This window comes from Caretta caretta, chromosome 28 (assembly GCF_965140235.1).
Source record: "Caretta caretta isolate rCarCar2 chromosome 28, rCarCar1.hap1, whole genome shotgun sequence".
In the NCBI taxonomy this organism is placed as follows: Eukaryota; Metazoa; Chordata; order Testudines; family Cheloniidae; genus Caretta; species Caretta caretta.
The window spans coordinates 626,255-693,940 of NC_134233.1; the positions used below are offsets into that span (position 1 = coordinate 626,255).

General features: G+C 59.4%; 4 protein-coding genes across 4 annotated transcripts; all 4 read right to left on the minus strand.

Moving 5' to 3' along the window:
• Positions 1–690: 690 nt before the first annotated feature.
• Positions 691–11,551, minus strand: LOC125628524 (mucin-3A). The gene is made up of 11 exons (XM_075123819.1): positions 11,345–11,551; positions 10,835–10,960; positions 9,747–9,865; positions 9,252–9,313; positions 8,503–8,648; positions 7,927–7,995; positions 6,782–6,953; positions 6,064–6,231; positions 2,919–3,043; positions 2,359–2,438; positions 691–1,369 (listed from the first exon to the last, which is right to left on the minus strand). Exons 1-11 carry the CDS (start codon positions 11,523–11,525, stop codon positions 1,334–1,336), a joined length of 1,284 nt encoding a protein of 427 aa, XP_074979920.1. The 5' UTR covers positions 11,526–11,551; the 3' UTR covers positions 691–1,333.
• An 18-nt stretch (positions 11,552–11,569) lies between these two features.
• LOC142070213 (uncharacterized) lies at positions 11,570–13,393 on the minus strand. Its single transcript, XM_075123753.1, has 2 exons — positions 11,631–13,393; positions 11,570–11,599 (listed from the first exon to the last, which is right to left on the minus strand). Exons 1-2 carry the CDS (start codon positions 13,251–13,253, stop codon positions 11,570–11,572), a joined length of 1,653 nt encoding a protein of 550 aa, XP_074979854.1. The 5' UTR covers positions 13,254–13,393.
• Positions 13,394–15,172: 1,779 nt separating this feature from the next.
• Positions 15,173–19,812, minus strand: LOC142070214 (uncharacterized). Its single transcript, XM_075123754.1, has 6 exons — positions 18,706–19,812; positions 18,196–18,321; positions 16,582–16,700; positions 16,086–16,147; positions 15,354–15,487; positions 15,173–15,219 (listed from the first exon to the last, which is right to left on the minus strand). Exons 1-6 carry the CDS (start codon positions 19,661–19,663, stop codon positions 15,173–15,175), a joined length of 1,446 nt encoding a protein of 481 aa, XP_074979855.1. The 5' UTR covers positions 19,664–19,812.
• A 1,700-nt stretch (positions 19,813–21,512) lies between these two features.
• Positions 21,513–45,906, minus strand: LOC142070215 (uncharacterized). The gene is made up of 15 exons (XM_075123755.1): positions 34,272–45,906; positions 33,762–33,887; positions 32,149–32,267; positions 31,653–31,714; positions 30,917–31,050; positions 30,422–30,481; positions 29,719–29,890; positions 28,555–29,183; positions 26,194–27,900; positions 25,684–25,809; positions 24,038–24,156; positions 23,542–23,603; positions 22,807–22,940; positions 22,312–22,371; positions 21,513–21,688 (listed from the first exon to the last, which is right to left on the minus strand). The coding sequence occupies exons 1-15, from the start codon at positions 45,904–45,906 to the stop codon at positions 21,513–21,515; spliced, it is 15,321 nt and encodes a 5,106-aa protein (XP_074979856.1).
• Between the last annotated feature and the right edge of the window lie 21,780 nt (positions 45,907–67,686).

Genomic DNA, 67,686 nt, shown 5'->3' on the forward strand with positions numbered 1-67,686 from the left:
ATCAGCTGGCACAAGCCAGCCTTGGGCTGGGCAGACTGGGGCCGACCCATCCCCTCCCAGGTCCCGGGACCGAGCAGCCCAAGCAGCCAGGTTTGGGTACAGGTGCTGTGTGGCCCGGCAGGCACCAGACGCCCCCCGGGGCACAGACATGAGCATGATCTGGGCGGGGGGGACACGCTGCTCTCGCCCCCGAGTCTGCCCTGAATTGGGGGGGGTTCCTACTCCCTGTCTGGGGGTCTGTGGGGGGCATGTGCCTGGAGACACAGTTCCTCACAGGGGAGCCTTAGGTAACAAGCGCCCCATTCTCAAAATAACACCCACCCCCGGGCAAGGAAACCCACTCACGCCTGGCATTTTCTCACCGCTTTATTTCCCCTCTGAGAATCACAACAGCAGAGCTTAATTTCTTACACTTACATTATTTCAGTCCGCAGGGGCTGTCGGGGAGCAAAATCCGGGGGGGGTGTGTCCTGTCTTGGGGGGGTCTGTCATGAGGAGAGGCAGCCCCCTCCCGGGGGTGGGGAAATCTGATCCAGGGGCGTCCCCCTGCAGAGCAATGAACCTGGCCAATGCCTTTTGCCTTGCTCTGCTCTAGCGTGGCTTCTTCCCCTGGACGCCTGGGTCCCCTGTCTTCACTGAGAACCCCCTCCCAGCTGGAAATGGGCCATCCTCACTTCCTCTGGATGCCTGGGTCCCCTGGCCTCACCCCTTGGGAACGCAGCCCCCATTCCCCCTACCTCCATCCCACCCCTGTTTGCTCAGGGCAAAGGAAACAATTGGAAATCAACAACACCCCCACCCCAGAAATTGCCAGCAGAGGGGCTTGGTGCCAGCCAGCACCTTCCTGGCCTGCCCATTCTTCCTCTTTGACAAACGATCTGCTGAACCCGCTGTGCAAACAACCTCAGTGCGGCCAGCCAGGGCCTGGGAAAGCTCCACCCGTGCACCTGGCACCTGGCTGCCAAAGAGGAACACCCCGCCCCCAGACACAGGCAGAGTTGGGGACGCTACCAACTCCTGCCCCACTGCCCAGACCCCATGGCCCAGTGCCCAGTGTCCCACTACCACCAACAGCAGCACTGCTTGGTGCCTGCCAGTCCCCGGGAGCTCAGCAGTGTCCAGTCCCGGATCCGCTGCGTCCCTGTCCCACGGGAGGGTCTTGGCAGCAGAGAGTGACTGGCCTGGTGGTGGCTCTGGGTTCACGTCTGGCCTGGGCCCCCCGGCCTCAGCTCCGCAGGTCTGACGGGTGCAGATCCCCGGGGAGCAGCCTCCTCCAACAGCTACGGCCGCTGGATCAGTCCTGGATGTCGCAGGCCAGACCAGCTGCCGGGACTCAGATACGGGTCACCTGGGGCCGGGCAATTTGCGTCTGGGGGAAGCAGAGCCAGCCTGGGTCAGGCAATGCGGAGAGCCCAATGCCCCTCACCCCCGACCCGCAGCTAGGGTGACCAGGTGTCCAGTTTCTGACCGGAACACCCGGTCAGAAAGGGACCCTGGTAGCTCCAGTCAGTAGGTGCTGCAGGACTAAGGCAGGTGAGTCCCTACTTCTCCTGGAACAGTGCTGCGCCCTGGAAGCAGCCAGCAGGTCCAGCTCCTAGGCGGGGGTGCCACAGGGCTCCACAAGCTGCCCCCGCCCCGAGCACTGGCTTTGCACTCCCATTGGCCCAGAACCATGGCCAATGGGAGCTGCAGGGGCGGTGGCTGTGGGTGAAAGCAGCATGCAGAGCCACCTGCCACACCTCTGCCTAGGAGCCGGACCTGCTGCTGGCCGCTTCTGGGGTGCAGTGCAGAGTCAGGACAGGCAGGAAGCCTGCCTTAGTCCCCACACTGCACCGCTGATTGGGAGCTGCTGGAGGTAAGCCCATGCCCCAACCCCCTACCCTGAGCCACTCCCAAACCCAGAGCCCCCTCCTGCACCCCAAACTTCTCATCCCCAGCCCCATCCCAGAGCCTGCACCCCCAGTTGGAGCCCTCACCTCCCCAGCATCTCAACCCCCTGCCCCATCCCAGTGCTCCCTCCCACACCCTGAACCCCTCTGCCCCACCCCCTAGCCTGGAGCTCTCTCCTGAACTCCACAACCCTCATCCACAGTCCCACCCCAGACCCTGCACTCACTTCCTCCTGCACCCCAATTTCCTGCCCCAGCCCACTGAAAGTGTGTGAGGGTGGGGGAGAGTGAGCCACTGAGGAAGAGAGGGAATGTAGTGAGCAGGGGGCGGGGCCTTGGGGAAGGGGGGGGCCAGGGAAGGGGTGGGGCTAAGGTGTTCATTTTGTGCAATTAGAAAGTTGGCAACCCGACCCACAGCCCCTGCTAGCCCAGCCCTGGGCTCCCCCCAGCTCTGCCAATGGTCAGGTACCTGCAGAGATGTGTCTACTTTGTCCAGGGAAGGCCGGAAGGACGAGGAGACTCTGTGGCTGCCAGTGCCTCCCTCAGTCCCTGCAAGAGGCCCCAGAACGGGATGAGCAGCTACCATTTGGGGGGCCAGTTTCCTCCACCCTCGGCTATCCCAGCACTGCTGCCCCTGCCCCACTGCACCCTGGTCCCCTGACCCCACCCTGCCATGCACTTTCTCCTGCCCCCATTCCATCCCCTCCCTTTCCCAGCCCCCCTGCTCCACCCCCGCCGGCTAGGGTTGCCCCAGAATCAGCCCTTTGTGGCAGGATCGGCCCCGGGCACCCGCTGCACCTGGCCAGTACCTTGGGTTCAGGCTCCTCCCAGATCTCCCAGTTATTTGTGCCTCGGAGGTGGCAGCCAAACCCCTTGCCCAGCCAGCCCCCTTCCACCCAGACCCTCTCCCAGCGCCCACCGCTCAGCACCCCTACAGAGCACGAAGGAGCCAGGCCAGCAGAGTGGAGAGGGGAGGCTGAGGTCAGCCTGGCTCACTGAGGCCCAGAGCCAGGGGACGTGGCTACACACCTGGGATGTTACCAGTCCAGCTGGGTGCAGTCGGGGTCCTGGCAGTGATTCCCTGGGGTGGCGCATTCCACTCCCACTCCTCGTTGTTGTACCACTTCTCCTGACTCTCCTCCAGGTCCGCCACACTGCAGAGAGAGCAGCCATACCGCCCGTCAGCCCCAAGGCCCAGCCCCCCGCAGCCCTCGGCATGTGCACTCCGGGGGGACCGGCTGCCACATACCCACCTCCAATTTCCATCCCCCCCAAATGTCTCAAATTCTCTGGTTTCAAAACCGGCCAGAGCCTGGCGCAGCCTGTCCTCGGTACAACCCCAGCACGGCCTGGCGCACAAAGCCTGTCCGAGAGGATCGGCCTCTGGACTCGCCCCAAGCCACGCGGTCTGCAGCAAAACTGTGGCGAGAACCCAGGAGTCCTGAGTCTCAGCTCGGGGCCCTGGCTCCCCCAGCTCAGGGCAAATCCCTCCTCTCCCATGCCTCAGTTTCCCACTCCATGAAATCCTTCCCTACCTGACGGGGGCGGGGCAGGGGGAGAGACTAAAATCTATTGGTGACTCCGTGGAGCCACCCAGATGCCACAGTGATGAGGCCAAGAAAAGGTCACAGATTCATAGAATCATAGACGATCAGGGTTGGAAGGGACCACAGGAGGTCATCTAGTCCAACCCCCTGCTCAAAGCAGGACCAATCCCCAACTAAATCATCCCAGCCAGGGCTTTGTCAAGCCCAAGCTTAAAAACGTCTAAGGAAGGAGATTCAGAGCATTCAAGGCCAGGAAGGACCATGAGTCTGAGCGTCTGTTTAGCCCGGGCCAGCAAATCTCACCCACTCAGAGAGCTGCGTCTTCCAACCACCTCTGGAGAGACTGGCCCCTCCGTTCCCCTGGCCCTGTCGGCCGCCCTGCTCCTCACCCCGGCCAGCTTGAGATCCTCTCTCTTGGGCGTGGCTGGACGTTGGGGTCTGACCCGTGCCTGACCCCAGGGTGTGACGAACATGGGCGTTCTCTGCAATATCATTCTGAACACTCTGCAGGACTCGGCGCCTGTGCCCCTGTCATCGCCCCCCCGGGGGGAGGGTTTGCATTCGACACACCTGCCCCCGCTGGCTCTCAAGGCAGCAACAGTCCTAGGCTCACCGGAAAGACCAGACCCCTCTCTGGCCCTCTGTCCTTCCCAGTGCAGATTATCTGGGGCAGAGGGGGTTGACAAAATTGGATTTTGGGGGGGTCAAAAAACACTCATTTCTCAAAACGGGGCATAGGAAAGCCTCAGGCATCCATGCAGTTTTTTACTTTGGGGGGGAAAAAAGGGTTTGAAATTGTACTGCCCCAGTTTGCCATTTTCCAAAAGAAACCAACGAACTAAAAAAAGGATCAAGTTTTCCGGTTCCCAACTTTTCATGGGGATGTTTCAAAGACCGAAAATGGTTGAAACCGAACTATCCCAAACTGAAATTTCGGGGGGTGGTATTTTCAGTTCAGGGAATTTTCTGAGGTTTCCATCAAGTAGGGGCAGAGAGGTAGTTTTCCCTCTGTGCCTAGCCTGGGTGCGACCATGGCTGAAATCAGTGTCTCAGTTTCCCCTTCTATGAAATCCTTCCCTACCTGACTGTGGCAGGGGAAAGGAAGGGAAAAGACCAAAATCCATGAATCTGAGCATCTGTTGCCCGTTCTAGCACCCACAGTTCCAGCCAGATGGTGATTAAATCACAGAGGGGTCAGAGAAGAGTCATGAGAAGAATTAAAAACCTTGCTTTCGAGTGACAGACTCCAGGAGCTCTGTCTATTTGTTCTCCTTAACCTCTCTGAACAAGACAAGAGGCAATGGGCTTAAATTGCAGCAAGGGAGTGTGACGCTGCACTCCATATGATTTTAAGAAAATATGCTAATGAGTGTGAATATAATGTCACTGGAATATGCTTCATGCAAAAGGTCTCTTGTGAGGTTTCATGACAAAGCTTATAATCTACGGAGTGTGGTCATCCTATTTGTATGAATGTATCACTCTTGTATCTGAAACTAGAAATATGAAATATAACTCTGAGGGCCTATTGTAATTATGCAAAATGTGGGCCATTAATGGTGGTTTGGAATCTTGATGGCGCCCATCAACTAGGACAATTGGTTGTAAATGGCTCTGTTTTCAGGCAGGCCTTCCTGTGAGCCAGACCAGGAAGAATGGAGGCTTAGGGGACTCATAGGATATGTGACCATAACACCTAGTACTGGAATCCATCTTAAACATAATGCTTTTCCATTTAGAAGGAGGGGTGGGGCCCCAGAGAGACAAAAGATTCCCGCCCTGTGCCAAAGCTATAAAAGTGAGAGGAACAGAACAAAGGGGGCTGCAGTCATGAGAAATCCCCTAGTTACCACTTGAGCTGGAACAAGGGCTGTACCAGGGGAAAGGATCGGGCCCAGACTAGAAAGGAGTCTAGCCTGTGAAAGAAGCTTATTGGAACTATATTAGGCTTAGACTTGCGTGTTTTTGTTTTATTTTGCTTGGTAATTTACTTTGTTCTGTCTGTTATTACTTGGAACCATTTAAATCCTACTTGTTACTAATTAATTAACCCAGAACAAGTCATTAATACCTGGGGGAGCAAACAGCTGTGCATATCTCTCTATCAGTGTTATAGAGGGCGGACAATTTATGAGTTTAAGCTTTATACAGAGTAAAACGGATTGACTTGGGGTTTGGGTCCCACTGGGAGCTGGGTGTCTGGGTGCTAGAGACAGGAGCACTTCTTAAGCTGTTTTCAGTTAAGTCTGCAGCTTTTGGGGGACGTGGCTCAGACCTGGGTCTGTGTTTGCAGCAGGCTGGCATTTCTGGCTCAACAAGACAGGGTATGGAAGTCCCAAGCTGGCAGGGAAAATGGGATCAGAGGTAGTCTCATGACATCAGGTGGCAGTCCCGAGGGGGGTCTCTGTGACCAAACCCATCACAAGGAGGTTTAAATTGACATCAGGAAACACTTCCTAACTGTCAGGGTGGTTAAGCCCTGGAATAAATTGCCCAGTGAAGTGGTGGAATCGCTGTCCTTGGAGGTTATTAAGAGCAGGTCAGACAAACCCCTGTCCAGGATGGGTTAGATCCCACCATGCTGTGCCTCCCCAGGCCCCGCCTGCCCCAGGCCCTCCCCCCCGTACCTGTGCTTGCCACTCCAGTGCCGACGCCAGCCAAGGCAGATGGCCAGGACAAGAATCACCAGCAGCAGCACGACCAGGCCGAGCGCCACCCCCACTGCTACGCCCACCTTGCTCACGACTTGTTCGCAGTGACTGCCCGTGAACCAGTACCAATCTGAGTGCTGGCAGCTGCCAAGAGAGGGGGAGGCCATCAGGAGTGTGACGCAGTGAGGACACCTGGGTTCTCTCCCTGGCTCTGGGAGGGGAGCGGGGGCTGATGGGTCAGAGACAAGGGGCTGGGAACCAGGAGTCCTGAGTTCTCTCCCCAGCTCGGAGAGGGGAGTGGGGGCTGGTGAGTTAGAGAAGGGACGGCTGGGAGTCGGGACTCCTGGGTTCTCTCCCCAGCTCTGGGAGGGGAGAGGGATCTCATGGGTTAGAGCAGGGGTAGGGGTTTCCGATGTCAGAAGTGTGGGAAAGGGACAGCAAGGGACAGTCCCAGCCCCAGTACTGAGGCTCAGGCCTGACCCAAGTCTGCCCAATGCTCCCCAGGAGCAAATGCTGAAGAGGGGGGTGACCAGCCCTGTGCCCCAGTGACCCCCCTCCCATTTTTTGCTGCTCCAGAGTGTGGTGTTCTGACCAGCTGCGGGTTCCTTTCACCCAGGTGTTGCAGCCGGCCTCCATCCCCCTCCCCAGCCACAGTTGAGTTCCCCACACCTCCACCCCGGGCGGTGACACTCACTAGCAGGTGGGTCCCCCCAGCTGGATGTAGCAGTACCCCCGGCCGTTGCAGGCATAGGTGTCGGGGTGGTGGATGCTGCAGTTGGAGACGCACATCAGCTGCCCCAAGACATTGACGGGCAGGAAGTATTTCTGGTAGGACTGGCTGATGGTCGAGTTGTTCAGACACACACCTGGGGAGACAGGGCCAGAGCAGGTAAGCACGGGAATCCCCCCAGTTCCAGCTGGGCCAGCCCCAGAACCGCCCTGCAGGAAAACACGCTGGGGCTCTGGTTCCATCCTGAGGTCTCCAGTCCCCCCCCCTACTGCCCCCCAAGAGCCAGCAGGAGTAGATACCGGCCTTCCCAGGATGCTGGAGGCAGCGGGACCACCCGTTCTGGGTCTCCCGCACTGGGATTCTTTTTCTTGAACATCCTCCCTGTATAAAATGTCACCCCTTGACCTTTCCTCCCAGTGCAACATATTTCCATTTCCCCCCAGTTATGTGAAATTTTGTATGGGATGGGATTTCCATTTTCCGGCCAATGCTACTTGGCCTCAGGCAGACCTTGGGGCAGCAAGTTCCCCTGGTTGTCATCAGTTGGGAATTTGCTGCCTATGTCAGTGTTAACACACAAACAAGGGGGCATCTGACATCCGCATTTGTCCGTTCTCTTTAGAGGCCGGCGGAATGCCCCGAACAGCCAACAACAATTGGTCTTCATTTTCCTTCCTGGTTTGAAAATCTCTCGGCCGAATTTCCCATCCTGGCTGCTCTGTGCTGTTCGTGACTCCATAGGCTTCGATCGCAGCTCCATTCCCAGTGAGATGGCCGGACGCCAAAGTGAGACAAGGGGACCCTGGAAACGGGGCACCACGTCTGTGACGCTGGGGGCTGATTAACCAGGGGAATCAACTCACTAGTCCCAGTGGTGGAGCCTCCGCCCCTTGGGGGGGCGCAGTCTGACCCGCAAAGGCCCAGGCTTCCGGCAGTGCTGGTAACAAAGCGGGGGACGAATTTCCCAGGGGCCGTGCTGGAGTCTCCACCCATGTTACAGCAAAGGAAAGAGGTTTTTCTAACAGACCTGGGAATTACTCTGGAGGCAGGTATCTGGGGATCAGGCCAGATGGTCCCCGCCCCACCGCCTCTCCAAGACTGCATCTCACCTGCCATCATCAGGGGGACCGTGTTGACGTGCGTTGCGTTGGCTTTGAAGCACAATTCCTGCGACTCAGCTGAAAGAGAAGATCCAGGCCCGTAAGTGGCGCCCCTCGGCATGGACCCTGGTGGCTTTCCGCCTGGGGATAGGGGTGGGGAGCAGCGAGGACCCCAGGGCTGGGCCAGCAGCCATGCCGCTGGAGCTCTGGGAGCAGGCGGGTGTGAACTATAGGGGTGCCACGAGCGCTGGTCCTGGGGGGCCCATGTCTGCGCAGGGGGGCAGGCCCAGTTGGAGGCCGAGTGGGAGAAGGGGCTAGCCACTCTGCGGGACAGATGCAGCGGAGTGAGAGGGGTCTCCGTCATCACCCCAGGGGGGGCTCTAGAGACCCCCTAGGCTGGCTGGCGCCTCCTGAGAGCCCAAGACAGATGCAGGAAACACAGCAAGGACAGCATGCAAGGCTCTGCAGGGAAGGGATGAGATGCCGGGTCTGCGGCTGGCACCTTGCAGCGACCCCAAAAGCTGGATGGCCAGCACTGGGCCAGCGAAAGGGGAGCCGGCTGGCCAGGCAAGGTGCGGTACAGACCTGGAGAGGTGCTGGTCGAGCTACTGGTGCAATTCGTGGCTTTGAGCCGTGCACTGACGTTGGCCACAGCCTGGGTGTACACACTGGCATAGCTGGCATAGGGCACGTCCAGGACCACGTGCTGATCCACCACCACGCTGCCCTTGCTGTGTGAGGAGAACGAGAGGAGAAAACTCATCAGGTAGCCACCGGATGAAACCCCGCCCAACCCCAGGGTTGCCAGGCGTCTGGGTTCCAACAGGAAGGCCTGGTCGAAAGGGGACCCTGGCAGCTCCGGTTGGCACCGCCGACCACTTAGTGAAACGTCGGCTCGGCGGTGTAGTGTTGGTAAGGCAGGCTAGTCCCTGCCTGCCCTGGGGCACCGCACTGCTCCCAGAAGCTGCCGCCAGGTCCCTGCAGCCCCATGGCACATGGGCGGTCAGTGAGGCTCCATGCACTGGCCTCGCGCCTGCAGGCATCACCTCCACAGCTCTCATTGTTGGAGGTTCCTGGCCAATGGGAGTTGGGGAGCCAGGCCTCGGGGTGCAGACTGAGCGTGGAGCCTCACTGGCTGCCCATGTGCCTAGCGGCTGCAGGGACATGGTCACAACTTCCTGGAAACAGTGGCAAGTGCCACAGGGACCCCCCACCCTGAACCCATCCTGCACACGAACTCCCTGCACCAGCCCGGGGGGGTTGGTATTGTGAGACTAGAAAGTTGGCGACCCTTTCCCCCACCCCCGTCATGGGGCCCAGGCCCCACACCTCACCTCAGCTGGATCACCTCGATGCTGAGGAACCCAGGCACCGTCTCCCTGTAGATCGGGTCCATCTGCAAGAGAGCGGGCTCAGCACGGTGGGCGCAAAGTGCTCCCCCTACTCCATGGAGCCCTGGCCCCCTTCCCTGCGCTCCGCACAGACCTGCCCTGCTGCAGCAGCTGTCCCCCGCTCAGCAGAGACCCTGCTCCCCCAGACCAGTGGGATGCTCCTTCCTCCAGACTGCCTTGGACCTTCCACGGCTCAACCCAGCCCCAGGGACCATCCCCCACCTGCCAAAGCCCCAAACTTCCCATAATGCATTGCATCGGGCCCCTGCCCCTAGGAGACACCGCGACTCTGTGCAATGGGGCACTGCCTCCACAGACCCTGCAATCTAACCCCTCACCGGCGTGCCAGACCCCAGCTCTGCCCCCACTACAGCAGTTCCCCATTCACCCACAGCTCCACACGTTCCCCCCAGCCCTCCTGAGTCCGGTCTCCCTCACCCGGGTACGGAAGATTTCCACAAACACTTTGAACGCTGTGGACGTTGGATCCTCCATGCTTTCGGAGAAGTTCATGTTCGTCACCACCACGGTGACATTGATCTCCGCCTTCACCACATCTGCAAATGGGAAACAAAGTGCAGCTTTGGCAGCCCGAGCGCTCACGAGCTGGGGAGGATGAGCGCTGACTCGCCAGGCTGGGTTTAAACACCACGAGATAGGGGCAGGGGTAATTAAAGAGCCAAATGAGTTTGGCTCCTCTTCTGAGCCTCTAAAGTAGGTCCATCATTGGAGAATCCAGGAACGGCAGGCTGGAAAGGACTCCGAGTTCAGATCCATACGCTAAGCCAGGACCAGTAACCCCAGCCCAGCCCTGACGGGTGTTTGTCCAACCTGCTTTGAGAAGCCTCCAGAGATGGGACCCGCCCGTGGCACCTGTTCTGGAGCCGAGCTACCCTGAGAGCCAGGAAGTGTTTTCTAAAACCCAACTAAGCTTGACCCTGCTCCGGATTAAGCCCCTTGGTCCTTCTCCTGCTTTCGGGGGCCCCGGAGAACAACTGACCCTCTACGCTCAGACCAGCCCTTTCCTGACCTGCAGGCCGGGCTCAAGTCCCCACCGTCCTCCACACTAACCATGCCCAAGTTGAACCTCACCCCCTAGGTCGGGTTTCTAGCCCTCGGATCGTCCTCTGCATGGCCACTCCCCCATTTCCCCCAGCTCCCCTAATGCTCCCAGAGCTGGCCACAGCACCCTAGCTCGGGGCTTCCAGAGCCAACAGATCAGGATGACCCCCTCCCCTGTTAACATACCCTGGGTTGATATTAGCCGTTTTTGCACCCGTCTCACATTTGCTTGTGCGATGCTCTTGCAAAAAAGGCTAGTGTCAGTCACAGGCCGCAGGAACAAACAACCCGGTAAAGCCACCAGGGTTGCCGATGCAGCCAACGGCACCGTGAGCCCGGAATAGGGGCTCAGGAACCAAACCCTTGGGAACAAGCCGCTCTGCGAGAATGGGTACCCAAAAGGCTCAGGGACTGACAGTCCAACAGGGACCCACAGAGCGATGGGGGAGGCCAGAGCCACTCACCGATGTTGATGTTGTTCATCACCGTTTCGCACCGCTCCCCTGTAAATCCCGAAAGGCAGAGACACTTGTTCGCAAGGGGCGTCCCTCCATTCTGGCACCTCAGGGGCTCCAGCGTGGTGGCGGGAACTTCAGGGGAGAAAAGAGAGAAATGGGACTGAATGAGGACACACACCTGAAAGGGACCCCTCGCCCGGCACTGAGATGCGGCCACCTCTGGGGTGAGCGTGGGAAATGGTAATGGTTTGCCACAAGTTTCTAGCCAGGAATTAACTTCACATCCCAGTTAGCCACTGATGTGGATGATGTGATTTTTGTGTGTGACAGTAGCCCCTGCATGCCCCAAACCGTAAGGAGGGCCCCATCGTGCTGGGCACTGCACCTGCCCCGACTGAGATCAGGGACCCCACGGTGCTGGTCAGTGGCTGAGCCAGGAATAGAGTCTACGGTTCCCAGTCTGCCGCCCCTACCTTCCTCGTGGAACCCTGCTCCCCATAGAAACCCACAACTCACCCGCAGTGGTTGTGGTGCCAGTGGGGTTTGTGGGGTGGCTGCTGGTCCCTGGGATTTTGGTTGGCACAGTCACGGAAGTACTTGTGCTGCTAGACTGCGTCTGAGTCACAAGGCTGGTCACGGTGCCGGGTTTCCTCGTGGGAACCGAAGAACCTGTCGAGACGGAAAGAGGAGGCGCCATGGACCTTGTAGAAGACACGTGACTTGTTGCTGGCTCGGACGTCATCACTGTGCGAGAGATGCCAGAGGAGGACCCTGTGGCGGTAGGCGAAGAAACAGTCGTGGCCAACGTTTCCTCATGGCTGGTGGATTTGGTTGGGCTTGGAACAAAACGGGTTGTCGTTGGCAGTGTCTCATGGTGGGTGGATGCCGGAGGACTTGAGTAGGAAAGTGTTGTTGCCAGGGTGCTCTCGGTGGTGGTGGATGAAGATATGGTTGGATGGGACTCTTTTGTCTTTACGGTAGACTCAGTGGAAGATGTGGTCACAGGCGGCTGAGGAGAGACTGTTGTCAAAGTTGTCTGTCGGCTGCTGAATTCCTCTGTGTTAGGGACAGAAAGAGTTGTTACTCCTCTACTCTCAGTACTTGTGAATTCAGTCGGAGTTGGATGGAGAGGGGCCGACGTCACGGTTGTCTTCTTGCTGGTGAATTCAGGTACGGTTGTATGGGACACAGATGTCATGGTGCTACTCTCGATGGAAGATGTTGGCACAATGGGCTGAGAGGTGGCTGTTGTCAAGCTTGTCTCACTGGTGGAGATTTCACTTCTGGCAGGCGCAGAAAGAGTGGTTGCCAGTGTCGTTTGGTTGTGAGTGAGTCCTGTTGCTGGGACATAGGGAGTTGAGGTTACGGTGGTCTCATTCTTTGGGAATTCAGTCATAAGAGTGGAAGGACTAGTTGCCTTGGTTCTCTCATTGGTGCTGAATTCGGGTAGGGTTGTATGGGACACAGATGCCATTGTCCTACTCTCCGTGGAAGATGTCACGACAGTTGGCTGGGATGTGACTGTTGTCAAGTTTGTCTCACGGGTGGAGCTTTCTGCTGTAGCTGCCACAGAGAGTGTGGAAGACCTTGTGACTTCAGGAACCGTTGTCCCGGAAAGACTTGTTGTGAGTGTTGTTTCATTGGTGGGGACTTCAGACATGGTTGAATAGCGCCCAGTTGTCTTTACAATGCTTGTTGCCAAAGTTGTCTCCTTTCTGGTGAACTCAGATACAGCTGAGTGGGAGGGAAACGTCACTGAAGGGCTCTGAGAGGAAGGGGTGGTCAGAGCTGGTTGAGAGGTGGCCATTGTAGAGTTCGTTTCAAGGGTGGAGATTTCAGGTGTAACAGGTACAGAGAGAGTTGTTGATATCGTGGTCTCAGCCTGGGTAGATTTTGAAGCCGTTTCTACAGGAAACCTAGTTGCCATGGAAGTCTCACGGCCTGTGAATTCTGTTAAAGTCAGATGTGGAGGAGTTGTCATTGGGGGTGCGGCACTGGTAATGAATTCAGGAACTGTTGCGTGTGACACGTTTGTCGTGATGGCACTCTCAGTAGAAGATGTTGATACAACTGCAGAACCAGTAGCTGTTGTCGCCGCTGTCTCGCTGGTGGATGTTTCAGATGTAGCAGACGCAGAGGGTGTTGTTGACAATGTTGTATCGCTATTCGTGAATTCTGCTGAAACTGGAGCAGAAACCGTTGTTGCCAGAGTCGTTTCCTTGGCTGTGCTTTCAGAGAGGGTTGTGTGAGAGACAGAAGTCAGGAAGGTGCTCTGGGTGGAAGAGCTGGGCACCGTTGCCGGTGGAGAGGATGTTGCTGAGGTTGTCTCACTGTTGATTGTTTCCATTGTGGTATGCACTGAAGAAGGTGTTATCACATTGTGTGTGGATGTCTCTGTCATTGGAAGAGAAGGAGTGCTTGCCATGGTAGTCTCTGTCCTTGGGAATTCAGTACCAGTTGGATGGGGTGGAACCAATGTCAGGGTGGTCCCATTGGTGGTGAATTCAGACACCGCGGGGTGTGTGACAGTCGTCCTTATGGGACTTTCACTGGACGATGCTGTCAGAGGAGACTGGGAAGCAGTCGTCAGATGTTCTCCTGTAGCTGTCTCTGAGGAACTCATGTGTGTGCTTCTCTCTGTGGTGGCTACAGACGTCTTTGGGACGGGAGCTGTGGCTGAGCTCGGTGGCTCTGTGCTGGACCGAACCGCTGTGCTGTGTGCTGTCTCCCGTACTGTGAACTCAGCTGTTGTTGGCATCGACTGGGTCCCTGCTACTGTTGTGGTCAGCTGACTGAGTGGGGAAAATTACCATGGCTTCATCACTCATGGAACCAATTACAGATCATGCCTTTCCCATGGGCCGCTGCTGAGTTACCCACCCCACGTTCTGCAGTGCAACCCCGCCTGACACCGTGCTGGGGCAGCGTGGAAATCACTGACTGGCAGGGGACAGCACCCGCTGCTGAGCCCCTGCCCCGCTCCCTGCCCCACGACGCCCACTAGTGCCCCACTTCGGCCAGCCCTACTTGCTGGGGGAGAGCGCCCGCTGCTGAGACTCCACCCTGCTCCCTGCCCCACAGCATCCCCTGGCAAATGCGCACTCTCTGAGCCCCCCACTCCCTACAGCTCAGGCTCCCCACTTCTTGTGGCACAGCACCCCCAGTTACCACCATGCTGAGGCGTTGGGCAGTGACCCATGGAGGAGAGCATCCCCTGCCCTGCCTGGCTTTGGAGAGCTCATTCGCGCGCGGGACACAGCAGCAGGGAGGCAAGATGTCTACAGCTCCAGCAGAAAGCAGCCCCCTTTGGGGAGGTGTGTGACTCACCGGCACTGGGGTCCCTGAGCCCCAAGGTAGCACTGCTCCCCTGCTTTGCAGAAGGGGCCGTAGGGGCTGTGGATGCTGCAGTTGGAGACGCACATCAGCCCGTTGCTCACGTTCAGTGGGAAGTAATATTTCTGGTACGCCGCGGGAATAATGGAGTCGTTCTGGCAGACCGCTGGGGGGGAGGGCGAAAGCCGAGGCAGGTAAATACCACAGGAAAGCAACCCACCTCCCACTTCCTTCCTGCATGCTCAGACACTGCTCAGCCAGATGCGTCCCAAGGGACCCTCCAAAACAGGAACCGGGCCCAGAGAGCGACCGGATCCCGGGCTACAGGGGAGAAGGCATCTAACACCTGGGAGCCGCGCTTCGACCGATTCAGACTGCACGGAACATGCGCATGGCGGCCAGAACGGCCTCCCCGGGGAGCTGCTGGATTCCCAGAGCATTTAAATGGAGCCTGTGTGACTCCAAACGCTCTGCACTCGCTCAGCCGGACGCAGAGATCACTGGGGTCCTTGCATCTGCCGGCCAGACCCTTAGCTGCGGTGAATCCGCTGTCAAGCCACAGGCATAGATCCAGCTGTGATGCAAGTTCGCTCCAGCTGCGTCTCTGACCTTACAAACCTACAGGACCAGCCCCTGGCGTTATCCTGGGAGAGCAGGGAAGGGGGTGACGGGCAGAGACAGAGGCTCTGGGTCTTACCTGCTATGTTCAGATTTACCGAGTTGACCTGCGTGGCTCCAGGTTTAAAGCACAATTTGTCTGAAAACAAGAGAGAGGGAGACCCAAATGTGAGTTGCAGCATCTGCGATTTGGGGGGGATCTGGCTCCAGGTTTGTGCATGTTTCCAGCCATGTTGGGGAGCAGGATGCATGCTGGAGGCCGAGCGGTTAGAAGGGGCTGTTCACAGTCCAGCATGCTGAGAGCCCACAGCCCTAGCGCGGTGGAACCCCAACGCCTGGGAGAAACTAGCCGGTCTGCATGACAGATGCAGCGGAGCGAGGTGGGGGTCTCCTTCATCTCCCCGGGGGCTCTGGAGACCCCCTCGGCTGGCTGGCGCCCCCTGGGAGCCCAAGACAGATGCAGGAAACACGGCAGGGTCGGCATGCAAGGCTCCGCAGCGACCCCGAAAGCCAGATGGCCAGCGCCGGGCCCACAAAAGGGAGGCCGGCTGGCCAGGTGACGCGCGGTACACACCCGGAGAGGCGCTGGTGCAATTGGTGGTGTTCAGCCGCGCTCTGACGTTGCCCACGGCCTGGGTGTACACACTGGTGTAGTTGGCGTAGGGCACGTCCAGGACCACGCGGTGATGCACCACCACGCTGCCATTGCTGTGGGAGGAGAAGAATAGAAAGGCCGTCAGGGGCCACCGGATGACACCACCCCATCCCCAGGGTTGCCAGGCGTCCGGGTTCCAAGAGGAAGGCCTGGTCGAAAGGGGACCCTGGCAGCTCCGGCTGGCACTGCCGACCACTTGGTGAAACGTCCGGCCGGCGGTGCAGTGCGGGTAAGGCAGGCTAGTCCCTGCCTGCCCTGGGGCACCGCACTGCTCCCAGAAGCTGCCGCCAGGTCCCTGCAGCAACATGGCACATGGGCAGCCAGTGAGGCTCCATGCACTGGCCTCGCGCCTACAGGCATCACCCCCACAGCTCTCATTGTTGGAGGTTCCCGGCCAATGGGAGCTGCGGAGCCAGGCCTCGGGGTGCGGGCTGTGCGTGGAGCCTCACTGACTGCCCATGTGCCTAGGGGCTGCAGGGACATGGTGACAACTTCCTGGAAACAGCGGCAAGTGCCACAGGGACACCCCACCCTGAACCCCTCCTGCACCCCAACTCCCTGCACCAGCCCGGGGGGGTTGGTATTGTGAGACTAGAAAGTTGGCGACCCTTTCCCCCACCCCCGTCATGGGGCCCAGGCCCCACACCTCACCTCAGCTGGATCACCTCGATGCTGAGGAACCCAGGCACCGTCTCCCTGTAGATCGGGTCCATCTGCAAGAGAGCGGGCTCAGCACGGTGGGCGCAAAGTGCTCCCCCTACTCCATGGAGCCCTGGCCCCCTTCCCTGCGCTCCGCACAGACCTGCCCTGCTGCAGCAGCTGTCCCCCGCTCAGCAGAGACCCTGCTCCCCCAGACCAGTGGGATGCTCCTTCCTCCAGACTGCCTTGGACCTTCCACGGCTCAACCCAGCCCCAGGGACCATCCCCCACCTGCCAAAGCCCCAAACCTCCCATAATGCATTGCATCAGGGCCTCTGCCCCTAGGAGACACCGCGGCTCTGTGCAATGGGGCACTGCCTCCACAGACCCTGCAATCTAACCCCTCACCGGCGTGCCAGACCCCAGCTCTGCCCCCACTACAGCAGTTCCCCATTCACCCACAGCTCCGCGCGTTCCCCCCAGCCGTCCTGAGTCCAGTCTCCCTCACCCGGGTACGGAAGATTTCCACAAACTCTTTGAACGCTGTGGACGTTGGATCCTCCATGCTTTCGGAGAAGTTCATGTTCGTCACCACCACGGTGACATTGATCTCCGCCTTCACCACATCTGCACATGGGAAACAAAGTGCAGCTTTGGCAGCCCTGAGTGCTCACGAGCCGGGGAGGACGAGCGGGGGCTCGCCAGGCTGGGTTTAAACGCCATGAGATCGGGGCGGGGGTAATTAAAGAGCCAAATGAGTTTGGCTCCTCTTCTGAGCCTCTAAAGTTGGTCCATCATTGGAGAATCCAGGAACGGATGGGCTGGAAGGGAGCCTGAGTCCAGATCCTTACGCTGAGCCAGGACCAGTAACCCCAGCCCAGCCCTGACAGGTGTTTGTCCAACCTGCTCTGAGGAGCAGGAGCCGAGCTATCCTGAGAGCCAGGAAGCGTTTCCTAAAACCCAGTTGAGCTCGGCCTTGCACCGGATTAAGCCCCTTGGCTCCTTCTCCTGCCTTCGGGAGCCCCGGAGAACAACTGACCCTGTCCCCTCAGACCAGCCCTTCCCCGACCTGCAGGCCGGGCTCAAGTCCCCACCATCCTCCACGCTGACCACACCCTGGTTCAACCTTGCCCCCTAGGTCGGGTTTCTAGCCCTTGGATCGTCCTCTGCGTGGCCACTCGCCCGTTTGCCCCCAGCTCCCCTAATGTGCCCAGAGCTCACCACAGACCCATGGCTGGGGGCTTACCGGCGCCAACAGAGCAGGACGACCCCCTCCCCCATTCACACATCCTGGGTTAATATTAGCCTTTTTTGCACCCGTCTCACATTTGCTTGTGCGATGCTCTTGCAAAAAAGGCGAGTGTCAGTCACGGGTCGCAGGAACAAACACCCTGATAAAGCCACCACGGTCGCCTGGTAAAGTAAAGCTGCTCCAGGTCAATTAAGACACCTGGGGCCATTTAAGAACTTTCCAGAAGGCAGGGAGAAGGCTAGGTTGATTGGGACACCTAAAGCCAATCAGGGGCTGGCTGAAACTAGTTAAAAGCCTCCCAGTCAGTCAGGTGGGTGTGCATCTCAGGAGCTGTGGGAGGAAGTTGTGCTGTTGGAGAGGCTGAGTAGTACGCACCATATCAGGCACAAGGAAGGAGCCCATGAGGGAAGGGTGAAGTGGAGCTTGAGGAAGTGAGGGCTGCTGTGGGGGAAGTAGCCCAGGGAATTCTACATGTCATGTTTCTAAAAGGTCAGCTACCATAGCTGATACTATTAGGGTCCCTGGGCTGGAGCCTGGAGTAGAGGATGGGCCTGGGCTCTCCCCCACACCTTTGCCACCTGATTAATCACTGAGACTGGGAGACGACAGAGACTGTGCAAGGAAGGAAAATTCTCCTCACTTTCCTTGCTGGCTTATGATGAAAATGGTTCAGTAGACTGTGACCCTTGTCTCGACAGAAAGAAGGGTTACGTGGAGGGTCACAGTGAGCCTCTGAGGCTAGCAAAATCCGCCAGGAAATGCAGGACCCATGGAGGCAAGGACAGAGCTTTGTCACAGTCCCCAAAAGGCTCAGGGACTGACAGTCCAACAGGGACCCTCAGAGCGATGGGGGAGGCCAGAGCCACTCACCGATGTTGATGTTGTTCATCACCGTTTCGCACCGCTCCCCTGTAAATCCCAAAAGGCAGAGACACTTGTTCGCAAGGGGCGTCCCTCCATTCTGGCACCTCAGGGGCTCCAGCGTGGTGGCGGGAACTTCAGGGGAGAAAAGAGAGAAATGGGACTGAATGAGGACACACACCTGAAAGGGACCCCTCGCCCGGCACTGAGATGCGGCCACCTCTGGGGTGAGCGTGGGAAATAGTAATGGTTTGCCACAAGTTTCTAGCCAGGAATTAACTTCACATCCCAGTTAGCCACTGATGTGGATGATGTGATTTTTGTGTGTGACAGTAGCCCCTGCATGCCCCAAACCGTAAGGAGGACCCCATCGTGCTGGGCACTGCACCTGCCCCGACTGAGATCAGGGACCCCACGGTGCTGGTCAGTGGCTGAGCCAGGAATAGAGTCTACGGTTCCCAGTCTGCCGCCCCTACCTTCCTCGTGGAACCCTGCTCCCCATAGAAACCCACAACTCACCCGCAGTGGTTGTGGTGCCAGTGGAGTTTGTGGGGTGGCTGCTGGTCCCTGGGATTTTGGTTGGCACAGTCACGGAAGTACTTGTGCTGCTAGACTGCGTCTGAGTCACAAGGCTGGTCACGGTGCCGGGTTTCCTCGTGGGAACCGAAGAACCTGTCGAGACGGAAAGAGGAGGCGCCATGGACCTTGTAGAAGACACGTGACTTGTTGCTGGCTCGGACGTCATCACTGTGTGAGAGATGCCAGAGGAGGACCCTGTGGCGGTAGGCGAAGAAACAGTCGTAGCCAATGTTTCCTCGTGGCTGTTGGATTTGGTTGGGCTTGGAACAGAACGGGTTGTCGTTGGCAGTGTCTCATGGTGGGTGGATGCCGGAGGACTTGAGTAGGAAAGTGTTGTTGCCAGGGTGGTCTCGCTGGTGGTGGATGAAGATATGGTTGGATGGGACTCTTTTGTCTTTACGGTAGACTCAGTGGAAGATGTGGTCACAGGCGGCTGAGGAGAGACTGTTGTCAAAGTTGTCTGTCGGCTGCTGAATTCCTCTGTGTTAGGGACAGAAAGAGTTGTTACTCCTCTACTCTCAGTACTTGTGAATTCAGTCGGAGTTGGATGGAGAGGGGCCGACGTCACGGTTGTCTTCTTGCTGGTGAATTCAGGTACGGTTGTATGGGACACAGATGTCATGGTGCTACTCTCGATGGAAGATGTTGGCACAATGGGCTGAGAGGTGGCTGTTGTCAAGCTTGTCTCACTGGTGGAGATTTCACTTCTGGCAGGCGCAGAAAGAGTGGTTGCCAGTGTCGTTTGGTTGTGAGTGAGTCCTGTTGCTGGGACATAGGGAGTTGAGGTTACGGTGGTCTCATTCTTTGGGAATTCAGTCATAAGAGTGGAAGGACTAGTTGCCTTGGTTCTCTCATTGGTGCTGAATTCGGGTAGGGTTGTATGGGACACAGATGCCATTGTCCTACTCTCCGTGGAAGATGTCACGACAGTTGGCTGGGATGTGACTGTTGTCAAGTTTGTCTCACGGGTGGAGCTTTCTGCTGTAGCTGCCACAGAGAGTGTGGAAGACCTTGTGACTTCAGGAACCGTTGTCCCGGAAAGACTTGTTGTGAGTGTGGTTTCATTAGTGGGGACTTCAGACATGGTTGAATAGCGCCCAGTTGTCTTTACAATGCTTGTTGCCAAAGTTGTCTCCTTTCTGGTGAACTCAGACACAGCTGAGTGGGAGGGAAACGTCACTGAAGGGCTCTGAGAGGAAGGGGTGGTCAGAGCTGGTTGAGAGGTGGCCATTGTAGAGTTCGTTTCAAGGGTGGAGATTTCAGGTGTAACAGGTACAGAGAGAGTTGTTGATATCGTGGTCTCAGCCTGGGTAGATTTTGAAGCCGTTTCTACAGGAAACCTAGTTGCCATGGAAGTCTCACGGCCTGTGAATTCTGTTAAAGTCAGATGTGGAGGAGTTGTCATTGGGGGTGCGGCACTGGTAATGAATTCAGGAACTGTTGCGTGTGACACGTTTGTCGTGATGGCACTCTCAGTAGAAGATGTTGATACAACTGCAGAACCAGTAGCTGTTGTCGCCGCTGTCTCGCTGGTGGATGTTTCAGATGTAGCAGACGCAGAGGGTGTTGTTGACAATGTTGTATCGCTATTCGTGAATTCTGCTGAAACTGGAGCAGAAACCGTTGTTGCCAGAGTCGTTTCCTTGGCTGTGCTTTCAGAGAGGGTTGTGTGAGAGACAGAAGTCAAGAAGGTGCTCTGGGTGGAAGAGCTGGGCACCGTTGCCGGTGGAGAGGATGTTGCTGAGGTTGTCTCACTGTTGATTGTTTCCATTGTGGTATGCACTGAAGAAGGTGTTATCACATTGTGTGTGGATGTCTCTGTCATTGGAAGAGAAGGAGTGCTTGCCATGGTAGTCTCTGTCCTTGGGAATTCAGTACCAGTTGGATGGGGTGGAACCAATGTCAGGGTGGTCCCATTGGTGGTGAATTCAGACACCGCGGGGTGTGTGACAGTCGTCCTTATGGGACTTTCACTGGACGATGCTGTCAGAGGAGACTGGGAAGCAGTCGTCAGATGTTCTCCTGTAGCTGTCTCTGAGGAACTCGTGTGTGTGCTTCTCTCTGTGGTGGCTACAGACGTCTTTGGGACGGGAGCTGTGGCTGAGCTCGGTGGCTCTGTGCTGGACCGAACCGCTGTGCTGTGTGCTGTCTCCCGTACTGTGAACTCAGCTGTTGTTGGCATCGACTGGGTCCCTGCTACTGTTGTGGTCAGCTGACTGAGTGGGGAAAATTACCATGGCTTCATCACTCATGGAACCAATTACAGATCATGCCTTTCCCATGGGCCGCTGCTGAGTTACCCACCCCACGTTCTGCAGTGCAACCCCGCCTGACACCGTGCTGGGGCAGCGTGGAAATCACTGACTGGCAGGGGAGAGCACCCGCTGCTGAGCCCCTGCCCCGCTCCCTGCCCCACGACGCCCACTAGTGCCCCACTTCGGCCAGCCCTACTTGCTGGGGGAGAGCGCCCGCTGCTGAGACTCCACCCTGCTCCCTGCCCCACAGCATCCCCTGGCAAATGCGCACCCTCTGAGCCCCCCACTCCCTGCAGCTCAGGCTCCCCACTTCTTGTGGCGCAGCACCCCCAGTTACCACCATGCTGAGGCGTTGGGCAGTGACCCATGGAGGAGAGCATCCCCTGCCCTGCCTGGCTTTGGAGAGCTCATTCGCGCGCGGGACACAGCAGCAGGGAGGCAAGATGTCTACAGCTCCAGCAGAAAGCAGCCCCCTTTGGGGAGGTGTGTGACTCACCGGCACTGGGGTCCCTGAGCCCCAAGGTAGCACTGCTCCCCTGCTTTGCAGAAGGGGCCGTAGGGGCTGTGGATGCTGCAGTTGGAGACGCACATCAGCCCGTTGCTCACGTTCAGTGGGAAGTAATATTTCTGGTACGCCGCGGGAATGATGGAGTCATTCTGGCAGACCGCTGGGGGGGAGGGCGAAAGCCGAGGCAGGTAAATACCACAGGAAAGCAACCCACCTCCCACTTCCTTCCTGGATGCTCAGACACTGCTCAGCCAGATGCGTCCCAAGGGACCCTCCAAAACAGGAACCGGGCCCAGAGAGCGACCGGATCCCGGGCTACAGGGGAGAAGGCATCTAACACCTGGGAGCCGCGCTTCGACCGATTCACACTGCACGGAACATGCGCATGGCGGCCAGAACGGCCTCCCCGGGGAGCTGCTGGATTCCCAGAGCATTTAAATGGAGCCTGTGTGACTCCAAACGCTCTGCACTCGCTCAGCCGGACGCAGAGATCACTGGGGTCCTTGCATCTGCCGGCCAGACCCTTAGCTGCGGTGAATCTGCTGTCAAGCCGCAGGCATAGATCCAGCTGTGATGCAAGTTCGCTCCAGCTGCGTCTCTGACCTTACAAACCTACAGGACCAGCCCCTGGCGTTATCCTGGGAGAGCAGGGAAGGGGGTGACGGGCAGAGACAGAGGCCAGCTGCGTCTCTGACCTTACAAACCTACAGGACCAGCCCCTGGCGTTATCCTGGGAGAGCAGGGAAGGGGGTGACGGGCAGAGACAGAGGCTCTGGGTCTTACCTGCTATGTTCAGATTTACCGAGTTGACCTGCGTGGCTCCAGGTTTAAAGCACAATTTGTCTGAAAACAAGAGAGAGGGAGACCCAAATGTGAATTGCAGCATCTGCGATTTGGGGGGGATCTGGCTCCAGGTTTGTGCATGTTTCCAGCCATGTTGGGGAGCAGGATGCATGCTGGAGGCCGAGCGGTTAGAAGGGGCTGTTCACAGTCCAGCATGCTGAGAGCCCACAGCCCTAGCGCGGTGGAACCCCAACGCCTGGGAGAAACTAGCCGGTCTGCATGACAGATGCAGCGGAGCGAGGTGGGGGTCTCCTTCATCTCCCCGGGGGCTCTGGAGACCCCCTCGGCTGGCTGGCGCCCCCTGGGAGCCCAAGACAGATGCAGGAAACACGGCAGGGTCGGCATGCAAGGCTCCGCAGCGACCCCGAAAGCCAGATGGCCAGCGCCGGGCCCGCAAAAGGGAGGCCGGCTGGCCAGGCGACGCACGGTACACACCCGGAGAGGAGCTGGTGCAATTGGTGGTGTTCAGCCGTGCTCTGACGTTGCCCACGGCCTGGGTGTACACACTGGTGTAGTTGGCGTAGGGCACGTCCAGGACCACGCGGTGATCCACCACCACGCTCCCATTGCTGTGGGAGGAGAAGAAGAATAGAAAGGCCGTCAGGGGCCACCGGATGACACCACCCCATCCCCAGGGTTGCCAGGCGTCCGGGTTCCAAGAGGAAGGCCTGGTCGAAAGGGGACCCTGGCAGCTCCGGCTGGCACTGCCGACCACTTGGTGAAACGTCCGGCCGGCGGTGCAGTGCGGGTAAGGCAGGCTAGTCCCTGCCTGCCCTGGGGCACCGCACTGCTCCCAGAAGCTGCCGCCAGGTCCCTGCAGCAACATGGCACATGGGCGGCCAGTGAGGCTCCATGCACTGACCTCGCGCCTACAGGCATCACCCCCACAGCTCTCATTGTTGGAGGTTCCCGGCCAATGGGAGCTGCGGAGCCAGGCCTCGGGCTGCGGGCTGCGCGTGGAGCCTCACTGACTGCCCATGTGCCTAGGGGCTGCAGGGACATGGTGACAACTTCCTGGAAACAGCGGCAAGTGCCACAGGGACACCCCACCCTGAACCCCTCCTGCACCCCAACTCCCTGCCCCAGCCCAGGGAGTTTGCTTTTGTGCGACTAGAAAGTTGGCGACCCTTTCTCCCACCCCCATCATGGGGCCCGGGCCCCACACCTCACCTCAGCTGGATCACCTCGATGCTGAGGAACCCAGGCACCGTCTCCCTGTAGATCGGGTCCATCTGCAAGAGAGTGGGCTCAGCACGGTGGGCGCAAAGTGCTCCCCCTACTCCATGGAGCCCTGGCCCCCTTCCCTGCGCTCCGCACAGACATGCCCTGCTGCAGCAGCTGTCCCCCGCTCAGCAGAGACCCTGCTCCCCCAAACCGGTGGGATGCTCCTTCCTCCAGACTGCCTTGGACCTTCCACGGCTCAACCCAGCCCCAGGGACCATCCCCCACCTGCCAAAGCCCCAAGCCTCCCATAATGCATTGCATCAGGGCCTCTGCCCCTAGGAGACACCGCGGCTCTGTGCAATGGGGCACTGCCTCCACAGACCCTGCAATCTAACCCCTCACCGGCGTGCCAGACCCCAGCTCTGCCCCCACTACAGCAGTTCCCCATTCACCCACAGCTCCGCGCGTTCCCCCCAGCCGTCCTGAGTCCAGTCTCCCTCACCCGGGTACGGAAGATTTCCACAAACACTTTGAACGCTGTGGACCTTGGATCCTCCATGCTTTCGGAGAAGTTCATGTTCGTCACCACCACGGTGACATTGATCTCCGCCTTCACCACATCTACACATGGAAAACAAAGTGCAGCTTTGGCAGCCCCGAGCGCTCACGAGCCGGGGAGGACGAGCGGGGGCTCGCCAGGCTGGGTTTAAACACCACGAGATAGGGGCAGGGGTAATTAAAGAGCCAAATGAGTTTGGCTCCTGTTCTAAGCCTCTAAAGTTGCTCCATCATTGGAGAATCAAGGAACGGACGGGCTAGAAGGGAGCCTGAGTCCAGATCCTCACGCTGAGCCAGGACCAGTAACCCCAGCCCAGCCCTGACGGGTGTTTGTCCAACCTGCTCTGAGAAGCCTCCAGAGACAGGACCCGCCCATGGCACCTGTTCTGGAGCCGAGCTACCCTGAGAGCCAGGAAGCGTTTCCTAAAACCCAGTTGAGCTCGGCCTTGCTCCGGATTAAGCCCCTTGCTCCTTCTCCTGCCTTTGGGGGCCCCGGAGTACAACTGACCCTGTCCCCTCAGACCAGCCCTTCCCCGACCTGCAGGCTGGGCTCAAGTCCTCACCGTCCTCCACGCTGACCACACCCGGGTTCAACCTCGCCCCCTAGGTCGGGTTTCTAGCCCTCGGATCGTCCTCTGCATGGCCACTCCCCCGTTTGCCCCCAGCTCCCCTAATGTGCCCAGAGTTCGCCACAGACCCATGGCTGGGGCTTACCGGCACCAACAGAGCAGGACGACCCCCTCCCCCATTCACACATCCTGGGTTAATATTAGCCTTTTTTGCACCCGTCTCACATTTGCTTGTGCGATGCTCTTGCAAAAAAGGCGAGTGTCAGTCACGGGTCGCAGGAACAAACACCCCGGTAAAGCCACCAGGGTCGCCTGGTAAAGTAAAGCTGCTCCAGGTCAATTAAGACACCGGGGGCCAATTAAGAACTTTCCAGAAGGCAAGGAGAAGGCTAGGTTGATTGGGACACCTGAAGCCAATCAGGGGCTGGCTGAAACTAGTTAAAAGCCTCCCAGTTAGTCAGGTGGGTGCGCATGTCAGGAGCTGTGGGAGGAAGTTGTGCTGTTGGAGAGGCTGAGTAGTACGCACCATATCAGGCACAAGGAAGGAGCCCATGAGGGAAGGGTGAAGTGGAGCTTGAGGAAGTGAGGGCTGCTGTGGGGGAAGTAGCCCAGGGAATTCTACATGTCATGTTTCTAAAAGGTCAGCTACCATAGCTGATACTATTAGGGTCCCTGGGCTGGAGCCTGGAGTAGAGGATGGGCCTGGGCTCTCCCCCACACCTTTGCCACCTGATTAATCACTGAGACTGGGAGACGACAGAGACTGTGCAAGGAAGGAAAATTCTCCTCACCTTCCTTGCTGGCTTATGATGAAAATGGTTCAGTAGACTGTGACCCTTGTCTCGAGAGAAAGAAGGGTTACGTGGAGGGTCACGGTGAGCCTCTGAGACTAGCAAAATCCGCCAGGAAATGCAGGACCCATGGAGGCAAGGACAGAGCTTTGTCACAGTCCCCAAAAGGCTCAGGGACTGACAGTCCAACAGGGACCCACAGAGCGATGGGGGAGGCCAGAGCCACTCACCGATGTTGATGTTGTTCATCACCGTTTCGCACCGCTCCCCTGTAAATCCCGAAAGGCAGAGACACTTGTTCGCAAGGGGCGTCCCTCCATTCTGGCACCTCAGGGGCTCCAGCGTGGTGGCGGGAACTTCAGGGGAGCAAAGAGAGAAATGGGACTGAATGAGGACATACACCTGAAAGGGACCCCTCGCCCGGCACTGAGATGTGGGCACCTCTGGGGTGAGCGTGGGAAATGGTAATGGTTTGCCACAAGTTTCTAGCCAGGAATTAACTTCACATCCCAGTTAGCCACTGATGTGGATGATGTGATTTTTGTGTGTGACAATAGCCCCTGCATGCCCCAATCCGTAAGGAGGACCCCATCGTGCTGGGCACTGCACCTGCCCCGACTGAGATCAGGGACCCCACGGTGCTGGTCAGTGGCTGAGCCAGGAATAGAGTCTACGGTTCCCAGTCTGCCGCCCCTACCTTCCTCGTGGAACCCTGCTCCCCATAGAAACCCACAACTCACCCGCAGTGGTTGTGGTGCCAGTGGGGTTTGTGGGGTGGCTGCTGGTCCCTGGGATTTTGGTTGGCACAGTCACGGAAGTACTTGTGCTGCTAGACTGCGTCTGAGTCACAAGGCTGGTCACAGTGCCGGGTTTCCTCGTGGGAACCGAAGAACCTGTCGAGACGGAAAGAGGAGGCACCATGGACCTTGTAGAAGACACTTGACTTGTTCCTGGCTCGGACGTCATCACTGTGCGAGAGATGCCAGAGGAGGACCCTGTGGCGGTAGGCGAAGAAACAGTCGTAGCCAATGTTTCCTCGTGGCTGTTGGATTTGGTTGGGCTTGGAACAGAACGGGTTGTCGTTGGCAGTGTCTCATGGTGGGTGGATGCCGGAGGACTTGAGTAGGAAAGTGTTGTTGCCAGGGTGGTCTCGCTGGTGGTGGATGAAGATATGGTTGGATGGGACTCTTTTGTCTTTACGGTAGACTCAGTGGAAGATGTGGTCACAGGCGGCTGAGGAGAGACTGTTGTCAAAGTTGTCTGTCGGCTGCTGAATTCCTCTGTGTTAGGGACAGAAAGAGTTGTTACTCCTCTACTCTCAGTACTTGTGAATTCAGTCGGAGTTGGATGGAGAGGGGCCGATGTCACGGTTGTCTTCTTGCTGGTGAATTCAGGTACGGTTGTATGGGACACAGATGTCATGGTGCTACTCTCGATGGAAGATGTTGGCACAATGGGCTGAGAGGTGGCTGTTGTCAAGCTTGTCTCACTGGTGGAGATTTCACTTCTGGCAGGCGCAGAAAGAGTGGTTGCCAGTGTCGTTTGGTTGTGAGTGAGTCCTGTTGCTGGGACATAGGGAGTTGAGGTTACGGTGGTCTCATTCTTTGGGAATTCAGTCATAAGAGTGGAAGGACTAGTTGCCTTGGTTCTCTCATTGGTGCTGAATTCGGGTAGGGTTGTATGGGACACAGATGCCATTGTCCTACTCTCCGTGGAAGATGTCACGACAGTTGGCTGGGATGTGACTGTTGTCAAGTTTGTCTCACGGGTGGAGCTTTCTGCTGTAGCTGCCACAGAGAGTGTGGAAGACCTTGTGACTTCAGGAACCGTTGTCCCGGAAAGACTTGTTGTGAGTGTGGTTTCATTAGTGGGGACTTCAGACATGGTTGAATAGCGCCCAGTTGTCTTTACAATGCTTGTTGCCAAAGTTGTCTCCTTTCTGGTGAACTCAGACACAGCTGAGTGGGAGGGAAACGTCACTGAAGGGCTCTGAGAGGAAGGGGTGGTCAGAGCTGGTTGGGAGGTGGCCATTGTAGAGTTCGTTTCAAGGGTGGAGATTTCAGGTGTAACAGGTACAGAGAGAGTTGTTGATATCGTGGTCTCAGCCGGGGTAGATTTTGAAGCCGTTTCTACAGGAAACCTAGTTGCCATGGTAGTCTCACGGCCTGTGAATTCTGTTAAAGTCAGATGTGGAGGAGTTGTCATTGGGGGTGCGGCACTGGTAATGAATTCAGGAACTGTTGTGTGTGACACGTTTGTCGTGATGGCACTCTCAGTAGAAGATGTTGAAACAACTGCAGAGGAAGTAGCTCTTGTAGCCGCTGTCTCGCTGGTGGATATCTCAGATGTAGCAGACGCAGAGGGTGTTGATGACAATGTCGTTTCACTGTGGGTCAATTCTGGTGAAGCTGGAGCAGAAACCGTTGTTGCCAGAGTCGTTTCCTTGGCTGTTTTTTCAGAGAGGGTTGTGTGAGAGACAGAAGTCAAGAAGGTGCTCTGGGTGGAAGAGCTGGGCACCGTTGCCGGTGGAGAGGATGTTGCTGAGGTTGTCTCACTGTTACTTGTTTCCATTGTGGTATGCCCTGAAGAAGGTGTTATCACATTGTGTGTGGATGTCTCTGTCATTGGAAGAGAAGGAGTACTTGCCATGGTAGTCTCTGTCCTTGGGAATCCAGTACCAGTTGGATGGGGTGGAGCCAATGTCACGGTTGTCCCATTGGTGGTGAATTCAGGCACCGTGGGGTGTGTGACAGTCATCCTTATGGGACTTTTACTGGACGATGCTGTCAGAGTTGACTCGGAAGCAGTCATCAGTCTTTCCTCCCTTGTGGAAATTTCGGCTGTTCTCGGGACCAGAAGAGAGGTTGCCATGGGAGTCTCACTGTTTGTATATTCACTAAAGGTCGGGGGAAGAGTTGTTGTTGTTAGGGTTGTCTCACCGGTGAAAGTTTCAGGTAGTGTTGGGAGAGAGACACTTCTTGTTATCTCCCTGGAAGATGTTGAAACAACTGCAGAGTTAGTAGCTCCTGTAGCCGCTCTCTCGCTGGTGGATATCTCAGATGTAGCAGACGCAGAGGGTGTTGATGACAATGTTGTTTCACTGTGGGTCAATTCTGGTGAAGCTGGAGCAGAAACTGTTGTTGCCAGAGTCGTTTCCTTGGCTGTGCTTTCAGAGAGGGTTGTGGGAGAGACAGAAGTCAGGAAGGTGCTCTGGGTGGAAGAGCTGGGCACCGTTGCCGGTGGAGAGGATGTTGCTGAGGTTGTCTCACTGTTACTTGTTTCCATTGTGGTGTGCGCTGAAGAAGGTGTTATCACATTGTGTGTGGATGTCTCTGTCATTGGAAGAGAAGGAGTGCTTGCCATGCTAGTCTCTGTCCTTGGGAATTCAGTACCAGTTGGATGGGGTGGAGCCAATGTCCCGGTTGTCCCATTGGTGGTGAATTCAGACACCGCGGGGTGTGTGACAGTCGTCCTTATGGGACTTTCACTGGACGATGCTGTCAGAGGAGACTGGGAAGCAGTCGTCAGATGTTCTCCTGTAGCTGTCTCTGAGGAACTCGTGTGTGTGCTTCTCTCTGTGGTGGCTACAGACGTCTTTGGGACGGGAGCTGTGGCTGAGCTCGGTGGCTCTGTGCTGGACCGAACCGCTGTGCTGTGTGCTGTCTCCCGTACTGTGAACTCAGCTGTTGTTGGCATCGACTGGGTCCCTGCTACTGTCGTGGTCAGCTGACTGAGTGGGGAAAATTACCATGGCTTCATCACTCATGGAACCAATTACAGATCATGCCTTTCCCATGGGCCGCTGCTGAGTTACCCACCCCACGTTCTGCAGTGCAACCCCGCCTGACACCGTGCTGGGGCAGCGTGGAAATCACTGACTGGCAGGGGACAGCACCCGCTGCTGAGCCCCTGCTCCGCTCCCTGCCCCACGACGCCCGCTAGTGCCCCACTTGGGCCAGCCCTACTTGCTGGGGGAGAGCGCCCGCTGCTGAGACTCCACCCTGCTCCCTGCCCCACAGCATCCCCTGGCAAATGCGCACCCTCTGAGCCCCCCACTCCCTACAGCTCAGGCTCCCCACTTCTTGTGGCGCAGCACCCCCAGTTACCACCATGCTGAGGCGTTGGGCAGTGACCCATGGAGGAGAGCATCCCCTGCCCTGCCTGGCTTTGGAGAGCTCATTCGCGCGCGGGACACAGCAGCAGGGAGGCAAGATGTCTATAGCTCCAGCAGAAAGCAGCCCCCTTTGGGGAGGTGTGTGACTCACCGGCACTGGGGTCCCTGAGCCCCAAGGTAGCACTGCTCCCCTGCTTTGCAGAAGGGGCCGTAGGGGCTGTGGATGCTGCAGTTGGAGACGCACATCAGCCCGTTGCTCACGTTCAGTGGGAAGTAATATTTCTGGTACGCCGCGGGAATGATGGAGTCATTCTGGCAGACCGCTGGGGGGGAGGGCGAAAGCCGAGGCAGGTAAATACCACAGGAAAGCAACCCACCTCCCACTTCCTTCCTGGATGCTCAGACACTGCTCAGCCAGATGCGTCCCAAGGGACCCTCCAAAACAGGAACCGGGCCCAGAGAGCGACCGGATCCCGGGCTACAGGGGAGAAGGCATCTAACACCTGGGAGCCGCGCTTCGACCGATTCAGACTGCACGGAACATGCGCATGGCGGCCAGAACGGCCTCCCCGGGGAGCTGCTGGATTCCCAGAGCATTTAAATGGAGCCTGTGTGACTCCAAACGCTCTGCACTCGCTCAGCCGGACGCAGAGATCACTGGGGTCCTTGCATCTGCCGGCCAGACCCTTAGCTGCGGTGAATCCGCTGTCAAGCCACAGGCATAGATCCAGCTGTGATGCAAGTTCGCTCCAGCTGCGTCTCTGACCTTACAAACCTACAGGACCGGCCCCTGGCGTTATCCTGGGAGAGCAGGGAAGGGGGTGACGGGCAGAGACAGAGGCTCTGGGTCTTACCTGCTATGTTCAGATTTACCGAGTTGACCTGCGTGGCTCCAGGTTTAAAGCACAATTTGTCTGAAAACAAGAGAGAGGGAGACCCAAATGTGAGTTGCAGCATCTGCGATTTGGGGGGGATCTGGCTCCAGGTTTGTGCATGTTTCCAGCCACGTTGGGGAGCAGGATGCACGCTGGAGGCCGAGCGGTTAGAAGGGGCTGTTCACAGTCCAGCATGCTGAGAGCCCACAGCCCTAGCGCGGTGGAACCCCAACGCCTGGGAGAAACTAGCCGGTCTGCATGACAGATGCAGCGGAGCGAGGTGGGGGTCTCCTTCATCTCCCCAGGGGCTCTGGAGACCCCCTCGGCTGGCTGGCGCCCCCTGGGAGCCCAAGAGAGATGCAGGAAACACGGCAGGGACGGCATGCAAGGCTCCGCAGCGACCCCGAAAGCCAGATGGCCAGCGCCGGGCCCGCAAAAGGGAGGCCGGCTGGCCAGGCGACGCGCGGTACACACCCGGAGAGGAGCTGGTGCAATTGGTGGTGTTCAGCCGTGCTCTGACGTTGCCCACGGCCTGGGTGTACACACTGGTGTAGTTGGCGTACGGCACGTCCAGGACCACGCGGTGATCCACCACCACGCTCCCATTGCTGTGGGAGGAGAAGAAGAATAGAAAGGCCGTCAGGGGACCACTGGATGACACCACCCCATCCCCAGGGTTGCCAGGCATCCGGGTTCCAACAGGAAGGCCTGGTCGAAAGGGGACCCTGGCAGCTCCGGTTGGCACTGCCGACCACTTGGTGAAACGTCCGGCCGGCGGTGCAGTGCGGGTAAGGCAGGCTAGTCCCTGCCTGCCCTGGGGCACCGCACTGCTCCCAGAAGCTGCCGCCAGGTCCCTGCAGGAACATGGCACATGGGCGGCCAGTGAGGCTCCATGCACTGACCTCGCGCCTGCAGGCATCACCCCCACAGCTCTCGTTGTTGGAGGTTCCCGGCCAATGGGAGCTGCGGAGCCAGGCCTCGGGCTGCGGGCTGCGCGTGGAGCCTCACTGACTGCCCATGTGCCTAGGGGCTGCAGGGACATGGTGACAACTTCCTGGAAACAGCGGCAAGTGCCACAGGGACACCCCACCCTGAACCCCTCCTGCACCCCAACTCCCTGCCCCAGCCCAGGGAGTTTGCTTTTGTGCGACTAGAAAGTTGGCGACCCTTTCTCCCACCCCCATCATGGGGCCCGGGCCCCACACCTCACCAGAGCTGGATCACCTCGATGCTGAGGAACCCAGGCACCGTCTCCCTGTAGATCGGGTCCATCTGCAAGAGAGCGGGCTCAGCACGGTGGGCGCAAAGTGCTCCCCCTACTCCATGGAGCCCTGGCCCCCTTCCCTGCGCTCCGCACAGACCTGCCCTGCTGCAGCAGCTGTCCCCTGCCCAGCAGAGACCCTCCTCCCCCAAACCAGTGGGATGCTCCTTCCTCCAGACTGCCTTGGACCTTCCACGGCTCAACCCAGCCCCAGGGACCATCCCCCACCTGCCAAAGCCCCAAACCTCCCATAATGCATTGCATCAGGGCCTCTGCCCCTAGGAGACACCACGGCCCTGAGCAATGGGGCACTGCCTCCACAGACCCTGCAAATCTAACCCCTCACTGGCGTGCCAGACCCCATCTCTGCCCCACTACAGCAGTTCCCCATTCACCCACAGCTCCGCGCGTTCCCCCCAGCCCGCCTGAGTCCGGTCTCCCTCACCCGGGTACGGAAGATTTCCACAAACTCTTTGAACGCTGTGGACGTTGGATCCTCCATGCTTTCGGAGAAGTTCATGTTCGTCACCACCACGGTGACATTGATCTCCGCCTTCACCACATCTGCACATGGGAAACAAAGTGCAGCTTTGGCAGCCCTGAGTGCTCACAAGCCGGGGAGGACGAGCGGGGGCTCGCCAGGCTGGGTTTAAACGCCATGAGATCGGGGCGGGGGTAATTAAAGAGCCAAATGAGTTTGGCTCCTCTTCTGAGCCTCTAAAGTTGGTCCATCATTGGAGAATCCAGGAACGGATGGGCTGGAAGGGAGCCTGAGTCCAGATCCTCACGCTGAGCCAGGACCAGTAACCCCAGCCCAGCCCTGACGGGTGTTTGTCCAACCTGCTCTGAGGAGCAGGAGCCGAGCTATCCTGAGAGCCAGGAAGCGTTTCCTAAAACCCAGTTGAGCTCGGCCTTGCACCGGATTAAGCCCCTTGCTCCTTCTCCTGCCTTCGGGGGCCCCGGAGAACAACTGACCCTGTCCCCTCAGACCAGCCCTTCCCCGACCTGCAGGCCGGGCTCAAGTCCCCACCATCCTCCACGCTGACCACACCCTGGTTCAACCTTGCCCCCTAGGTCGGGTTTCTAGCCCTTGGATCGTCCTCTGCGTGGCCACTCGCCCGTTTGCCCCCAGCTCCCCTAATGTGCCCAGAGCTCACCACAGACCCATGGCTGGGGGCTTACCGGCGCCAACAGAGCAGGACGACCCCCTCCCCCATTCACACATCCTGAGTTGATATTAGCCTTTTTTGCACCCGTCTCACATTTGCTTGTGCGATGCTCTTGCAAAAAAGGCGACTGTCAGTCACGGGTCGCAGGAACAAACACCCTGGTAAAGCCACCACGGTCGCCTGGTAAAGTAAAGCTGCTCCAGGTCAATTAAGACACCTGGGGCCATTTAAGAACTTTCCAGAAGGCAGGGAGAAGGCTAGGTTGATTGGGACACCTAAAGCCAATCAGGGGCTGGCTGAAACTAGTTAAAAGCCTCCCAGTTAGTCAGGTGGGTGCGCATGTCAGGAGCTGTGGGAGGAAGTTGTGCTGTTGGAGAGGCTGAGTAGTACGCACCATATCAGGCACAAGGAAGGAGCCCATGAGGGAAGGGTGAAGTGGAGCTTGAGGAAGTGAGGGCTGCTGTGGGGGAAGTAGCCCAGGGAATTCTACATGTCATGTTTCTAAAAGGTCAGCTACCATAGCTGATACTATTAGGGTCCCTGGGCTGGAGCCTGGAGTAGAGGATGGGCCTGGGCTCTCCCCCACACCTTTGCCACCTGATTAATCACTGAGACTGGGAGACGACAGAGACTGTGCAAGGAAGGAAACTTCTCCTCACCTTCCTTGCTGGCTTATGATGAAAATGGTTCAGTAGACTGTGACCCTTGTCTCGAGAGAAAGAAGGGTTACGTGGAGGGTCACGGTGAGCCTCTGAGACTAGCAAAATCCGCCAGGAAATGCAGGACCCATGGAGGCAAGGACAGAGCTTTGTCACAGTCCCCAAAAGGCTCAGGGACTGACAGTCCAACAGGGACCCACAGAGCGATGGGGGAGGCCAGAGCCACTCACCGATGTTGATGTTGTTCATCACCGTTTCGCACCGCTCCCCTGTAAATCCCGAAAGGCAGAGACACTTGTTCGCAAGGGGCGTCCCTCCATTCTGGCACCTCAGGGGCTCCAGCGTGGTGGCGGGAACTTCAGGGGAGCAAAGAGAGAAATGGGACTGAATGAGGACACACACCTGAAAGGGACCCCTCGCCCGGCACTGAGATGCGGGCACCTCTGGGGTGAGCATGGGAAATGGTAATGGTTTGCCACAAGTTTCTAGCCAGGAATTAACTTCACATCCCAGTTAGCCACTGATGTGGATGATGTGATTTTTGTGTGTGACAATAGCCCCTGCATGCCCCAAACCGTAAGGAGGACCCCATCGTGCTGGGCACTGCACCTGCCCCGACTGAGATCAGGGACCCCACGGTGCTGGTCAGTGGCTGAGCCAGGAATAGAGTCTACGGTTCCCAGTCTGCCGCCCCTACCTTCCTCGTGGAACCCTGCTCCCCATAGAAACCCACAACTCACCCGCAGTGGTTGTGGTGCCAGTGGGGTTTGTGGGGTGGCTGCTGGTCCCTGGGATTTTGGTTGGCACAGTCACGGAAGTACTTGTGCTGCTAGACTGCGTCTGAGTCACAAGGCTGGTCACAGTGCCGGGTTTCCTCGTGGGAACCGAAGAACCTGTCGAGACGGAAAGAGGAGGCACCATGGACCTTGTAGAAGACACTTGACTTGTTCCTGGCTCGGACGTCATCACTGTGCGAGAGATGCCAGAGGAGGACCCTGTGGCGGTAGGCGAAGAAACAGTCGTAGCCAATGTTTCCTCGTGGCTGTTGGATTTGGTTGGGCTTGGAACAGAACGGGTTGTCGTTGGCAGTGTCTCATGGTGGGTGGATGCCGGAGGACTTGAGTAGGAAAGTGTTGTTGCCAGGGTGGTCTCGCTGGTGGTGGATGAAGATATGGTTGGATGGGACTCTTTTGTCTTTACGGTAGACTCAGTGGAAGATGTGGTCACAGGCGGCTGAGGAGAGACTGTTGTCAAAGTTGTCTGTCGGCTGCTGAATTCCTCTGTGTTAGGGACAGAAAGAGTTGTTACTCCTCTACTCTCAGTACTTGTGAATTCAGTCGGAGTTGGATGGAGAGGGGCCGACGTCACGGTTGTCTTCTTGCTGGTGAATTCAGGTACGGTTGTATGGGACACAGATGTCATGGTGCTACTCTCGATGGAAGATGTTGGCACAATGGGCTGAGAGGTGGCTGTTGTCAAGCTTGTCTCACTGGTGGAGATTTCACTTCTGGCAGGCGCAGAAAGAGTGGTTGCCAGTGTCGTTTGGTTGTGAGTGAGTCCTGTTGCTGGGACATAGGGAGTTGAGGTTACGGTGGTCTCATTCTTTGGGAATTCAGTCATAAGAGTGGAAGGACTAGTTGCCTTGGTTCTCTCATTGGTGCTGAATTCGGGTAGGGTTGTATGGGACACAGATGCCATTGTCCTACTCTCCGTGGAAGATGTCACGACAGTTGGCTGGGATGTGACTGTTGTCAAGTTTGTCTCACGGGTGGAGCTTTCTGCTGTAGCTGCCACAGAGAGTGTGGAAGACCTTGTGACTTCAGGAACCGTTGTCCCGGAAAGACTTGTTGTGAGTGTGGTTTCATTGGTGGGGACTTCAGACATGGTTGAATAGCGCCCAGTTGTCTTTACAATGCTTGTTGCCAAAGTTGTCTCCTTTCTGGTGAACTCAGATACAGCTGAGTGGGAGGGAAACGTCACTGAAGGGCTCTGAGAGGAAGGGGTGGTCAGAGCTGGTTGGGAGGTGGCCATTGTAGAGTTCGTTTCAAGGGTGGAGATTTCAGGTGTAACAGGTACAGAGAGAGTTGTTGATATCGTGGTCTCAGCCTGGGTAGATTTTGAAGTCGTTTCTACAGGAAACCTAGTTGCCAGGGTAGTCTCACGGCCTGTGAATTCTGTTAAAGTCAGATGTGGAGGAGTTGTCATTGGGGGTGCGGCACTGGTAATGAATTCAGGAACTGTTGTGTGTGACACGTTTGTCGTGATGGCACTCTCAGTAGAAGATGTTGATACAACTGCAGTGTGAGTAGCTGTTGTCGCCGCTGTCTCGCTGGTGGATGTTTCAGATGTAGCAGATGCAGAGGGTGTTGTTGACAATGTTGTATCGCTATTCGTGAATTCTGCTGAAACTGGAGCAGAAACCATTGTTGCCAGAGTCGTTTCCTTGGCTGTGCTTTCAGAGAGGGTTGTGGGAGAGACAGAAGTCAAGAAGGTGCTCTGAGTGGAAGAGCTGGGCACCGTTGCCGGTGAAGAGGATGTTGCTGAGGTTGTCTCACTGTTACTTGTTTCCATTGTGGGGTGCACTGAAGAAGGTGTTATCGCATTGTGTGTGGATGTCTCTGTCATTGGAAGAGAAGGAGTGCTTGCCATGCTAGTCTCTGTCCTTGGGAATTCAGTACCAGTTGGATGGGGTGGAGCCAATGTCACGGTTGTCTCATTGGTGGTGAATTCAGAGACTGTTGGCTGTGTGATGGTGCTCGCATCAGCCGTGGAACTCAGGTTTGAAATGCTGGGTATGGAGACAGACTCAGAGAGGGTGCTGGACTCAGATGTGAGGGTCAGGCTGGAAACCCTGGGTGTGGAGACTAACTCCGAGACGGTGCTGGACTTGGATGTCAAGGACAGGATTGAAGCACTGGGCATGGAAACGGGCTCAGAGACGGTGCTTGACTCAGCCATGGAGGTCGAGCTGGAAGCACTGGGTGTAGAGATGGACTTGGAGATGGTTCTGGTCTCAGCCGTGGAGGTCAGACTAGAAGCACTGGGAGTGGAGAAGGACTCAGAGACTGTCCTGGCTTCTACAGTGGAAGTCAGGGTGGAAGCTCTGGGCGTGGAGATGGACTCAGGGACAGTGCTGGACTCAGCCGTAGTGGTCGGGATGGAAGCGCTGGGTGAGAAGACGGGCTTGGAGACAGTGCTGGACTTGGCCATGGAGATTGGGCTGGAAACACCTGGCATGGAGACGGACTCGGAGACTGTTGTTGAGTGAGCCATGGAAGTCAGGCTGGAAGCTCTAGGTGTGGACACGGACTCAGAGTTGGTGCTGGTCTCGGCCACAGAGGTTGGGCTGGAAAATCTGGGCGTAGAGATGGACTCAGGGACAGTGCTGCTCTGGTCCGTGGAGGTCGGGCTGGAATCTCTGGGAGAGGAGACAGACTCGGAGCTGGTGCTGATCTTGCTTGTGAAGGTCGGGCTGGAAACTCTGGCTGTGGAGATGGACTTGGAGTTGGTGCTGGTCTCGGCCACAGAGGTTGGGCTGGAAGATATGGGGGTGGAGACGGACTTGGAGACAGTGCTGGACTCGGCCATGGAGGTCAGGCTGGAAGCTCTGGGGGTAGAGATGGACTCGGAGCCGGTGCTGGTCTGAGTCACAGAGGTCGGTCTAGAAGTGCTGGACGGAGAGATGGACTCGGAGGTACTGGTCTCAGCCACAGAGGTCAGGCTCAAAGTTCTGGGAGAGGAGACGGACACAGAGGCAGTGCTCGTCTCGGTCCTAGAGGTCAGGGTGAAAGAGCTTTCCGTGGAGACGGATTTAGAGATGGTGCTGCTCTCTGCCGTGGAGGTCGGGCTGGAAGCTCTGGGCAAAGAGACGGACTCGGAGCCGGTGCTGGTCTGAGTCACAGAGGTCGGTCTAGAAGTGCTGGATGGAGACGTGGACTCGGAGGTGCTGGTCTCGGTCATAGAGGTCGGGGTGGAAGCGCTTTGCGTCGAGATGGACACAGAGGCAGTGCTGGTCTCAGTCCCAGAGGTGAGGATGGAAGCACTATGCGTGGAGATGGATTCGGAGTTGGTGCTGGTCTCGGTCCCAGAGATCGAGGTGGAAGCACTTTGCATGGAGACGAATTCGGAGACAGCGCTGGACTCGGTCCTAGAGGTCGGACTGGAAGCTCTGGACACAGGGCTGGTCTCAGTCCTAGAGGTCGGGCTGGAAGCACTTTGCGTGGAGATAGATTTGGAGATGGTGCCGCTCTCAGCCACAGAGCTTGGGCTGGAAGATCTGGGCATGGAGACGGACTCGGAGAGAGTGATAGTCTCGGCCATGGAGGTCGGGCTGGAAGCTCTGGGCGAGGAGACAGACTCGGAGACACTGCTAGTCTCAGTCCTAGAGGTCAGGGTGGAAGTGCTTTGCATGGAGACGGATTCGGAGACGGTGCTGCTCTCTGCCGTGGAGGTCGGGCTGGAAGCTCTAGGGGAGGAGACGGACTCGGACCTGGTGCTGGACTCAGCCGTTGCGCTCGGGCGGGAAGCTGCATGGGAGGAGAAGGACTCAGAGACGCTGCTGCTCTCGGTCGTGGATGTCGGACTGGAAGCTCTGGGTGAGGAGATGGACTCGGAGCCGGTACTGGTCTGAATCACAGAGGTCGCTCTAGAAGTGCTGGAAGGAGAGATGGACTCAGAGGTGCTGGTCTCAGCCACAGAGATCGGGCTGGAAGCGCTTTGCGTGGAGACGGGCTCGGAGCCCGTGCTAGTCTCGGCTGTGGAAGTCAGGCTGGAAGCACTGGGCGTAGAGACCGACTCGAAGATGGTGGTGGTCTGAGTCACAGAGGTTGGGCTGGAAGAGCTGAACAGAGAGATGGACTCGAACGTAGTGGTAGGAATGAAAGCTCTGGGCATAGAGACGGTCTCGGAGCCGGTGCTGGTCTCTGCTGTGGAGGTCGGACTGGTAGCTATGGACACAGGGCTGGTCTCAGTCCTAGAACTTGGGCTGGAAGCGCTTTGCATGGAGATGGATTCGGAGACGGTGCTGCTCTCGGCCACAGAGGTCAGGCTGGAAGCACTGGGCGTAGATACGGACTCGGACACAGTGCTGGTCTCGGCCATGGAGGTCGGGATGGAAGCTCTAGGGGAGGAGACGGACTCGGACCTGGTGCTGGACACAGCCGTAGGGCTCGGGCTGGAAGCTGCATGGGAGGAGAAGGACTCGGAGATGCTGCTGCTCTTGGTCGTGGATGTCAGACTGGAAGCTCTGGGTGAGGAGATGGACTTGGAGACGGTGCTGGTCTGAGTCACAGAGGTCGCTCTAGAAGTGCTGGAAGGAGAGATGGACTCAGAGGTGATGGTCTCAGCCACAGAGGTCGGGCTGGAAGCGCTTTGTATGGGGACGGACTCGGAGACAGTGCTGGTCTCGGCCATGGAGGTCAGGATGGAAGCTCTAGGGGAGGAGACGGACTCGGACCTGGTGCTGGACACAGCCGTTGCGCTCGGGCTGGAAGCTGCATGGGAGGAGAAGGACTCGGAGATGCTGCTGCTCTCGGTCGTGGATGTCGGACTGGAAGCTCTGGGTGAGGAGATGGACTCAGAGCCGGTGCTGGTCTGAGTCACAGAGGTCGGTCTAGAAGTGCTGGATGGAGAGGTGGACTCGGAGGTGCTAATCTTGGCCATGGAGGTCATGCTGGAAGCTCTGGGTGAGGAGACAGACTCGAAGACACTGCTAGTCTCAGTCCTAGAGGTCAGGGTGGAAGTGCTTTGCATGGAAACGGATTCGGAGACGGTGCTGCTCTCTGCCGTGGAGGTCAGGCTGGAAGCTCTAGGTGAGGAGATGGACTTGGACACAGTGCTGGTCTCGGCCACAGAGGTCGGGCTGCAAGCACTTTGCGTGGAGACAGACTCGGAGATGGTGCTGGACTCGGAGATAGGGGACAGGCTGGAAGCACTGGGCATAGATACGGACTCAGAGACAGTGCTGGTCTCGGCCATGGAGGTCGGGAGGGAAGCTCTAGGGGAGGAGACGGACTCGGACCTGGTGCTGGACTCAGCCGCAGCGCTCGGGCTGGAAGCTGCATGGGAGGAGAAGGACTCAGAGATGCTGCTGCTCTCGGTTGTGGATGTCGGACTGGAAGCTCTGGGTGAGGAGAAGGACTCAGAGATGGTGCTGGTCTGAGTCACAGAGGTCGGTCTAGAAGTGCTGGATGGAGAGGTGGACTCGGAGGTGCTGGTCTTGGCCATAGAGCTCAGGCTGGAAGCTCTGGGCGAGGAGATGGAGACAGAGGCAGTGCTCGTCTCGGTCCTAGAGGTCGGGGTGGAAGCGCTTCGCGTTGAGATGGATTCAGAGATGGTGCTGGTCTTAGTCACAGAGGTCGGGCTGAAAGAGCTGGACAGAGAGATGGACTCATACGGGGTGGTTGGGATGGAAGCTCTGGGCATAGAGGCGGTCTCTGAGCTGGTGCTGGTCTCTGCTGTGGAGGTCGGACTGGAAGCTATGGACACAGGGCTGGTCTCAGTCCTAGAGGTCGGGCTGGAAGCGCTTTGCGTGGAGATGGATTCGGAGACGGTGCTGCTCTCGGCCACAGAGCTTGGGCTTGGAGCACTGGGCGTAGATACGGACTCGGAGACAGTGCTGGTCTCGGCCATGGAGGTCGGGATGGAAGCTCTAGGGGAGGAGACGGACTCGGACCTGGTGCTGGACACAGCCGTAGGGCTCGGGCTGGAAGCTGCATGGGAGGAGAAGGACTCGGAGATGCTGCTGCTCTTGGTCGTGGATGTCAGACTGGAAGCTCTGGGTGAGGAGATGGACTTGGAGACGGTGCTGGTCTCAGCCACAGAGGTCGGGCTGGAAGGGCTTTGTATGGAGATGGACTCGGACCTGGTGCTCGTCTCAGCCATAGAGGTCGGGGTGAAAGATCTGGGCCTGGAGACGAACTCGGAGACAGTGCTGGTCTCAGCCATGGAGGTCGGGCTGGAAGCTCTAGGGGAGGAGACAGACTCGGACCTGGTGCTGGTCTCGGCCATAGAGCTCAGGCTAGAAGATCTGGGCATGGAGACGGACTTGGAGACAGTGCTGGTCTGAGTCACAGAGGTCGGTCTAGAAGTGCTGGATGGAGAGGTGGACTCGGAGGTGCTGGTCTCGGCCATAGAGCTCGGGCTGGAAGCTCTGGGCAAGGAGATGGACACAGAGGCAGTGCTCGTCTTGGTCCTAGAGGTCGGGGTGGAAGCGCTTTGCGTTGAGATGGATTCAGAGATGGTGCTGGTCTGAGTCACAGAGGTCGGGTTGGAAGAGCTGAACAGAGAGATGGACTCATACGGGGTGGTTGGGATGGAAGCTCTGGGCATAGAGACGGTCTCGGAGCCGGTGCTGGTCTCTGCTGTGGAGGTCGGACTGGAAGCTATGGACACAGGGCTGGTCTCAGTCCTAGAGGTCGGGCTGGAAGCGCTTTGCGTGGAGATGGATTCGGAGACGGTGCTGCTCTCGGCCACAGAGCTTGGGCTGGAAGATCTGGGCATGGAGACGGACTCGGAGACAGTGCTGGTCTTGGCCACAGAGGACGGGCTGAAAGGGCTTTGTATGGAGATGGACTCAGACCTGGTGCTCGTCTCAGCCATAGAGGTCGGGGTGACAGATCTGGGCATGGAGACGAACTCGGAGACAGTGCTGGTCTCGGCCACAGAGGTTGGGCGGAAAGCGCTTTGCGTGGAGACAGATTCGGAGATGGTGCTGGACTCGGTCATAGAGGTCAGGCTGGAAGCACTGGGCGTAGATATGGACTCAGAGACAGTGCTGGTCTCGGCCATGGAGGTCGGGCTGGAAGCTCTGGGTGAGGAGATGGACTCGGAGCCGGTGCTGGTCTGAGTCACAGAGGTCGCTCTAGAAGTGCTGGAAGGAGAGATGGACTCAGAGGTGATGGTCTCAGCCACAGAGGTCGGGCTGGAAGCGCTTTGTATGGAGACGGCCTCGGAGACAGCGCTGGTCTCGGCCATGGAGGTCAGGATGGAAGCTCTAGGGGAGGAGACGGACTCGGACCTGGTGCTGGACACAGCCGTTGCGCTCGGGCTGGAAGCTGCATGGGAGGAGAAGGACTCGGAGATGCTGCTGCTCTCGGTCGTGGATGTCGGACTGGAAGCTCTGGGTGAGGAGATGGACTCAGAGCCGGTGCTGGTCTGAGTCACAGAGGTCGGTCTAGAAGTGCTGGATGGAGAGGTGGACTCGGAGGTGCTAGTCTTGGCCATGGAGGTCATGCTGGAAGCTCTGGGTGAGGAGACAGACTCGAAGACACTGCTAGTCTCAGTCCTAGAGGTCAGGGTGGAAGTGCTTTGCATGGAAACGGATTCGGAGACGGTGCTGCTCTCTGCCGTGGAGGTCAGGCTGGAAGCTCTAGGTGAGGAGATGGACTTGGACACAGTGCTGGTCTCGGCCACAGAGGTCGGGCTGAAAGCACTTTGCGTGGAGACAGATTCGGAGATGGTGCTGGACTCGGAGATAGGGGACAGGCTGGAAGCACTGGGCGTAGATACGGACTCAGAGACAGTGCTGGTCTCGGCCATGGAGGTCGGGAGGGAAGCTCTAGGGGAGGAGACGGACTCGGACCTGGTGCTGGACACAGCCGTAGGGCTCGGGCTGGAAGCTGCATGGGAGGAGAAGGACTCGGAGATGCTGCTGCTTTCGGTCGTGGATGTCAGACTGGAAGCTCTGGGTGAGGAGATGGACTTGGAGACGGTGCTGGTCTGAGTCACAGAGGTCGGTCTAGAAGTGCTGGAAGGAGAGATGGACTCAGAGGTGCTGGTCTCAGCCACAGAGGTCGGGTTGGAAGGGCTTTGTATGGAGATGGACTCGGACCTGGTGCTCGTCTCAGCCATAGAGGTCGGGGTGAAAGATCTGGCCATGGAGACAAACTCGGAGACAGTGCTGGTCTCAGCCATGGAGGTCGGGCTGGAAGCTCTAGGGGAGGAGACAGACTCGGAGACACTGCTAGTCTCAGTCCTAGAGGTTAGGGTGGAAGTGCTTTGCATGGAGATGGATTCGGAGATGGTGCTGGACTCGGCCATAGAGGTCAGGCTGGAAGCACTGGGCGTAGATACGGACTCAGAGACAGAGCTGGTCTCAGCCATGGACGTCGGGCTGGAAGCTCTAGGGGAGGAGACAGACTCGGACCTGGTGCTGGTCTCGGTCACAGAGCTCAGGCTAGAAGATCTGGGCATGGAGACGGACTTGGAGACAGTGCTGGTCTGAGTCACAGAGGTCGGTCTAGAAGCGCTGGATGGAGAGGTGGACTCGGAGGGGCTGGTCTCGGCCATAGAGCTCGGGCTGGAAGCTCTGGGCGAGGAGATGGACACAGAGACAGTGCTAGTCTCAGTCCTAGAGGTCAGGGTGGAAGCGCTTTGCGTGGAGATGGATTCGGAGATGGTGCTGCTCTCGGCCACAGAGCTTGGGCTGGAAGATCTGGGCATGGAGACGGACTCGGACACAGTGCTGGTCTTGGTCACAGAGCTCGGGCTGAAAGCGCTTTGCATTGAGACAGATTCGGAGATGGTGCTGGACTCGGTCATAGAGGTCAGGCTGGAAGCACTGGGCGTAGATACGGACTCGGACACAGTGCTGGTCTCGGCCATGGAGGTCGGGATGGAAGCTCTAGGGGAGGAGACGGACTCGGACCTGGTGCTGGACTCAGCCGTAGAGCTCGGGCTGGAAGCTTCGTGGGAGGAGAAGGACTCGGAGATGCTGCTGCTCTCGGTCGTGGATGTCAGACTGGAAGCTCTGGCTGAGGAGATGGACTCAGAGATGGTGCTGGTCTGAGTCACAGAGGTCGGTCTAGAAGTGCTGGATGGCGAAATGGACTCGGAGGTGCTGGTCTCGGCCATAGAGCTTGGGCTGGAAGCTCTGGGCGAGGAGATGGACACAGAGACAGTGCTCGTCTCGGTCCTAGAGGTCGGGGTGGAAGCGCTTTGCGTTGAGATGGATTCAGAGATGGTGCTGGTCTGAGTCACAGAGGTCGGGCTGAAAGAGCTGGACAGAGAGATGGACTCATACGGGGTGGTTGGGATGGAAGCTCTGGGCATAGAGGCGGTCTCTGAGCTGGTGCTGGTCTCTGCTGTGGAGGTCGGACTGGAAGCTATGGACACAGGGCTGGTCTCAGTCCTAGAGGTCGGGCTGGACGCGCTTTGCGTGGAGATGGATTCGGAGATGGTGCTGCTCTCGGCCACAGAGCTTGGGCTGGAAGATCTGGGCATGGAGACGGAATCGGAGAGAGTGATAGTCTCGGCCATGGAGGTTGGGCTGGAAGCTCTGGGCGAGGAGACAGACTCGGAGACAGGGCTGGTCTCAGTCCTAGAGGTCAGGGTGGAAGTGCTTTGCGTGGAGACGGATTCAGAGACGGTGCTGCTCTCCACCGTGGAGGTCAGGCTGGAAGCTCTAGGGGAGGAGACGGACTCGGACACAGTGCTGGCCTCGGCCACAGAGGTCGGGCTGAAAGCACTGGGCATAGATACGGACTCAGAGACAGCGCTGGTCTCGGCCATGGAGGTCGGGATGGAAGCTGTAGGGGAGGAGACGGACTCGGACCTGGTGCTGGACTCAGCCGTAGAGCTCGGGCTGGAAGCTGCATGGGAGGAGAAGGACTCAGAGATGCTGCTGCTCTCGGTCGTGGATGTCGGACTGGAAGCTCTGGGTGAGGAGATGGACTCAGAGCCGGTGCTGGTCTGAGTCACAGAGGTCGGTCTAGAAGTGCTGGATGGAGAGGTGGACTCGGAGGTGCTAGTCTTGGCCATGGAGGTCATGCTGGAAGCTCTGGGTGAGGAGACAGACTCGGAGACAGGGCTGGTCTCAGTCCTAGAGGTCAGGGTGGAAGTGCTTTGCATGGAAACGGATTCGGAGACGGTGCTGCTCTCTGCCGTGGAGGTCAGGCTGGAAGCTCTAGGTGAGGAGATGGACTTGGACACAGTGCTGGTCTCGGCCACAGAGGTCGGGCTGAAAGCACTTTGCGTGGAGACAGATTCGGAGATGGTGCTGGACTCGGAGATAGGGGACAGGCTGGAAGCACTGGGCGTAGATACGGACTCAGAGACAGTGCTGGTCTCGGCCATGGAGGTCGGGAGGGAAGCTCTAGGGGAGGAGACGGACTCGGACCTGGTGCTGGACTCAGCCGCAGCGCTCGGGCTGGAAGCTGCATGGGAAGAGAAGGACTCAGACATGCTGCTGCTCTCGGTTGTGGATGTTGGACTGGAAGCTCTGGGTGAGGAGATGGACTTGGAGACGGTGCTGGTCTCAGCCACAGAGGTCGGGCTGGAAGGGCTTTGTATGGAGATGGACTCGGACCTGGTGCTCGTCTCAGCCATAGAGGTCGGGGTGAAAGATCTGGGCCTGGAGACGAACTCGGAGACAGTGCTGGTCTCAGCCATGGAGGTCGGGCTGGAAGCTCTAGGGGAGGAGACAGACTCGGACCTGGTGCTGGTCTCGGCCATAGAGCTCAGGCTAGAAGATCTGGGCATGGAGACGGACTTGGAGACAGTGCTGGTCTGAGTCACAGAGGTCGGTCTAGAAGTGCTGGATGGAGAGGTGGACTCGGAGGTGCTGGTCTCGGCCATAGAGCTCGGGCTGGAAGCTCTGGGCGAGGAGATGGACACAGAGGCAGTGCTCGTCTCGGTCCTAGAGGTCGGGGTGGAAGCGCTTTGCGTGGAGATGGATTCGGAGACGGTGCTGCTCTCGGCCACAGAGCTTGGGCTGGAAGTTCTGGGCATGGAGACGGACTCGGAGACAGTGCTGGTCTTGGCCACAGAGGACGGGCTGAAAGGGCTTTGTATGGAGATGGACTCAGACCTGGTGCTCGTCTCAGCCATAGAGGTCGGGGTGACAGATCTGGGCATGGAGACGAACTCGGAGACAGTGCTGGTCTCGGCCACAGAGGTTGGGCGGAAAGCGATTTGCGTGGAGACAGATTCGGAGATGGTGCTGGACTCGGCCATAGAGCTCAGGCTGGAAGCTCTGGGTGAGGAGATAGACACAGAGGCAGTGCTGGTCTCGGTCCCAGAGATCGAGGTGGAAGCACTTTGCGTGGAGATGAATTTGGAGACAGTGATGGACTCGGTCCTAGAGGTCGGGGTGGAAGCTCTGGGCATAGAGACAGACTCCGAGACAGTGCTGATCTCGGCTCTGGAGGTCGGGCTGGAAGCATTGGGCGTAGAGACGGTCTCGGAGCCGGTGCTGGTCTCTGCTGTGGAGGTCGGACTGGTAGCTATGGACACAGGGCTGGTCTCAGTCCTAGAGGTTGGGCTGGAAGCGCTTTGCGTGTAGATGGATTCGGAGGCGGTGCTGCTCTCCACCGTGGAGGTCAGGCTGGAAGCTCTAGGGGAGGAGACGGACTCGGAGACAGTGCTGGTCTCGGCCATGGAGGTCGGGCTGAAAGCACTTTGCGTGGAGACAGACTCGGAGATGGTGCTGGACTCGGTCATAGAGCTCAGGCTGGAAGCACTGGGCATAGATATGGACTCAGAGACAGTGCTGGTCTCTGCCATGGAGGTCGGGCTGGAAGCTATAGGGGAGGAGACGGACTCGGACCTGGTGCTGGACACAGCCGTAGGGCTCAGGCTGGAAGCTGCATGGGAGGAGAAGGACTCGGAGATGCTGCTGCTCTCAGTCGTGGATGTCAGACTGGAAGCTCTGAGTGAGGAGATGGACTTGGAGACGGTGCTGGTCTCAGCCATAAAGGTCAGGCTGGAAGCACTGGGCGTAGATGCGGACTCGGAGACAGTGCTGGTCTCGGCCATGGACGTCGGGCTGGAAGCTCTAGGGGAGGAGACAGACTCGGACCTGGTGCTGGTCTCGGCCATAGAGCTCAGGCTAGAAGATCTGGGCATGGAGACGGAGTTGGAGACAGTGCTGGTCTGAGTCACAGAATTCGGTCTAGAAGTGCTGGATGGAGAGGTGGACTCGGAGGTCCTGGTCTCGGCCATAGAGCTCGGGCTGGAAGCTCTGGGCGAGGAGATGGACACAGAGGCAGTGCTCGTCTCGGTCCTAGAGGTCGGGGTGGAAGCGCTTTGCGTTGAGATGGATTCAGAGAGGGTGCTGGTCTCAGCCACAGAGATCGGGCTGAAAGAGCTGGAGAGAGAGATGGACTCATACGGGGTGGTTGGGATGGAAGCTCTGGGCATAGAGACGGTCTCAGAGCCGGTGCTGGTCTCTACCGTGGAAGTCGGACTGGAAGCTATGGACACAGGGCTGGTCTCAGTCCTAGAGGTCGGGCTGGAAGCGCTTTGCGTGGAGATGGATTCAGAGACGGTGCTCCTCTTGGCCACAGAGCTTGGGCTGGAAGATCTGGGCAGGGAGACAGACTCGGAGACAGGGCTTATCTCGGTCCTAGAGATCGGGGTGGAAGCGCTTTGCGTCGAGATGGATTCATAGACAGTGCTAGTCTTGGCCATGGAGGTCGGGCTGGAAGCTCTGGGCGAGGAGACAGACTCGGAGACACTGCTAGTCTCAGTCCTAGAGGTTGGGCTGGAAGCACTTTGCGTGGAGATGGATTCGGAGACGGTGCTGCTCTCCACCGTGGAGGTCGGACTGGAAGCTCTGGACACAGGGCTGGTCTCAGTCCTAGAGGTTAGGCTGGAAGCACTTTGCGTGGAGATGGATTCGGAGACGGTGCTGCTCTCCGCCGTGGAGGTCGGGAGGGAAGCTCTAGGGGAGGAGACGGACTCGGACCTGGTGCTGGACTCAGCCGTAGCGCTCGGGCGGGAAGCTGCATGGGAAGAGAAGGACTCAGAGATGCTGCTGCTCTCGGTTGTGGATGTCGGACTGGAAGCTCTGGGTGAGGAGATGGACTCAGAGATGGTGCTGGTCTGAGTCACAGAGGTCGGTCTAGAAGTGCTGGATGGAGAGGTGGACTCGGAGGTGCTGGTCTCGGCCATAGAGCTCGGGCTGGAAGCTCTGGGCGAGGAGATGGACACAGAGGCAGTGCTCGTCTCGGTCCTAGAGGTCGGGGTGGAAGCGCTTTGCGTTGAGATGGATTCAGAGACGGTGCTGGTCTGAGTCACAGAGGTCGGGCTGAAAGAGCTGGACAGAGAGATGGACTCATACGGGGTGGTTGGGATGGAAGCTCTGGGCATAGAGACGGTCTCGGAGCCGGTGCTGGTCTCTGCTGTGGAGGTCGGACTGGAAGCTATGGACTCAGCGCTGGTCTCAGTCCTAGAGGTTGGGCTGGAAGCGCTTTGAGTGGAGATGGATTGGGAGATGGTGCTGCTCTCGGCCACAGAGCTTGGGCTGGAAGATCTGGGCAGGGAGACGAAATCGGAGAGAGTGATAGTCTCGGCCATGGAGGTTGGGCTGGAAGCTCTGGGCGAGGAGACAGACTCGGAGACACTGCTAGTCTCAGTCCTAGAGGTTGGGCTGGAAGCACTTTGCGTGGAGATGGATTCGGAGACGGTGCTGCTCTCTGCCGTGGAGGTCAGGCTGGAAGCTCTAGGGGAGGAGACGGACTCGGACACAGTGCTGGTCTTGGCCACAGAGGTCGGGCTGAAAGTACTTTGCGTGGAGACAGATTCGGAGATGGTGCTGGACTCGGTCATAGAGGTCAGGCTGGAAGCTCTGGGGGTAGAGACGGACTCGGAGCCGGTGCTGGTCTGAATCACAGCGGTCGCTCTAGAAGTGCTGGAAGGAGAGATGGACTCAGAGGTGCTGGTCTCAGCCACAGAGATCGGGCTGAAAGAGCTGGAGAGAGAGATGGACTCATACGGGGTGGTTGGGATGGAAGCTCTGGGCATAGAGACGGTCTCGGAGCCGGTGCTGGTCTCTGCTGTGGAGGTCGGACTGGAAGCTATGGACACAGGGCTGGTCTCAGTCCTAGAGGTCGGGCTGGAAGCGCTTTGCATGGAGATGGATTTGGAGATGGTGCTCCTCTTGGCCACAGAGCTTGGGCTGGAAGATCTGGGCAGGGAGACGGACTCGGAGACAGGGCTTATCTCGGTCCTAGAGATCGGGGTGGAAGCGCTTTGCGTCGAGATGGATTCGTAGACAGTGCTAGTCTCGGCCATGGAGGTCGGGCTGGAAGCTCTGGGCGAGGAGACAGACTCGGAGACACTGCTAGTCTCAGTCCTAGAGGTTGGGCTGGAAGCACTTTGCGTGGAGATGGATTCGGAGATGCTGCCGCTCTCGGTCGTGGATGTCAGACTGGAAGCTCTGGGTGAGGAGATGGACTTGGAGACTGTGCTGGTCTGAGTCACAGAGGTCGGTCTAGAAGTGCTGGAAGGAGAGATGGACTCAGAGGTGCTGGTCTCAGCCACAGAGGTCGGGTTGGAAGGGCTTTGTATGGAGATGGACTCGGATCTGGTGCTCGTCTCAGCCATAGAGGTCGGGGTGAAAGATCTGGCCATGGAGACGAACTCGGAGACAGTGCTGGTCTCAGCCATGGAGGTCGGGCTGGAAGCTCTAGGGGAGGAGACAGACTCGGAGACACTGCTAGTCTCAGGCCTAGAGGTCAGGGTGGAAGTGCTTTGCATGGAGACGGATTCGGAGATGGTGCTGGACTCGGCCATAGAGGTCAGGCTGGAAGCACTGGGCATAGATACGGACTCAGAGACAGTGCTGGTCTCAGCCATGGACGTCGGGCTGGAAGCTCTAGGGGAGGAGACAGACTCGGACCTAGTGCTGGTCTCGGCCATAGAGCTCAGGCTAGAAGATCTGGGCATGGAGACGGAGTTGGAGACAGTGCTGATCTGAGTCACAGAGGTCGGTCTAGAAGTGCTGGATGGAGAGGTGGACTCGGAGGTGCTGGTCTCGGCCATAGAGCTCGGGCTGGAAGCTCTGGGCGAGGAGATGGACACAGAGGCAGTGCTGGTCTCGGTCCCAGAGATCGAGGTGGAAGCACTTTGCGTGGAGATGAATTTGGAGACAGTGATGGACTCGGTCCTAGAGGTCGGGCTGGAAGCTCTGGGCATAGAGACAGACTCGGAGACAGTGCTGATCTTGGCTGTGGAGGTCGGGCTGGAAGCACTGGGCGAGGAGATGGACTCGGACACGGGGCTTATCTCGGTCCTAGAGATCGGGGTGGAAGCGCTTTGCGTCGAGATGGATTCGTAGACAGTGCTCGTCTCGGCCATGGAGGTCGGGCTGGAAGCTCTGGGCGAGGAGACAGACTCGGAGACACTGCTAGTCTCAGTCCTAGAGGTCAGGGTGGAAGTGCTTTGCGTGGAGACGGATTCGGAGACGGTGCTGCTCTCCTCCGTGGAGGTCAGGCTGGAAGCTCTAGGGGAGGAGACGGACTCGGACACAGTGCTGGTCTCGGCCACAGAGGTCGGGCTGAAAGCACTTTGCGTGGAGACAGATTCGGAGATGGTGCTGGACTCGGTCATAGAGGTCAGGCTGGAAGCACTGGGCATAGATAGGGACTCAGAGACAGCGCTGGTCTCGGCCATGGAGGTCGGGATGGAAGCTCTAGGGGAGGAGACGGACTCAGAGATGCTGCTGGTCTGAGTCACAGAGGTTGGTCTAGAAGTGCTGGACGGAGAGACGGACTCGGACTCAGTGCTGTTCTCGGTCATAGAGCTCGTACTGGAAGCTCTGGGCGAAGAGATGGACTCGGACCTGCTGCTGGTCTCAGCCGTGGAGGTTGGGTTTGAAGTGCTTGGAGTGGTGATGGCCTCAGATATTTCTGTTCTGTTGTGTGTTGTGATCCATTTACTAGTTGTTGTCTCCTTGGTTCCTGAGGTTGTTGCTGTGCCTGTTACAAGTACATTCTGTGTGATGTTTGCATCTCCTCTGTTAGCTTTTGAAGCTGGTTTTTACAACAGGACCTTTGTTTTTTATGTACCCCAAGGGCCATTCCTTTGGGAGCTGGGCACCAAATTTTGTTGGTTCCTTTGGAAATCCCACCTTGAGACCCCTCCTGCCCCCCCTCCCAATTTCCCTCTCTCATTTGCACTTTCCGCACCTCTTTCCAGGTGCCCCGTTGCTTGCCTGGGTCCCTGAGCCCACACCGATCACCTTCCACTTCGCAAAGGCAAATACAGGTGCTTCTGATAACCGAGGGGTTAATCCCCAGCTCTGGTAGGACTATGTGTCCAATGACAATTATGGACCGTTATGCAAACAGCTTCCTTTCCCCGGCATGAGCCCCTCCCGCTCTAACCCACCAGCCCCCATTCCCCTCCCAGAGCCGAGGAGAGAACCCAGGAGTCCAGGCTCCCAGTCCCACTGCTCTAACACACCAGCCCCCACTTCCCTCCCAGAGCTGGGGAGAGAACCCAGGAGTCCTGGCTCCCAGCCCCCCTGCTCTAACCCACTAGCCCCCACTCCCCTCCCAGAGTGTGACGAAGCAGGACTGTTCTTAATGTTTCCTCTGAATAGTGTGGGGGTGCCTCAGTTTCCCCTAGGCAGTTCTTAAGTCTCTAGGGAGTGGGATAAGGGTGTATGATCCTTGCAGAGCCCTAGAGGGCAGGTGTGTGCAGGGGTCTGGACACAGAAAATGGTCAATACCCTGTTTCCTGGCCACGGATGGCCTGGCCCTTCCCCCCTGCAAGGTGAGAGCTAAAGGGTTGGAGAACAAAGGAATCGGTGACCTCCTGGCCCGGGAAAGGAACAAAGCCCAGAGGAGGGGGGGCTGGAGGGAGTTTCATTTTGGGGCTGGCTGGAGACATGGAGTGAAGGGCAGACGTGGTTGTCTGGCTCACTGCCCCCCAAAATGGACCCGGCTGAGGGGTCCCGGTCTCTGCACCTACAAGCTCTGTGTTAGACCATGTTCCTGTTGTCTAATAAACCTTCTGTGTTACTGGCTGGCTGAGAGTCCCGTCTGACTGCGGAGTTGGGGGGCAGGACCCTCTGGCTTCCCCAGGACCCCGCCTGGGCGGACTCGCTGTGGGAAGCGCACGGAGGGGCAGAGGATGCTGAAGGCTCCGAGGTCAGACCCAGGAAGGGGGAAGCCGGGTGAGGTGTCCTGGAGACAGTCCACCCCCCCCCACTCTAACCCACCAGCCCCCACTCCCTTCCCAGAGCCAGGGAGAGAACCCAGGAGTCCTGGCTTTTGATCCAGTACCTTATCTATCAGCCCCCACTCCCCCGACATTGAGGGACGAGGGGACATGGCTCTGTCCGAAGTCCCTTCGGTTCCCAAGGTTGCCCGCTGGGCATGTCCGTGGTGTGCCAGCCAGGTATCACCCTGGGCTACTCAGGGCAGGGGCAGGAATCAAGGAACGAAACCAGTGCGGTTTTCTCCTGTGGAAACCCTCTTCATCTAAAGTAGCTTCTCTCTCTCCCTTCCCCGCCCCCCCCCCCCGTTTCCTCCCCACTCCGCAGAGCCAGGGGGCAAGGCCAGACAGCCACAGACCTTCACCAGCAGGGTCCAGCCCCGTAGAACCTCAGTGTGGGGAGGACAGATCCGGGGGGTGGGGGGGCTGTGGGGCAGCAGGGACCAGCCCCACAGAACCACAGGGTGCAGAGGAGGGATTGGGTTGTGGGGGGCCCTGGGACAGCAGGGACCAGCCCCATAGAACCGAAGGGTGGAGAGGACAGATCCGGGTGCGGGGGGGCTAAGGGGGAGCAGGATCCAGCCCCATAGCGCAGGGGGGCAACTACAGAACAGCCCTTTAGCAGCAGCATCCCTGCAGTGGGGTGCCCCATTTGCCCTCCCCTAGGGAAGGCACCAGCATCGCTGCACTCCTGACCCATGGGACTGCCCTGTCTGGGGGAGCGATGCCCCCAGCCCCACCCCTGCCCAGTCCAGGGGGACACTAACCCCTCCAGTCCCAGCCGGCTGCATTGCCCCAGAAGGGGGGTATGCAAGGAAGGGGGAATTTTCTGTAACATTTCTATGCCTGCCTCAGTTTCCCTCTGCACTTTGCCTGACTACCCAGCGTTCCGAGGGTTAACACCGCCTGTGACCAGTGCAGGGGGGGGGCGCACACACCATTGCTTGGGGTGGTGCGAAGGGGGGCCCAAACAGACACGGCTGCAGCCGCCCCCCAGCCCAGAGCTCCCCGAAGGCACCCCCAGCACCGAGCAGGCGGCTGGGGAAGGGCGGGGACCCAATGTTGCCAATTGCGGTCGGGTGCATTCCTGGAGATTTCCTGCCACGACACGTTTCCTGGTGACTCCGGGGCGCACCGGGAGAGCTGAAAAGCTGGGGGCTGGGACACGGGTGGCCTTCGGGGAGAGGGGCGGCCCCTGAGCACCCCCAGGACTAGCGCCAAGCCGGTGGCTCTGGCTCGGCCCGGCTGGCCTGGCCCTGCCCCTCTGGGAAGCCCAGGGACCGGTCTGGGCCGGGGGCGCTGCAGATCGACCCCACCCCACCCTCCATTGCCCCCACCTCACCCCTCCCCCACCCCCCAACCCCTCCTTCATCCACCCCTCCACACCCCCACCTCCAACCATCCATCCCCCATTCCCTGCACACCCCTCCTCCATCCATCCCCCCACCTCCACCCCCCTCCTCCATCCCCCAACCCCTCCTTCTCCCACCCCTCCATCCCCCCATCCCCCTGTGCCCCCCCACCCTTCCATTCCCCCCCCCCACTGCCTCCAGCTACCCCTTCCACTCCTCCCCTCCTCCATTCATGCCCCCACACTCACGCGCTATAGGGTGCCATGGGGGGCTGCGATGCCAGAGACGGGGGGCCGGAGGGTGTCCAGGCAGCCATGGGGGGCTGCAGTGGATGGGGGGGTGCCAGCCAATGCTGTAGCACCCTGCGTCCCCCACCCCACAGCTTGCCCTCCCCCAGGTGGTCCCCTCGGTACTCACCCCCCGTGGAGGCCAGGGCCAGGGCTGCCCAGAGGCAGAGCACCACCGGCATCATCCCCCCGCTCCAGTCAGGGGTCCGCGTGGGCGGGGGGGCCGGGGCCAGGCTCTGGAGAGGAGGATGCACCCGGGTGGCCTCCAGGATCCTGCTCGGAGCTGAAGTGCCGCTTGGGGTGGCTGGTGGATTTCATAGAGGGAGGAGAACAGGTAGGAGGGGCCCCCAGGCGTTGGAAACCACAGCGATCCGGCTGATAAGGGAGCCCGGGCCCCACCCCGGGCCCCATACTGCCAGCAGGGCCTGGCAGCTGGCACCCCAGAGCCCTGCAGGGCTGGGTGGGGTGCTGCCGCCTGCCCGGGGCTGCAGGCCGGGCAGTGCCAAGCGTGGGGCAGGGAGCTGCCAGCGACGCACTGTTTCCATAGCTGGGCAAATATTTGGAGGAAATCAGTTGCTGGAACCCAGGGCGAGGGTGTGTGAAAGAGCGGGGGACCGGGCGCCCGAGCCGGGGGGGGGGATTTCTTGCTCTGCACCGGAACTTCTCCAGGCACCCCCATCCCCGTGGCCTCTGGGCACCTCCTGCTGCATCCTCAACCACACACCCTGCCCCCCGCGCCGGGCCAGGAATATCAGGGGAGAGGGTCCCACCCGGGCCCCGAGGCCCGGCGACCCTGCTGCGTTTAGAGCTGACGGGGGGCTGACGGCTGGTGGGGGGGTATATGCAGTGTCGAGGTTCCCTCCAGGCAGCAGGGACTTGACCCCGGGTCTTTCGCCCGAGCCAGCGGCCCGGTCTTCCCCTCGCTGCAGAAATTAAGCTGAGCTGCCCCGGTTTGCGACGCCCGGCCTGTGAACGGGGACACGACTCCCACCCGCTTCCCCAAACGCCTCGCTACCCCGGAGGATGGGGGTGTGCGGGGAAGGTGCGTGAGCGACAGCGTGCAGCCCACGTGCGAGCAGGTGGGAGGTGCGTGAGCGACAGCGTGCAGCCCACGTGCGAGCAGGTGGGAGGTGCGTGAGCGACAGCGTGCAGCCCACGTGCGAGCAGGTGGGACGTGCGTGAGCGACAGCGTGCAGCCCACGTGCGAGCAGGTGGGACGTGCGTGAGCGACAGCGTGCAGCCCACGTGCGAGCAGGTGGGAGGTGCGTGAGCGACAGCGTGCAGCCCGTGTGCGAGCTGGTGGGACGTGCGTGAGCGACAGCGTGCAGCCCACGTGCGAGCAGGTGGGAGGTGCGTGAGCGACAGCGTGCAGCCCGCGTGCGAGCAGGTGGGACGTGCGTGAGCGACAGCGTGCAGCCCGCGTGCGAGCAGGTGGGACGTGCGTGAGCGACAGCGTGCAGCCCGCGTGCGAGCAGGTGGGAGGTGCGTGAGCGACAGCGTGCAGCCCGCGTGCGAGCAGGTGGGACGTGCGTGAGCGACAGCGTGCAGCCCGCGTGCGAGCAGGTGGGACGTGCGTGAGCGACAGCGTGCAGCCCGCGTGCGAGCAGGTGGGAGGTGCGTGAGCGACAGCGTGCAGCCCGCGTGCGAGCAGGTGGGAGGTGCGTGAGCGACAGCGTGCAGCCCGCGTGCGAGCAGGTGGGAGGTGCGTGAGCGACAGCGTGCAGCCCGCGTGCGAGCTGGTGGGACGTGCGTGAGCGACAGCGTGCAGCCCGCGTGCGAGCAGGTGGGAGGTGCGTGAGCGACAGCGTGCAGCCCGCGTGCGAGCAGGTGGGACGTGCGTGAGCGACAGCGTGCAGCCCGCGTGCGAGCAGGTGGGAGGTGCGTGAGCGACAGCGTGCAGCCCGCGTGCGAGCAGGTGGGAGGTGCGTGAGCGACAGCGTGCAGCCCGCGTGCGAGCAGGTGGGAGGTGCGTGAGCGACAGCGTGCAGCCCGCGTGCGAGCAGGTGGGACGTGCGTGAGCGACAGCGTGCAGCCCGCGTGCGAGCAGGTGGGACGTGCGTGAGCGACAGCGTGCAGCCCGCGTGCGAGCAGGTGGGAGGTGCGTGAGCGACAGCGTGCAGCCCGCGTGCGAGCAGGTGGGAGGTGCGTGAGCGACAGCGTGCAGCCCGCGTGCGAGCAGGTGGGAGGTGCGTGAGCGACAGCGTGCAGCCCGCGTGCGAGCAGGTGGGAGGTGCGTGAGCGACAGCGTGCAGCCCGCGTGCGAGCAGGTGGGACGTGCGTGAGCGACAGCGTGCAGCCCGCGTGCGAGCAGGTGGGACGTGCGTGAGCGACAGCGTGCAGCCCGCGTGCGAGCAGGTGGGACGTGCGTGAGCGACAGCGTGCAGCCCGCGTGCGAGCAGGTGGGACGTGCGTGAGCGACAGCGTGCAGCCCGCGTGCGAGCAGGTGGGAGGTGCGTGAGCGACAGCGTGCAGCCCGCGTGCGAGCAGGTGGGAGGTGCGTGAGCGACAGCGTGCAGCCCGCGTGCGAGCAGGTGGGAGGTGCGTGAGCGACAGCGTGCAGCCCGCGTGCGAGCTGGTGGGACGTGCGTGAGCGACAGCGTGCAGCCCGCGTGCGAGCTGGTGGGACGTGCGTGAGCGACAGCGTGCAGCCCGCGTGCGAGCAGGTGGGAGGTGCGTGAGCGACAGCGTGCAGCCCGCGTGCGAGCAGGTGGGACGTGCGTGAGCGACAGCGTGCAGCCCGCGTGCGAGCAGGTGGGAGGTGCGTGAGCGACAGCGTGCAGCCCGCGTGCGAGCAGGTGGGAGGTGCGTGAGCGACAGCGTGCAGCCCGCGTGCGAGCAGGTGGGACGTGCGTGAGCGACAGCGTGCAGCCCGCGTGCGAGCAGGTGGGAGGTGCGTGAGCGACAGCGTGCAGCCCGCGTGCGAGCAGGTGGGAGGTGCGTGAGCGACAGCGTGCAGCCCGCGTGCGAGCAGGTGGGACGTGCGCGAGCGACAGCGTGCAGCCCGCGTGCGAGCAGGTGGGAGGTGCGCGAGCGACAGCGTGCAGCCCGCGTGCGAGCAGGTGGGAGGTGCGCGAGCGACAGCGTGCAGCCCGCGTGCGAGCAGGTGGGACGTGCGTGAGCGACAGCGTGCAGCCCGCGTGCGAGCAGGTGGGACGTGCGTGAGCGACAGCGTGCAGCCCGCGTGCGAGCAGGTGGGACTTGTGGCCAGGCATGCGCATGACACCACAGTGCATGGGACCCCCTTGTGCCCACGTGACAGGCTGTTCGCACGGCCCCCCCTCTCCGCTCGGTTCCTGATAACGCTGCATTGACGTCAGGGCAAGATATAACTAATTTGCCTTTTATAAAAAGGAGTTCCCCTCCTTAAGGAGATGAGTGGTTAATCAGCGCTTCAAAGAGCCTTCGTTACAAACACTCATGCCCTTGGAGTTCGTTTATCGTTACGGCAAACAAAACACCAGCTATAAATAGAATTTCAAGGGCAGAACCTACCTGTGCATCCCCTGGGTTCTCTCCCCGGCTCTGGCGGGGAGTGGGGGCTGATGGGTTAGAGCAGGGCCAGGGGGCTGGGAGCCAGGACTCCTGGGTTCTCTCCCCGGCTCTGGGAGGGGAGTGGGGGCTGATGGGTTAGAGCAGGGCCAGGGGGCTGGGAGCCAGGACTCCTGGGTTCTCTCCCCGGCTCTGGGAGGGGAGTGGGGGCTGATGGGTTAGAGCAGGGCCAGGGGGCTGGGAGCCAGGACTCCTGGGTTCTCTCCCCGGCTCTGGGAGGGGAGTGGGGGCTGATGGGTTAGAGCAGGGCCAGGGGGCTGGGAGCCAGGACTCCTGGGTTCTCTCCCCGGCTCTGGGAGGGGAGTGGGGGCTGATGGGTTAGAGCAGGGCCAGGGGGCTGGGAGCCAGGACTCCTGGGTTCTCTCCCCGGCTCTGGGAGGGGAGTGGGGGCTGATGGGTTAGAGCAGGGCCAGGGGGCTGGGAGCCAGGACTCCTGGGTTCTCTCCCCGGCTCTGGGAGGGGAGTGGGGGCTGGTGGGTTAGAGCAGGGCCGGGGTGTGACAATGTGACTCAGCAGGGAGGGGGGAGTGTTGACCTGGGAATGTGCCCTGGGGATGGGAGACCTGAGAGCCTGTCACCTGAGCCAGGAGGGGGACGGGGAGGTGACACCTCTGCCCAGGAATGTGAACAGAGGCTGCAGCAGGGAACCTGCTGGGTGGGTTTAGTTTTCAGTTTGGGGCTGGGTGGAGGAACACAGGGAACCCCAGGGCTGGGATCTAAGCTCCCTGCTCCCCCAGAAGGACTTGACTGAGGGGTCCTGCGGGTACCCACAAGCTCTGTTTTGGACTGCGTTCCTGTTGTCCAATAAACCTTCTGTTTTACTGGCTGGCTGAGAGTCTCAGTAAATCCCAGGAAGAGGGGTGCTGGGCCTGGACTCCCCCACACTCCGTGACACGGGGAGCCAGGACTCCTGGGTTCTCTCCCCAGCTCTCGGAGGGGAGTGGGGGCTGGTGGTTAGAGCAGGCGGGGCTGGGAGCCATAAGAGAAGCCATACTGGGTCAGAGCAAACGTCCATCTAGCCCAGTGTCCTGTCTGCCAACAGTGACCAATGCCAGGTGCCCCAGAGGGAATGAATCATCCAGTGATCCGTCCCCCGTCACCCATCCCCAGCTTCTGGCAAACAGGGGCTACGGACACCAGCCCTGCCCAGCCTGGCTAATAGCCACTGCTGGACCATTGTCATGGAGTCCCCAGGCGATGCTCTGGAGCTGCTCCTTACGAAGCCCGGCAGGACTCTGGAGGAGTCTCCTCTCTGGGAAGGACACACAGCTCACCCAGCTTCCACCTTCCTGGGTCTGACCTCGGAGCATTCAGTCTCCTCTGCCCCTCCCTGCGCTTCCCCCAGTGAGTCCACCCAGGCGGGGTCCTCGGGAAGCCAGAGGGTCCTGCCCCCCAACTCCACAGTCAGACGGGACTCTCAGCCAGCCAGTAACACAGGAGGTTTATTAGACGACAGGAACATGGTCTAACACAGAGCTTGCAGGTGCAGAGACCGGGACCCCTCAGCTGGGTCCATTTTGGGGGGCAGTGAGCCAGACAACCACGTCTGCCCTTCACTCCATGTCTCCAGCCAGCCCCAAAATGAAACTCCCCCCAGCCCCTCCTCCTCTGGGCTTTGTTCCTTTCCCGGGCCAGGAGGTCACCGGATCCCTTTGTTCTCCAACCCTTCAGCTCTCACCTTGCAGCGGGGAAGGGCCCAGGTCATCAGTTGCCAGGAAACAGGGTGTCGGCCATTCTCTGTGTCCAGACCCCTGCACACACCTGCCCTCTAGGGCTCTGCAATGATCATACACCCTTACTCCACCCCCTAGATACTTAAGAACTGCCTAGGGGAAACTGAGGCACCCCACACTATTCAGAGGAAACATAAGAACAGTCCCACTTCGTCACAACCCTCCTCCAGGAACGTATCTAGTTCTTCTTTGAACCCTGTTATAGACTTGGCCTTCACCACGTCCTGTGGGAAAGAGTTCCACAAATTCTGCGTTGGGTGGAGAAATACTTCCTCCTGTTTGTTTTCAACCCGCTGCCTATTAATTTCATTGGGTGTCCCTAGCCCTACTTATGAGAGGGAGTAAATACCACTCCCTTATTTACTTTCCCCAGAAGTCATGATTTTATAGACCTCGGTCATAACCCCCCTTAGCTGTCTCTCTCCCGAGCTGAAAACTCCCCGTTTTTTTAAGCTCTCCTCGTACGGCCGCTGTTCCACACCCCTAACCAATTTTGTTGCCCTTTTCTGAGCCTTTTCCAATCCCGTGGGACCTTTTGGAGACGGGGCCACCACATCAGCGCGCAGGACTCAAGCCGTGGGCGTCCCACGGATTTAGAGAGCGGCAACATGAGATGTTCTGTCCTATTATGTCCCCCTTTCCTAATAGGACTCCTGAGTTCTCTTCCTTGCTCTGGGTGGGGTCCAGTGGTTAGACCAGGGGGGCTAGGACCCAGGACTCCTGGGTTCTCTCCCCGGCCCTGGGAGGGGAGTGGGGGCTGGGAGCCAGGACGCCTGGGTTCTCTCCCCGGCCCTGGGAGGGGAGTGGGGGCTGGGAGCCAGGACGCCTGGGTTCTCTCCCCGGCCCTGGGAGGGGAGTGGGGGCTGGGAGCCAGGACGCCTGGGTTCTCTCCCCGGCCCTGGGAGGGGAGTGGGGGCTGGGAGCCAGGACGCCTGGGTTCTCTCCCCAACCGCCACCTCCCTGTCTGACAAGTCCCTTCTCCTGTGGGTTAGCTTTCCCCTCCCTGCAGCGAGCCTCACTCAGTGTCTGGCCACTGTCGCCCACTGTCCCAGCACTTGCGGGTGCCAGGGAGGTCACCCGGGGTGCTTTCCAGGGAATTTACCAGCCTGTTCGGCACCCTTTCACTTTATCCTTTCCTCCTCTCCCCCCCCCCGGCCAGCCCAGTCCCGCACGCTTCCATGTCACACCTCTGCCAGCCCAGCCACGGGACCGACAGCGACATCTGACTGAGATCTGGGCCCCGCCGTGCCAGGCCCCCAGCCTGTGACCCCCATTGTGCTGGGGCTGCAGAGACCCCATGATTGGGGCCCCCATCACAGCCTCCCTCTTACACAGAGACCCCCCCCCGTCAACCACATGCCCCTCCTCCCTAGGGGACCTCATTTCTGGGGCCCATCCAGCCTCTCTGCTGGGGTGCAGGACTGACCTGGCTAGCTCATCTCAGGGGGAATGGGGGGGCAGGCAGCAGGAGAAGGGGGGAAAGGTGGAGGAGTGGAGCTAACCGCTGGGGGGGGGGCCTGGACCGAGGGACTGGGCTACAGCAGACGCCCCGACCTCGTTTGCCAGGTCCCAGGCTGGGAGCGCCCCAGCGCCTTTTGGGGTTACCTGGAAGCCTCTCAGGGTCTGGGTCAGAGCTGGGCCTCCCCTGGGATCTCCTTGCATAGCCCCCAGCCTCTCCAGGCCACCGGTTCAACAGCCCTGGGCCTCCCCCAAAGCCCAGCCTGCCCCACTGCCTGGGGCAGCACCTGCCCAGCAGCCCTTTATAACAAACACCTGCCCCAGCCCAGCTGGCTCTGGTGAGTGACTGGGGCTGGCCGGCCCAGGCCTGAGCCCCTTAAAGGGGAACACCGGTCCGCTGCAGAGGGGAGCGGCTTTGGGTCCCTCCCCAAGCTAGGTCCTGGTACAGGAGGCGGGATTCCTGGGGGCTCGGCAACCCTGTCCATTGGGGGCTACGCCTCCCTCCAGCCCGAGCCCTTAGCAAATTGGGGTCCCTGGAGGGCACCGAGGAGGGGGGGTGGCTGGGGGCCCAGCCTCGGGGGAAGGAGGCTGTGCCGGAACAGAGCCAGGGTGCCATTCTCCCCGGGCCACGCTGCCGGGGCCATGCACGGACCCGCCTGACATCAAATGGGCTGCCATGGCGACCCACGGAACCAGGCAGCGCCCAGAACCACGTGGCACTGCTGGTAGCAGTGTGGAACCACCGGGCCCCAGGTGGCTCAGGGACGGGTGGGAGCAGGGGGTGCCCATCCCCCAGGTGCAGGGAGGAAGGGGGTGATGGGTTCCCAGCGGCAGAGCCCAGGGCATGGGGGGGGAGAACTCTCCACCCGCCGGGACATCTGGGCTGGCGCCCGGGGCCCATCCCAGCGCACGTTCCATGGGACTCTAAATAACAACTGAGATTTCACAGAACAAATAAAGCAAAGGTCACCCTGGGTACCTGAGAAATGCCAGGGCGGGGGGATGTGAGCATCTGAGACCGGCCTCGCCTGGCAGGTGACGTAACAGGGACAGGGTGGAGGGCTGGGAGCCAGGACTCCTGGCTTCTCTCCCCAGCTCTGGGAGGGGAGCGGGGGCTGGTGGGTGAGAGCAGGGGGGCTGGGAGCCAGGACGTCTGGGTTCTCTCCCCGGCTCTGGGAGGGAAGTGGGGTCTAGTGGTTAGAGCAGGGGGGGGGACTGGTTCCATGCCTGGCCAGGTTGTTGAGTCACTGTTACTTGTCCTTTCTCTCCCCTGGGCCTTGCCCGGCTTTGCTGTTGGTAACGGGTATAAGATTTGTGTGCACAGTGCATGAGGCCAGCACTGCCCCTCCATTCCTGGGGCAGCCTGAGGGTGAAATCACCGGTGCACACAAAGCGCTCTACCCTGTAGTTCGGGGCCACGGTGCAGCGTCGGGGTGGGCCATTCGATGGAGCACGGGGTTACGCGGGGGGTTGTCTGGGTGCGGGGTGCACTGGCAGGGAAGCTGGCCCAGCTTTACAGGCAGGGCGTGAGGTTTCCATTAGCCGTCAAGGTTCATTTCCTAGGTAGGGGCAGGCATTAAGGTCCAAGTGAGGGGTTAAGGGCTGTAATTTGGGTTGTGGGAGTCAGGGTCAGCGGTGGGGGTCACTCATGGGGCACAGCCGGCCTGGGTCAGACCCAGAGGACCCCTGGATCCGGCCTGATGGCCCCTGCCCCCTGGTGCTTTGCTTGGAGTGGACAGACCAGGGCGATTCGCCAAGGGATCCAGCCCCCGTCGTCCCACCCCAGCTCCGGAGGTTTCAGGACACCCAGAGCGTGGGGCTGCGCCAACGACCCTTTGGGCAGATACTGATCAATAGGGGAGGACAGGATGAGAGCAGGGGACAGGCTCAGGTTAGCAACAGGGGCTGGGGGTAGGATTTACGACCGAGGGGGATCATCCAGCGCAGGCTACGTGCCCTCCCGCCCCAGTCCCGAGCCGCAGCCCCACAGCCTCATCGGAGCCCCGGGGAGAGGAGCCCAGCAGAGCCAAGGCCTCGCCCAGCCCGCCTGGCTAATGCCAAGGTGCCAATATTTGCTCACGGATAAACACTGGAGAGAAAGTCAAACAGGGCCGGGACGGGACGGGGGGGCCCGCTCTGACAGCGACGGGATGGGGCGAGCGGCTGCCCGCACCCATTTCAGGGGCTGGCAGAGCCTCTTCCAGAAACTGGAGCTGGCCCCCATCACTAGGCGATGGACAACACCAGAGAGGGCGCTAGGCAACAGGCAGCCTCAGTCGGAGCCAGGGTGTGGGGACGGGGAAGCCCCACAGCCACCCACCTGTCCAGGGGGCGGGGCCTGGGGGAGCTGTATACCTGTGCCAGGGGCTCACCTGTCCAGGGGCGGGGCCTAGGGGGAGCTGTATACCTGTGCCAGGGGCCCACCTGTCCAGGGGGCGGGGCCTAGGGGGAGCTGTATACCTGTGCCAGGGGCTCACCTGTCCAGGGGGCGGGGCCTAGGAGGAGCTGTATTCCTGTGCCAGGGGCTCACCTGTACAGGGGGCGGGGCCCAGGGACAGCTTTACCCTTCACCCTGTGACCCCAGCTCCTCCCCACTTCATCTCTCCTGCACCCCAAGGGCCCAGCCCCCATGAAGCCACTGCCCTCCCAGTCCCCTAGGCCTGACACCATCCCCCAGGTCCCCTCTACCCCCTGGGCCCTGCACCCCACAGGTAAACTCTCCCCACTCCAGCCCCCCTCCCCACCAGGGGTCCCTCCCCATGCACACCCCTTCCAGCCCCGCCCCAGGCCCTGTACCCCCACAGGTAACCCCTCCCTGCTGCAGCTCTCCCCCCACATAGGCCATGTCTCTTTAGGGTCCCAGACCCACTCGGGCTGGAACCCCCCCACACACATACATAAGATCGGCCCTACTTGGTCAGAGCAAAGGTCCATCCAGCTCAGTGTCCTGTCCTCTGACAGTGGCCAGGGCCAGGGGCCCCAGAGGGAATGGACCGAACAGGGAATCATCCAGTGACCCTTCCCCTCTCGCCCATCCCCAGCTCCTGGCAAACAGAGGCCAGGGCCACCATCCCTGCCCATCCTGGCTCATAGCCATTGCTGGACCCATCCTCCAGGAACATATCTTGTTCTTCTTTGAACCCTGTTATAGTTTTGGCCTTCACCACGTCCTCTGGCAAGGAGTTCCACAGGTTAACAGTTGGGTGAAGAAAGACTTCCTTTCGTTCGTTTTACACCCGCTGCCTGTTCGTTTCATTGGGTGGCCCCTTGCTCTTGTGTTGTGAGGAGGAGTCAGTCGCACTTCCTTCTTTGCCTTCTCCACCCCCGTCATGATTTCATAGGCCTCGGTCACACCTGCCCTGCACCGTCCCTTTCCCAAGCAGAGCAGTCCCGGTCACGCTAATCTCTCCTTGCAGGGCAGCCGGTCCACGCCCCTGCTCTGTTTTGTCCCAAGCCCGACAGACCCTTCTGCGACGGGGCCACCAGGCCAGCGCGCCGGGCTCAAGCCGCGGGCGTCCCTCGGATTTAGAGAGCAGCAACAGGGGATTTTCCCTCCTACTTGCTATCCCTTCCTCGAGGCCTCTGCCGGGACGGGGCGAGCTCTGGAGCTGGATCAGACTTCTTGGGGTGGTTTGGGGTTGGACCCCTGGCACGTTTGGGGCGGAGGGGGCGTGGGGAGGAGAACAAGGGCACCAGGGCAGCAGTGCGGCTTCTGCAGGGCAGTGCTGCCCCCTGCTGGCTGTGGCCGGGAGTGTGTCTGGGCTGGGGGGTGGGGACAGAGACAGTGAGAGGCCTGGCTCTGTGTGTGTGTGTGAGAGAGAGAGAGAGAGAGAGAGACAGGCGTGTGTGTGTGTGTGTGTGTGTGTGTGAGACAGGCCTGGCTCTGCGTGTGTGTGTGTGTGAGAGAGAGAGAGAGAGAAGGCTGGCTCTGCGTGTGTGTGTGTGTGAGAGAGAGAGAGAAGGCTGGCTCTGTGTGTGTGTGTGTGAGACAGGCCTGGCTCTGGGTGTGTGTGTGAGAGAGAGAGAGAGAGAGAGAGAGAGAGAGACAAGGCTGGCTCTGTGTGTGTGTGTGTCGGACAGGCTCTGGGTGTGTGTGTGTGTGTGTGTGAGAGAGAGAGAGAGAAGGCTGGTTGTGTGTGTGTGTGTGTGACAGGCCTGGCTCTGTGTGTGTGTGTGTGTGACAGGCCTGGCTCTGTGTGTGTGTGTGTGAGAGAGAGAGAGAGAGAGAGAGAGAGAGAGAGAGAGAGAGAAGGCTGGCTCTGGGGTGTGTGTGTGTGTGTGACAGGCCTGGCTCTGTGTGTGTGTGTGAGAGAGAGAGAGAGAGAGAGAGAGAGAGAGAAGGCTGGCTCTGGGTGTGTGTGTGTGTGTGTGTGACAGGCCTGGCTCTGTGTGTGTGTGAGAGAGAGAGAGAGAGAGAGAGAGAGAGAGAGAGAGAGAAGGCTGGCTCTGGGTGTGTGTGTGTGTGACAGGCCTGGCTCTGTGTGTGTGTGTGAGAGAGAGAGAGACGAGGCTCTGTGTGTGTGTGTGAGAGAGAGAGAGAGAAGGCTGGCTCTGTGTGTGTGTGTGAGACAGGCCTGGCTCTGTGTGTGTGTGTGTGAGACAGGCCTGGCTCTGGGTGTGTGAGAGAGAGAGAGAAGGCTGGCTCTGTGTGTGTGTGTGTGAGAGAGAGAGAGAGAGAGAGAGAGAAGGCTGGCTCAGGGTGTGTGTGTGTGTGTGTGTGTGACAGGCCTGGCTCTGTGTGTGTGTGTGTGAGAGAGAGAGAGAGAGAGAGAAGGCTGGCTCTGTGTGTGTGTGTGAGACAGGCCTGGCTCTGTGTGTGTGTGTGTGAGACAGGCCTGGCTCTGGGGGTGTGTGTGAGAGAGAGAGAGAGAGAGAGAGAAGGCTGGCTCTGGGTGTGTGTGTGTGTGTGTGTGACAGGCCTGGCTCTGTGTGTGTGTGTGTGAGAGAGAGAGAGAGAGAGAGAGAGAGAGAGAGAGAGAGAAGGCTGGCTCTGGGTGTGTGTGTGTGTGTGTGTGACAGGCCTGGCTCTGTGTGTGTGTGTGAGAGAGAGAGAGAGAGAGAGAGAGAAGGCTGGCTCTGTGTGTGTGTGTCGGACAGGCTCGGCTCTGGGTGTGTGTGTGTGTGAGAGAGAGAGAGAAGGCTGGCTCTGGGCGTGTGTGTGTGAGACAGGCCTGGCTCTGTGTGTGTGTGAGAGAGAGACGAGGCTCTGTGTGTGTGTGTGAGAGAGACAGGCCTGGCTCTGTGTGTGTGAGAGAGAGAGACGAGGCTCTGTGTGTGTGTGTGTGTGTGTGTGTGTGAGAGAGAGAGAGAGAGAGAGAGAAGGCGGCTCTGTGTGTGTGTGTGTGTGTGTGTGTGTGTGTGTGACAGGCCTGGCTCTGTGTGTGTGAGAGAGAGAGAGAGAAGGCTGGCTCTGTGTGTGTGAGAGAGAGAGAGAAGGCTGGCTCTGGGTGTGTGTGTGTGAGACAGGCCTGACTCTGGGTGTGTGTGAGAGAGAGAGAGAGAAGGCTGGCTCTGTGTGTGTGTGTGTGTGTGAGAGAGAGAGAGAGAGAGAGAGAGAGAAGGCTGGCTCTGGGTGTGTGTGTGTGTGTGTGTGACAGGCCTGGCTCTGTGTGTGTGTGTGTGAGAGAGAGAGAGAGAGAGAAGGCTGGCTCTGGGTGTGTGTGTGTGTGTGTGTGACAGGCCTGGCTCTGTGTGTGTGTGTGAGAGAGAGAGAGAGAGAGAGAGAAGGCTGGCTCTGGGTGTGTGTGTGAGACAGGCCTGGCTCTGTGTGTGTGTGTGTGAGACAGGCCTGGCTCTGGGGGTGTGTGTGAGAGAGAGAGAAGGCTGGCTCTGGGCGTGTGTGTGTCGGACAGGCCCGGCTCTGGGTGTGTGTGTGAGAGAGAGAGAGAGAGAGAGAGAAGGCTGGCTCTGTGTGTGTGTGTGTGAGACAGGCCTGGCTCTGGGTGTGTGCGAGATCGCACACGCTTGCCCACCCGCCCAGCTGTAACTGGACCCCCCGACGGAGTCTCATCCGCAGATTCCGCAAATCTCCCAGCCCAAAATATCCCCTGGCATTTGGAGACAGTTCCGGCCCCCCCAACGGGTGCCAGGGGGGGAGATGGGGGGCAGAGACCTTTACTGGGGAGTCATTCCACCCCCCACCCTTCCCCCAGCTGGTCCCCCCACATCTCACTGCACCCCCATCACTCGGCACAGCCCCCACGCACACGCCGACAAATACACACGCGCAGACACACGCAGACACACCCAGACACACACACACACACACGCACACACACACACACACAGGGCAGCCGGGCTCCAGGCTGTCTCTGCTGCCAGCATTAATGTAATTAACGTCCCGGCTAATTCACCCGGCTGCTCCGATCCGCTCCTCAGAGCCAGGGAGACCCAGACAGGCGGGCAGCAGGAGACACACCCAGCCACGCAGAGACACACTCACACACAGATGTGCACACACGGCTACACAGTGACACACTCACACACACAGACACACACACAGATGCACGCACACACAGCCATGCAGTGACACACACAGAGACACACACACAGATTTGCACACACAGCTACACAATGACACACACAGAGATGTGTACACACACAGCTACACAGTGACACACTCACACACAGATGTGCACACACAGATGTGCACATGCACAGCCATGCAGCAACACACTCACACACTCACTCACACACACACAGATGTGCACACACGGCTACACAGTGACACACTCACACACAGACACACACACACAGATGTGCACACGCACAGCCATGCAGCAACACACTCACACACTCACTCACACACACACAGATTTGCACACACATGGCTACACAGTGACACACTCACACAGCCACGCAGCGACACACACACACACACAGATGTGCACACACATGGCTACACAGTGACACACTCACACACTCACTCACACACACAGATTTGCACACACGTGGCTACACAGTGACACACTCACTCACACTCACACAGATTTGCACACACGTGGCTACACAGTGACACACTCACACACACAGAGAGATTTGCACACACGGCTACACAGTGACACACACACAGACACACACACAGATGTGTACACACACATCCATGCAGCGACACACTCACACACAGGTTTGCACACACGGCTACACAGTGACACACACACAGATTTGCACACACATGGCTACACAGTGACACACTCACACAGCCACGCAGCGACACACTCACACACACACACATACAGCGACACGCCCATGCTGACAACTGGTCACCCACACAGACCAACACCAGCCAAGAGGCACTCGCACTCGCGCGTGCACACGCCACCCGCACTCACCCCCACGAGCCCCATCAACTCCATGCTTAATCTTTAACCCTCCCCCTCGCCCCCCCACTCCTGCCCCCACCCCAGCCTAGCCCCGACCTTTAACCCTGCACCTCCAAACTCCTTTGCTCTGAGCTGAGACCCCCCCTCGTCGCTGGTCCCCCCACGTGCTGTTCTCTGAGCCCCCCCCCCCGCCCTCCCCACGGGGCCCCCGCCCCAGAACCCGAACCCAGGGCCTCCCCGCCCCCCACGGGCCCAGCCGGGGACCTGCACCCAGCCGTGGACGGGGCGCGGGGGGGTCCCTGCCCTGGGCTCGTCACTGCCGCTTTCAACACGGCCCGAGCCCCACAGAGCCAACCCCACAGCGCCCCACTGCACCTCTCCACAGCGCCCCACCCTACAGTGCCCCACTGCACCCCACAGCCTCACTGCACCCCACACCCCCACCCCACGGCCCCACCCCACTGCACCTCCCCACAGCCCCACCCCACAATGCCCCACTGCACCCCACAGCCCCA

Coding starts and splice junctions, on each gene's coding strand:
- LOC125628524 (XM_075123819.1), bottom strand. CDS start 11,525: ATGGCGCCTCCTCTTTCCGTCTCGACAGGTTCTTCGGTTCCCACGAGG. Junction 10,961..11,344: donor TGGCACCACAACCACTGCGG/GTGAGTTGTGGG, acceptor TCTCCCCTGAAG/TTCCCGCCACCACGCTGGAG. Junction 1,370..2,358: donor AAGTAGACACATCTCTGCAG/GTACCTGACCAT, acceptor TGCTTCCCCCAG/ACGCAAATTGCCCGGCCCCA.
- LOC142070213 (XM_075123753.1), bottom strand. CDS start 13,253: ATGGCAAGCACTCCTTCTCTTCCAATGACAGAGACATCCACACACAAT. Junction 11,600..11,630: donor CCAGCCATGAGGAAACGTTG/GCCACGACTGTT, acceptor CTACCGCCACAG/GGTCCTCCTCTGGCATCTCT.
- LOC142070214 (XM_075123754.1), bottom strand. CDS start 19,663: ATGGCATCTGTGTCCCATACAACCCTACCCGAATTCAGCACCAATGAG. Junction 18,322..18,705: donor TGGCACCACAACCACTGCGG/GTGAGTTGTGGG, acceptor TCTCCCCTGAAG/TTCCCGCCACCACGCTGGAG. Junction 16,148..16,581: donor TGGAAATCTTCCGTACCCGG/GTGAGGGAGACT, acceptor GCTCTCTTGCAG/ATGGACCCGATCTACAGGGA.
- LOC142070215 (XM_075123755.1), bottom strand. CDS start 45,906: ATGGCCGAGACCAGCACTGTCTCCGAGTCCGTCTCCTCCCCTAGAGCT. Junction 31,051..31,652: donor ATCGAGGTGATCCAGCTCTG/GTGAGGTGTGGG, acceptor CTCCTCCCACAG/CAATGGGAGCGTGGTGGTGG. Junction 29,891..30,421: donor GGTAAATCTGAACATAGCAG/GTAAGACCCAGA, acceptor CCTCCCCCCCAG/CGGTCTGCCAGAATGACTCC.